We start from the raw sequence: 72,089 nt of genomic DNA, 5'->3' as shown, positions 1-72,089 counted from the left end.
GTTAGATAATGTGGAGTCTTTCGATTGAATGATTATGAAGCATTGGTTCTACTAGGGTAATTTTACAATTGTTGCACGGCTAAAAACTTTCCTATTGTTGCACACTCCATGTTATTCTTATAGATTGTGCAACAATTAACGAAGTTTTAGCCGTGCAATAATTGGAAAATCACCCTAGTAGGATTTTAATTAGGTGAAGATCAATGATTAGACTCTTGCCTTGGTTCTTGTCGATTATGTTAGTTAGTTAGAAATTTGGAATCATATGACTCACCACCCCACCGAAAACTCGGTACGTGGAGCTCTCAGCTTCATCGGGAGCACCTGCTGATGATCGACGTTTCTCGAACATGATTGGCTGTTATATTCGTCGGCTACGTACGGTGCCGGTCAGTTCTGGAGGGCTCCATGCTGCAGCATTACCGCCCGTGCTGTATTCATGACCTCATTTATTTCTAAAAAAAAAAATGAATTTTAGAAAAACATTTATTGAAGCATTTCTGAATTAGTATATGTCAAAAACTGGAGAAGTATCCAAAGCTTCTGAAGAATTTTACAAAAAAAAAATCTATACTTGGATCCCTGCAGAAATTTCCAGCAAATTTTTCGATAGAATCCCAGGAGGAATATCTGGAGAAACAACCTGTGAATATTGCTAGAAAGGTCTCCTTAGAAATTTTAAAACGAATTCCTTTAGAATTCCAATAGAAATACACTAGAACGCCAATGGCGCTGTACTCAGTTTTCTTATTTAATTATTTTAATAACCTTAGTTCTAGTAATTGATTATTTTTAAGTGCCCATCTTTTAGAGGACCTTTTGTTTTGGTAAACAAAATTTATTTGACACTTATAGTACCGCTACTGACGCTGTAAGGGCGAGGCAAACTAGATGTTAGTCACACGAACAGTCGCGACATTGGATTTCTGTGGCTGGTTATTCTAATAGAAATCCCTTGAAATATTCCTGTAGAAATTATTGAACGAGGAACTAAAAGAATTCAAGGAAAAAATTCAAAACATCCTTGGGGCAAATCTTGAAGGAATTTCTGCAAGATAATATATGGAGGAATATCTGAAGGAATTCCTGAGGAAATCCGTTTATTCTTACTTGAATTGTAGAAAACATGCAAAAATTTCTAGAGGTAACTCTGGAGACATTTTTTTGGCAATTTCCAATTGAATCCCAAATGGACCCTCGGAACAATCCCAGAAAAAGTAACTGGAACAGTTGGTGGATGCCTGCACAATGTCTGTTAGAATCTCTGCAAGAATTTATAAAGAAATAGAAAAGGAATTTGTAAAAGAATCTTTGAAGAGTCACTGGAAAAAATCGAAAAGAATCTCTGGAGAAATTTCTTAAGAATTTTAAAGGATCCTAAAAGGACTTAGAAGATTTTTCAAAAGAAAACATAAAAGATTTCATGAAGGATTTTCTGGAGAAAATTGAAAAGAAAGCCATGGTGGGCTTCGTGGCCGTGTGATTAGTAACGTCAGTCATCTAGGCGTTTCATAAGTCTCGGAGTGTGGATTTGATTCCCGCTCCAGTCGGTGAAAACTTTTCGTCAACGGAAAATTATCCACTGGACCACTTATGGGTGTTTCTTGTGTTCTTCGTCCGTTGTCTCATGTTAGTTATAGTACAGTCTGTGCAACTTCTGATTAAAAATGGTGTAGAGTTTTCATAATTAGGCAATTTTGGAAAGACTTTGACTTTAGGTCTCCAGTTAGTCTAGTGGTTAAGGCTATGGATCGCCAATCCGGTGACAGCAGATTCGTTTCCCGTTCCGGTCGGGAAAATTTGTTCGACTCCTTGCCACACAATATAGGGTGGGGCGGGGCAAGATGGGTCACCTAAGGATGAATCACCATAACTTTGTAAATACAAATCGTATTGGTTTGTATTCGCCCGCTTCTCTTCAATACACTAGTTAGCTATGCTAAGAATCGAAAAAAAGTTCAATAAATACAAAATATGATGTTAAACAATCAGTTTTAAAAAGTGATCGATTTTGCGTCGTGAAAAAAGTGCGGGGCAAGATGGGTCACGTTTTGAGTAATTCACATTTTCTCAACGAAAAACGTCAAAATATAAGATTTGTTCCGCATTCATATATGTTCCATATCCATACTAAGTAAACATGAGCTACTAGTAAACATTTTATAAATTTATTTGGAAGATAAACAACTTTACGATTTCTGTGGTCCTAATGCGACTTGAAAATCGATGTTTTCACTAAAAAAATATCATAATTTAATGTTATAATGTTGGGCGTTCATTCCGCTTGATTGAAGTCATTTATGCCCCGCCCCACCCTACAAATTCATGTAATGGCAGGCAAAAAAGCTCTTCAATTAATAACTGTGGAAGTGCTCTAAGAACACTAAGTTGAAGAGAGGCAGGCCAAGTTCCAATGCGAAGCCATAAAGTAGAAGAAGAAGACGGAAAGACTTCTTGGAAGGTTTTCTAAAGGAAACCGTGAAGCAATCTTTGGACTTTTTGTGATTTCTAAAGACAAATTTATGAACAAAGTTTGGAGCAATTTCTGAAAGAATGCTTGATTTATGATTTTCTTAAATCGTTGGAGAAATTTCCGAAAGGCTGTGAAATATTTTCCGAGAGAATCCTCGTTGAAATTTCTGAACGAATCCCCTATGACATTTCCAAGGCGATCGATGGAATACTTGAAGAAATTTCGAGAGAAATCTCCAGAGAGGTATAGTGAGGGTACTCTGAAGAAATTTCTTAGACAAACTGTGCAAAATGTTCATGAAGAGTGCCTAGAGAAATTTCCGAAGGAATCTGTGATAGATTTACAGGGTGCGGCAGGAAAAAATGCGAAAAGTTCAAGGCACTATTACACGCTAAATATAGGATATATATATATGACTATTTTTTCATGACAGTGTATCAGTCAATGTCTATATTCTAGCACTGAAAAATAAAAATGAACATATTTGATGTTTAACATGTGATGATGTAGGCCTAATAAGCGGATATCAATAAACTGCGCGCCCAATGGTCATTAAACAAAATGACTATAACAGTAACAAAATTAGCTCAAATTCGATGAACAACCAGACCACACTGATCCAGCATGTAGTTTCACATACCAAATGAAATAAGTACATATATTTGATGATATTGTAGAGAAAATCAAAAATTTTGTTTTATCAGATGCGAAATTTAGCGACCTGTGCGATTTTCTGCGGTTTGAAAATTCTGGTTGTCTTCATCTTCAGGCGCCGCCCTGTAAAGGTTAGTGACCAAAATGGGAATTTTTTTAATTAACTTTTCAGAAAACTAGCCTATTATAGATCATGGAACGTTGAAACATAGATTGGTTAATGTCAAATGGACGAAAATGAGGTTTGAAGTTGAAAAACACTTTCGCATTTTTTCCTGCCGCATACTGTACAAAAAAAAAACAATCCGTAGATGATTTTTGAGCATTTAGGAAAGCATGGTTTGCTGAAGTAGTTTTTGAAGAAATTTCCTAACAAAACTCTGAAGAAATTTCTGAAAAGAAAATTGGAGGGTTTTCTTTTTAAATTTTTGGCGGTATTTCTGAAGCAACCCATGAAAAAAATTCTGAAATAACCCCTAATGAAAATTTGAAGACTAATTTTTGAAGTGAATCCATCAAAAAACAGAAAACCTCTTCTGCACCTACCTAAATAAGCTCATGGAGAATGGAAGGTTATCTAAAGGAATCATTCATGAAATTTCCTAAGGAATTTCTAAAATATGTTCTGTTGAAGTCCTTGATGAATAAAAAAAAATAAGAAAATTTTCGAGCATTTAATGTAAGATTTTTCTAAATAGTTCTTTGAGATATTTCTGGAAAAATCAGAAGTTGAATTTCTAATGGGATTCCAGGAGGAATCACTCAGAATGTGTTTAACCCTCTAATACACAAATTTTTGATTTTGATCTAAATATCATTTTTCTTCATCTAAAATCGATTTCAACATGTTTTGGAAGATGATTCTTTTTAATTCTCGATTTCTTGAATTTCAGTTTTTGATTTTTCTAATTTTTATTTTTGAACATCCCCACAGTTTTATATTTTTCCTGGAAGCCTATTTGGGGTACGGATTTTTTGAGATGAAAATATTTTGAGATTTTATGGTTTATTGTTGAAATATTTTTATTTAAAATTTTTTTCATAGAAAATTTTATTTTCCGTATAATTTCAAGGAAAATAATTTTAGAGTGTATTTGATTCCCTTAAACTATAAAACTAGGATAGAATTATTTGGGAAAAATTTAAAATATGTTAATTGTAGCGATTCAATACAAAATAAACAATGTCTTCTAGAAGGTGACTAAAACATCAATTTTTCAATGTTTTAAAAAAAGTAAATACGCTTTAAAATACACCAAAAACCAATTTGAATTATACAAAATAGTCCTAAATATCAGCCGAAAATATAAAAATTTTGATTTTCCACGAAACAAAAATTACAAAAATGCTCAAACTATATCCCGTCTAAAGGCGGGGTTGGGTATTAGACGGTTAAGGAATATTTTCAAATCAATCCTGAGAATATTTTTTATAAACTCCGAGCTGAATTTCATGAAGAAATTTCAGGACAAGTGTAGAAAATCCCTGAATAAATTTCTGAAGGAGTTTTTGAAAGATTTTGTGAAAAATAAGCCATTTAATTGCTGAATAAATATTAAGAAGAAGTTTTTGAAGGACCTCTGAAAGAAATTCTTAAAACATCCCTGGAAAAATTTCTAAAGTAATTCAGAAAACATCTTTTCAGACGAAGTCTTCTGGTAATTTCTATAGAAATCTTTAGTCGAATTACTAAAAAATTTTCTGAAGGAACTTCTTAAATAGTGTCTGAAAAAAAGTTTAACTGAATCTTTAGGAGGTTTTTTAGAAAATAGTCATAGCCTGGAGAAATATTTGAAGGAATCTTTTTAGTTATTTCTTGAGAAATGTTTGAAAAATTTTCTGACAATTACTGGAAAAAAAATAATTTAAAACAATTTTTGAGAAAAACTGCGACGCATTTTATAAAAGTATTCTTGGATAAACTTACCCTCAAAAAAATCTGAATTAGGAGCATCCTCTGCATGCATGTGTATATGGCGAGGCATATTCTTTTCCTAAGGAAGTTCCTCATGTATTCTGTTCAATTTTTTTGATTCTAGTAGTGAAGACGAAATGCAATTCTTGTACAGCTCCTGGCTCATGCTTAGGAAAATTAGGAACTAATGCAATTACCGTCGTGCGGGGCTTCTTTATACACTTTTTCATGGTTTTTCAACTTTATGACATTATAACTCCCAGACTAGTGAATGAATTTTCGCAATTTTTATACACAATAATTGTGAGTATGTATGTAGGATGTATGCAAAATTTGAGCTAAATCCATCAATAAACAAAAAAGTTGTTCATACACCAATCGAACACATCTCATATAGAACCGGATGGGGGCTACTTTGGACATTTTTATCTATAACAAAACTGCATTTCAAATTCCAGGGTTATTTGGAAAACTACATTGTACCAATACTGTAGTATACTGTATCATACATAATTTCAATAAAAATATGCGTTTTAAGATGGTTCTGTGCTACCTTTGGTATTATGAGCAGCGTGATATTGCTATATAGATAGCCTGAAAAAAGGGACCATCAATCCTTTATTTGGGCGAAACGGTCATTTATAACGTATAACGATACAAATATTCGATTGTATATGCTACGTTGATACATTTTGAATGAATTGATCAACCCTTTGAAATTTATGAACTGTAGAAACAATGCCTACAGACCAAATGTTCTGATACGTTATGTATATTATATTGGTTTATTCAATGTTTTTTTCGCGTCCTGACAAGCAATAAACGGTCTGTTTGAAAAATAATTTCAACCAAATGAAGGGAAAACTATTGCTTTATAATAGTTCCTAAGACATCAAACAGATTTGAACCATATTTTGAATTCAAAAAATCCATATTCAAAAGTGTCCAAAGTAGCCCCGCATTTCAAAAGTAGCCCCGCACGACGGTAACGGAAGAGGAAGCTGTGCAGATATACGGTGATTTTATTCAGAAAATCATGTTTATACGGATATGTAGTTCAAAAGACGCTTCCGTAAGCGTCGGATAATGTTTCTGCGCATTGCATAGGAGATGAATCTGTCAAGTACCAATTGCTTCTGGCAAGCTGGGCTTACCAGGGCTTACCCAAAGCAATCCTCGAAGAAACTGCTAGAGGAATCCCTGATGGAACTCCTAGAGGAACCCAAGTGTCCAAGTAACAATGACAGCTGTAGAACAGCTTATTAAGCCATAATTAAAACAAAACATCTAGTTTAACAGCAAAAATGTTTGTTGGGTGTACTCCAGGAGGAATTCTTGATGGAATCCTTGAAAAATCTTTGAAAGATCCTCTGTAAGACGCCCTGACAAATGCCACTGAATGAATTCATAAAGAGACTCCTGGACGAATCCTTGCAAGAGTTTCTGAAAGAATTCCTGGAAAAAACTCTTGGAGAAATCTAAATGTATTTCAGGAGAAACTCCAGAAGGAATCACAAAAGGTACCTTAGGTGGAATAGCTGAACAAACTTCATGAGGAAGCCTTGAATGAAACTGTATAATGATATTCTTAAAAAAAAAACATTTCGAATGCGTTTCCGTATGCATCGGAGTTTATTAATGCGCATTGCAATCCAGAAGATGGATCGTTCGAAGGCCGTATGCTACATGCAAGCAGAACTAAACAAGAAAGGTTCCGAAGTAAATCTCGCAATACATCCCGAAGAAGTTGAAGAAATCCCTAAGGAACTCCTTCAAGAATATTTGAAAATGCTCCTGAAGGAACTTCTGGGAGAATCCCAAAAAGAATTTCAGGAGAAACCACATAAGTATCTCCTGTAGGTATCTCTAGGAACTCCTAGAGAAGTCACAGAACAATTTTCAGATGTAATCGCTGGATGAACTTCATGAGGAACTCCTAAAGCAGCTCCTGGAAGAATTTTCGAAAAAAATCTGCGAAGAAGTTCCTGGAATAAGTTCCTTAAGGAGCTCCCGGAAGAGTTCCTGGAAAAATCTCTAAAGCATTTGCAGGAGTAACCTCTCCAGCAACTCCAAAAGATGTTTCTATGACGGTATTCCCATAGGAATCTCGGATAAACATCTAGAGGAGTCCTTGAATGAACTCCAGGAAGGAACATCTGAATTGATTTTTGAAAGAATATCTATGGGAATCCCAGAAGGATTTTCTGGAGGAACCGCTGAAGGAATTGCTGAAGAAGTCATTGAATGAACTTCTGGAAAAATCTCTTTAGCAATTCCAGGAGAAATGCCTTGAATAAATACCACACAGAATCCTTTAAGGTATTCATGGAGGAGTCCCTGAAAAAATATTCAGAGGAATCCTTGAATTAATTCTAAGAGAAACCCCTGACGAATTTACTAGAAGAATTCCTAAAGAAATTCCTGATATATTTAAAGGGACTGTCAAAATCCCTGGTGAAATAAATGAATAACTTCCTGTGTGGATCAATGACGAAGCTCGTGGAGAAATCCCTGAAGTAGTTCCTGGAGAAATTCCACAAGCAACAACAGGTGATATTTTGGATAATCCTTGAAGAATCTTCTTGAGGATTCCAGGTGCAATCCCTCAAATAAGTCCTGGTAGAATTTCTGAAGTAATTCCTTTAAAAATTCCTTCAGAAATTCTCTGAGGAATCCTTGAAATAGTTTCTGAAAGAGCTCCTAGGGAAATCTCTGAAGAAGTTCTTGCAGAAATCCTTGAAGGAATTTGAGACGAAATTCCTGAATGAGTTCCTGAAAAAAAAACTCCAACAACTCCAGGAGAAATCTTTTGACGAATTTCAAGAAAAATTTCTGAATAAATTCCTGGAGTAATCCCGCAAAACTCCTGATAAAAAATCCTGCAGAAATCACCCAATAAATCCGAATCCTCTAGGGAGTTTATGAAGAATTTCTTCAAAAACATACAAGAAAAATCACATAGAGAATTCTAGGAGTAATCTTTGATGAAATTCCTGAGGAAATTCCTCAAAAAACTCCAGAAGAAATCTGCCAAGGAACTCCAAGAGCAACTCGTCATAAAACTTCAGGAAAAATATCTGAAGGAAATCTTGAAGAAATTCCTGGTGGAATCCCTGAAGTTGCTGCTGCAGGAATCAATAACGAAATTCTTAGAGGAATCCTTGATTGAATTTTTGAAGGAATTCCTATGCAACTCACAGAGAGACCTCTGAAGTAGGTACTTGAGAAATTCTTAAAAAAAACTGGAAAAACGAAGATGAACTTCCTGAATAAACAACTCAATGGATACCAACCGGGGTCGTGTTCTACCCCGAATTCATTGCGTAACAGGCGCAACTTTGCTGATTTTATGCATAGCCAATAAGTTGGCGAACTCAGTAATAAGCTTATGCCTAGACATAGGACTTTTCTAATCCAGACTAGATGACTCACTGCAACTAAATCCGTTGCCTTTTCCTCTCTCTCTCTCTTTCAGGAACTTAAGAAACACAACGTCTCGGTGGTGGTGCGCGTATGTGAACCCAGCTACAAAATCGAAGAGCTCGCCAACCAGGGCATCATGGTGCGAGACCTCGCCTTCGAAGATGGTACCTTCCCGCCACAGAACATCGTCGAGGAGTGGTTCGAAATTTTGAAACAGAAGTAAGTACCTTCGTCGGGAATAAAGGTAGATATGTGTCACACTGTTGTTCTGTTCACTATGCTCCCGCATGCATGTTTGCGAACCTACTTGTGCGGTAGGTGCCCCCTTATTTTCTCAATTGGTTCTTGGGTTAGGAACACCACCTGGCTTCAGTTAGCTTTGGCAGCGCTTTTGTAACTTCCCCTGAGTGTGTACTGATCCGTCACCCGTAAATTGTCAGTTTCCTGTATAGATTCCAGGAAGACCCGGAGGCGTGCGTAGCGGTCCATTGCGTGGCGGGGCTCGGCCGGGCGCCGGTTCTGGTGGCACTAGCGTTGATCGAACTAGGACTTAAGTACGAGGCAGCTGTGGAAATGATTAGGGAGTAAGTTTGTTAAAAGAATTGTCAACAAGATTTCTTTATTAATCTCTTTTACTTTTTATTCCAGCAAACGGAGGGGTGCTATCAATGCCAAACAACTATCATACTTAGAAAAGTATAAGCCCAAGTCACGACTAAAGCACAAAAATGGTCACAAGAATTCGTGCTGCGTGCAATAAAACTATCAAAAATCCCACCAGTTAAAGTGTTCATTTTAAACAAAATCTAAACCGAGAAAGAAAGCCGACAGTTTTGCAAGCAGGATCGTTTAGGCATTCGTGCACATACACCCAAACAAACACACACACACCCGCAGTCAGACAAAGTCAGAGTAAGAAAGTCAGGTCAGATATACAAGACGGACGCGCTGCTTCGCCCATGAGAAGGAACCAGTAAGAATTGAGGGTCTAGGAAGAAGGCATTGAAGAGTCAGTAGAGAGCGAAAAAGACAGATCGGCAACCTTACCCGTGTTTGATGCAAGTTAAGCAAAACGGTATGTACGCAGAGGAAGCAAGGGCTGAAATTAGTAAGTGTGCAAAGGTTATTACAGAAACATTACAATAAGCAAGAAAGTTAGATCAAATGGGAAATGCAGACAGGAGCGCAGGTGAAACTATATGGCAAATTATATATACAAAAACATAATTTAAATAAAAAATCAGAACAGAAACCCTAAATAAATAATTGCATATACTAAAACGAAACTAGTGAAAGAGCATGGAAGATTCACGCAAGATAAACAAACAGAAATAAATGCTATTCTCCATATTGTACGAGTATATCATAAATTATTGAAAGCAAACTAGCAAGACGAAATGCAAACAGTACTTTTTTAAAGTAAGGTGGAAGACGCAACCGAACCGAACGAGCATATTTAGATTCTCTTTTTTACTGAACGGAAACTGATGCAAGATATGGTTGCCAGGATAAGGGTTGGTTTGCTGACAAACTATTGGTTATACTGAGCTAGGGTGCGCCATCATTAGAGCAAAGAGTCATATTATCTACTTAGTCCAATTATTGCAACAGAGAGATTTATTTTTAAATAGCCCGGGTTTATTTGTTTATTAGAGGGTAACCAATAGAACAATCATCGACACGGGGTGGGTCTGTGCGGGGTTAGAGGGATGCATAACATTAGTAATGATAATTAACAATAGATAAAAATCAGTTCCAAAGTCGATATGAGGGAATTAAGCTTGTGTTGGTAGTTGGGTCCGTTTCAGTGAAGATGACTAGTTGAGTTCAAGCGATTGATTCAGATATTTAAGAGTGAGAAATAATGATGATGCGTTAAAAAACATTTTCTCATTCTGTCGTGATATAAGCCATAGATAAGTTTCGCACAGTGCTTGAAAAGTGAAGCGTTTTTTTTCTCAAACGAAGCCAAATTTGTTCCTCTTTGACCGGCGCTTTTCAACCTAGAGCTGTAGCTATATCTCAGGAGGATCACTGCAAGAAATGCTGTAATCAACTATGAGGAAAAGCCTTCCATAGAAATCGAGTTAACAACTCCTTTCAATAACCAATCATAGCTCCACTCTAAATCCTAAAACGGAACTCCGAAAAAAAAAAAAATCATGGAAGAAAGTCCAAGATAAATCCAGAAAAACACTGAGAAGGGAGTTTCTGAGAACAGTTCTGGAAGGAACCACGAGAAAAATCCTGCTATATAGAATCTTACAGAAGTGTCTCAGAAGATACTGGTGTAGAAATTCCGGGAGAAACTCTAGTAGAAATCCCGGGCGAAATTTCAGAGTAAGCTCACGGAAGTGACTGAAGAATCTTTGGAAGAAATCCTTGGAGGAACTCCTACAAAAAACAATCTTGAAAGATACAACGAAACTCTTGGAGGAGCTTTAGTAGAAATCGCAGGAAACACCTTCAGAGTAATCCTGGGAGCAAATTACAAGCGTAACAGTCGCAGAATTTTCCATGAATTGAAAAAGATATTGGGATGTATTCCGCGAAAATTTGGTTGTGAGCAATGCTGGAAAACCTTCTGGAATGAGTACTGTAGGATATCTGTATCAACTCTAGGAGCAACAGTCAGAATGCAGAAATCCCGTAAGTTTCTCAAGGAAGAACCCCAGAAAAAACTACGATTCTTGGAAAAACCCGGAAAAATCTTCGGGAGGAATTCTAGAAGAAAAAGCAGGAAAAATGCCATGAAAAATACGGAGAAAATCTTGTGAGAAATCCTGGAAGGCATTCCATGAGATATTTTTGAATATTTTAGAGGTGTTATTCCTGATGGAATTTCGTCAATATCTCCAAGGAACCACAATATTCCTGTAGGAACCTTCAGCATTATTCCTCTCGTCCTCTCGATGCATTTCAGAAATTTCCTAATGATTTCCTCCTTTAAGAGCTCCGTCGGAAATTCCTCCTTAAGCTTGCTCGGGAATTCCTCCAGTTATTTCGGATTTTTTTTCCAAATTTCCTTCGGGATCAGGAAGTTTTTTCAACAATTTCATTAGGAGCTCCTTTGGTATTCCCTGTAGGAGTTTATTTGGGAACTTTTTCAGTGGTTCCTTTGAACAATTTTTCAAAAAGTTCTGTTATAATTTTTCCAGAAGTTCCTTAGTAAACACCTCATAGAGTACCTTTGGGATATATTCTATGAAAATTTTGCATCAGTTACCTTGAGATTTTTTCCAGCAGTTCCCTAGACAATTCTTACATGAGTATCTTTGCATTTTTTTTAAACTTCTTCCAAAAGTATTTAATCATTAATTCTTCCAGAACCTTTTCCGAAGCTCCCTCCAAGAGTTTATCCGGGAATTTTTCCAGAATTATATATGGCAATTTATTCAAAAGTAGTTTAGCCAGAATATCCCCCTTTCTTTCTGCAAGTTCCTACGGTATGTTTGAGAGTTCTGCAAGAAAGTCTCTAGAAGCTTTTTCGATAATTCCTCATAAAGTTTTATGAAAATAAGTCCAGGAATTGCTCCGGAAAACTCCTTGAGGATTAGAGAAAGTCTTTTTGAAAACTTCGTCAGCAGTTTTTCATAGTAATCCTAATGGGCCTTCGAGTATTGTACACGATTTTTTTCCGGTGTTGTTTTAAGAATATCCTAGATTTTTTTTTTCAAAAATTTCTATTTTTTTAGAATGTTTTGATTTTTTCTATTTTTTCCGGAACTTGCTTCGGAAATTTCTCCAGAAGATTTTTGGGGTATTTCTCAAACAATGGGGCACGTTCGGTGTAGTACTAGATTTGTAGTAATGAGCTGAATTTTAGTATGGTGAGAAGGTCAGTTCTCCGTTTCTGCAAAGAAATGGTGCAAAAAGCGTGGGTATTATGATTCCTTGCCTAATTTGATGCTGTTTGAGCAAAACTTTGAATGGATATGTTGATTATGTTGCAAGAAATGGAGAAAACAACACCACTGTTGCCCAAAGTTTTGCTCAAACAGCATCAAATTAGGCAAGGAATCATAATACCCACGCTTTTTGCACCATTTCATTGCATAAACGGAGAATTGACCTTCTCACCATACAAAAATTCAGCTCATTACTACAAATCTAGTACTTCACCGATCTGTCCTATTTCCATTAGAATTCTGCTGGAATTCTTTTGAGAATTTCTACAGTCGTTCTTTGGTTTTTTAAGGCTTCTATGCTAATTCTTCTGCGAGTTTCACAGAGAATTTCTCTAAAAGTACGTTCGAGAACCTATTCAAGATATTATTCGTAAAATTTTCCAGTAGTTATGCAGCAAATTTACAAAACGGGCCGCCACAACTTTCGACTAAAGTATAATCTGTTATTTGTTTATGATTGTCAAATTCTTGATAAAAAAAAATAGCACTTTTTCTACAAATTAAGATTTATTTTTGAAAATTTGATTCTTTTGGATTTGGATACTCTTGAAAAAATCTTCTAGAAATTGTTTTGAGAATTTCGTCAGGATTTGTTTAGGTAAACCTTTTAAGGACCTACAAGTACTTTGAACGGTATTTTCCGGGATTTCTTTGAGAATCTCTTCGGATTTTTTTACAATAATTTTTTTTTTCAAAAGTTGCTTCGGGATTTCCTCCAGAACTTCTTTTGAACAAATTTCTTCAGGCTTTTTCATGATAATTCCTTTGGGCTCTAAGAGTTTATCCGGTAATTTCACTGGAAGCCCCTTAGGTAGGTGAAGGTAGAGTTCATTTGGGAATTCTTCCGAAAACTTCTTCAAGAAATTCTCCAGGATCTCCTTCGTAAGCTTCTCATGGGTTTCCTTTGGGACTTATTTTTGTGAAGAATTTTCCTCCTTGGGTTGTTTTTTTTTGAGCTTTTTCCAAAAGTATTTCAGTTAATCTTCCAAATTTACCGTGATTAATTCTTCCAGAAGCTTTATCAAAGTTTTTATGAAGATTTTTTTCAGAAATTTTGTCAGAAATGTATTTTGAAATTCATTCAACAGTAGTTTGATGCATTGCTTCGGAAGTGCCTCCAAGAGTTCTCTCGTGCAAAACTTCAAAAGTATATTCTAAAATGGTTTCAGGCGTTTGGTTTTTCCAGAAGCTCTTACGGGGAATTTTTCGATTGTATCTTTGAGAATTCAATAAGAAAGTCCTCCAGAAGCTCTACCATAAATTACTCCAGCAACTACTTCGAAAAAGCTTCAGGAATTCCTTTGAAAATTTCTCAAAAAACTCACTCAAAAATTCATACAAGAAATCCAAAGCGTTTAGCTTCTATAGTTCTTCCAAGAGTACTTTTAGAATATTTGGAAATTCTTTCAAGAGTTCTTGCGGAAATTTCTTTAAGTGTTATCTTAAGAATTCTTCAGTTTTTTTAAGTTTTTTTTTAAGATATTCATCGAGAATAACTCCAGAAACTCCTTCGAGAATTCCATCAGAATTTTATTGAATGAAAAAAATTGATTTTTTTTTTGGGAAATGTTGTTTGTTTGGGAAAGGTTGTTTCCAGAATTTGTCCGTTTTTTTATATTTTCTTCCCAAGAAATTGCTTTGGGAACTCCTCCAGCAGTTCTATTGTGAGAATTTTTTTCAAGAGTTTAAATGAGAATTCCCCCAGAAACTTTTCTACAACTTCTTTTGATATTTTTTTCAGACGATCTTTTGGCCAGTTTTAGGAATTCCAAAATTTCGTTCGGGATTTTTTTCCTAGATTCTAGAGAGCACCAATGGAAGGCTTCTGATAGCGCTTCACAATAACAAGAGATGATTTCCATAAAAGTCCTTTTCCATACAGTACTTGAGAGTGATATGATTGATATGTGTGATTTTAGCTACTCTCATCGGCGCCAAAGTCTTGGGGAAACAAAACGACTGTTTTAGATTTGTTCCGACGTTACGACTCCGATTCAAGTCTTCCATAAGGAAAAGTTCTGATTAGTCGTTTTTTGCTAGAATGGGCAAAGGACTGTCGGTATCATGTTTGTGTGTGTACATCGGATTTTGGAGCATTTTCAACGATAAAAAAAATCGTTGTTTTGAGTTGTTTTGAATTTCGCCATATTTTTTTCTAGAAATTTCTCGAAGAGTTTTTTTATATATTTTTTTACTTTTCTCCAAAAGTTACTTCGGCATTTCCTTCAGAAGTTTTATAGGACATTCCTTCAGGGTTTTCCATGAGATTTCTGCAGGAATTAATTAGAGAACTTCTCAAGCTATTTTGGCTTTTTTAAAGAGTTCATTCGTTAATTGTTCTGCGTGGTCTTGGAAAATTTCTCCAAAAGTTCACTAGGGGTTTTTTACAAAATTTCCTACGAAGCATTTTGGATGAAAATAAAAAAAGGGTTTCGAAGTGGAATCGAATTAAGAGCATCAAGTTCGTCGAGCTCGTGTTTGACGCACATGCCCATCGAGTAAGCTCTTTTTGTTTGGCTTGGTACAATATTAGAGCATTCCTGTCGGTCATTGCAAATATGGATACTATTGACACACGTACAATTATACAATAATGTGTAACCGTAGAACCGTTCAGCTGGATCATCACAACAACGCAGTGTGGTGAGTATGGAAAAAAAAGACGACTCATTCCAAAGTAGGTACGTTAACATCATCGTATCGTTTAACATTATTTCACTCTCGAATACCATAAAAGATGAATAAACAAATTATCATACCATCACAAGCAAATCATCCCACCATATCGACCACGTTAAGCCAAATACATTTCGTATTCGTTGTTTTAAGCTTCGTCTCATGCTTCCTTAGTCAAAATGAGCACAGACCCATCCATTGAACACAGCAATCTCAATAGTGTAGCATTCCGTACAAACTGCAGCTCCCTGTAGTACAGCATATTTATTTAGTCTAATTACCAGTCAACTATGGCGCAAAGCGGCTCTAAACCGATCCAAATACAGTTTTTCAGCAAACCAACCAAATCCTGGCGCCATGAACAACGGTGAAACCTTCCCCAAAGTCCCCTAATTTATAGTTTAGAGATACTTAGTCCAATCCCAGTTTAGCAAAAGTCTTGAAAAAAAAAAAGATCTGAACCAAATCACCGACCGTTTTTAGGTTGACAGACAACAATACAGTCAGGCAAACCGGTTAATCAATCACTACTAAACGAATGCACTTGATTATAATGTCAGAGAAATAAATGATGATATAAAGCTAAATAAAGTGAAATATTGCAAGCGGAGTAACTTAAATATACCAAAATAAAACTAAACAAACACGATCACGCATACTTATACACAGAGACTAACAACAATCGAAACTCGAACAAACACACACACTTTTCCATTTGTTACTAAACAAACCGATTTCGATTGAAGTTTTTTCGCCGGAAGCGACCTCTACACCCTCAACTCTCTGTATATTGGGTTTTCGATCAATGTGTTTAGCGTCAGTCAGTTTAGAAAATGCGTATATTTTGTGTCAGAGAAGAAATAAATAGAATAGAATGAACTCACACACACACTGACCAGTTTCCACACGTTACACAGACAGATAAGTATAAAGATGTATATTTATGGGAAAATTTAGTCTCCAAATTATTGCATGTGGGTGTCACGTCAGTTGCCGCATTCAGGGCGTTAACGAGGAAGATTCGAACCACTTTTTGACTGTAGGATTTGTTCTTTGGCCCAGAACATTTGTGTGAGTGTCTCCCCCAGTCAGCAATAACGATAAACGTAAACAATGAAAGCATACTTAATCATGGGTCGTTCATTCATTCGTAATTTATATCGAAACGCGGCGATGGAAGAAGCATTGTTATCTATCACACTGATGCCACTTGGGAAAAACTAAAAATTCTCTGTCAACGATCTCAAAAGTGACCCTTAAAACTTGTTAAAGGAACTCGACCGCACTGAAATGTCCAATCGCTAGCAAAGAATAACGATTTCTAAAGCAAACATCAAGTAAAGCAGCCACTCGAGATGATGCTTTCACGCGCCAAACAAAAAAAAATACACCAATCACAAGTCAGGTTATCAGGTTACTATAGAAGGATGAGAAGAAGCATCAGTTTGATACAAAGTTTGAACTATCATTTTCATTTTGATTTCGTTTCGCACACATTCGCCGTGGCATTCTCACGTTTTTCCACACAACACAAGAAAGCAATACACAAACAGAGAAACGAAACACTAAAACTCGCAAAAACAGTTCCACAGTTTGACATAACCTAGGAAAAAAGTGTAAAAGACGTAAGCAAAATGGCGCCCAACTTTTGTTTCAGTGCATTTTTATACAGACTTTATCTGAATTGAAGGAAACACACGCTGCTTTGTACTGTTTACTGCTCTGATAATATGAATGAAAAAAAACAATTCTAAACGGTGGAAAAGGAATACCCTGTTTGAATGTAGAAGTCGGTGATAATGATAAATATACAACAAATTTAGGAAATCAAATTGATTACCGAAAAGTTTTTAAAACAAATTGGTACTAAGACTAAGAACACACAAACGATAAAGCCAAATCACGGAACGGTGAAACGATATTAACGATTCACCCACCATCCCTTCCAGAATTATGATCTTTCTAATCTGTCCCTTCGAGAACTTTCCAACAGATCTCTTTCCGGAATCGAAATCTATCGTCCTTACATCGCTGCATTGGCTTCATCTCACTTTACACACACCTCTGAGTGACCGATGAGAAATGACCCCTCCAAACCGTTTCTATCGTTCAAGTACTGATAATCGACGTTCTATTTTAAAATTGTATTAGTTTTCCAATCTCTTTACTGAGTATCTTACTCTACTTCTAACAATGAGAAGAGAAATTTGGAGTCAGGGGAGAATCATTATAAGAAAAAGAATAAATCGTCAAAGCTGTGAACTGTTTTAGAATTGGAAAATCAACTATCACAACCCAAGTAACAATTTCATTGCTGATTGGTTTTCATTGATTTTTATTAGGGTTTTATTACAGCAATAATTAAAACTCACAGTTTTATTACTGCTTTTATGAAAACCATTGATAAAATGTTTTATAGTACACTTGAAGATATCCATAAAGACAGATTTTAAGAGTAAACAAAACTTTCCGATTTGTAAACCTTCTGGTAATCATTATTACCACAATAAAACTGTTAAAACTCTCAACAGATGGCGATCCGTTCGATTAGTAACGACATCTGTTGGTGGAAAAGCAGAACTACGACATTTCTAGGTTTATTGCGGTCATAATAAAAGTAAACTTGCTTTCGTTTTATTTTCGCTGATTATGGTTGTCGCCATATTGAAGAATTAGCTAACGTGAATGGAAATTAGATCATTTTGCTCAAATTAGCAATGAAATGATAGTTTGCCACCATTTCCATAGAATGCTCACATAAATAAACTCTCTATGCTTAGTTTACTTGTGATTCGACATAGTTTTACTAAATTCACAAATTGATTTATTTCATTCCAAGATGATAATATTCACTATTTTCGAAGCGCATTAATTTTATGATTCTGCAACCCCAATATTCACGGTAAATTCGAATGCGCATCAGCCTACCAGCACAATAACTACTGAAATATTGCTTTGAATTAATCGATTTCTACTTACGAATGATGAATTCTCCTGAACTTTACGTGCCATCGAAGAAGCTTCTCTGCATCTTGAGCTGTCATAGTTTTTGTTGAAAAAAAAAACAACAACAATCGAGAATTTTTCAACTAGGTTTTAAAACGGGTTTATTGCTACTCTTAATGCGGTTTGTAAAACCTCTCCGAGAGTGGTCCACTTAGCCGGAAGATGCTCTTAATGAGGTTATCAAGAGGTTTTGATGTATGATTCAGTTTTATTGCAAGTTTTATAAAATTGGTCATGAAGATCTCTTGTAGAGCCGAACAAAACTTAAAATGTTACTTGGGAAGTACACTGAATCAAGTGAATATTTTAGATTTTTATTTCAATTTTTTAAGCAATTTATTACGGCTAGTTTTGTTTCTCCGAGTGAGAACGATCGGACCCGCGCTAGCGGGATGAACCAGATTCACTACAAACACACACAAACGTTCATCCTTCATCTCTTTCCCCCAAAACACGCTGAGGAAGGAATGTGTTTTCATTCATGTGGCACACGAAAGTTCATGTATTCAACTCAATCATCATCATTTGTCATGCATTTTCACACAAACACAAATGAAGTTCATAAAACCCTGGATTAAAATAACATATACTAAATGACACTAAATGAACGTGTAACGCAAAAAGATGGATGGTTACAGAAAAGCAGAAGGAAATTTAATCACAACTAGAAAAACACACATACACACACAATTGGAACGCGGAAGGAGAACAAGGAGGAGAAGCGGGAGTGAAACAATATTATACTGAAATAGATATTGTAATTTTATGAGAGAAAAAAAAAAACAAGTAATAAAGACGTCGTGTCTTATTTGTGTCTCATTTCTAAAAAAAAAATGTAATGTTGAATGCGTTTTGATCGAAGTGATATACCACAGTTCATGTAAATTTGTAGAATTGCAATAAAATTAAATACCTTTATCGAAATTGTTTAATCACTACCCATATTAAAATACAAGTATTTCTTATGCTAGGTGTGGAGTTCATACAGAATCACTCAAAAAATGGTCTACCTGTTGGAACCTAGGTGGTGCGAATAGAAACGGTTTTATTTTCAAGCTAGCTAACACACACCTACACACTCCCGGCACACAGCTTGTGAACACGCACGGGCGTTCAATTTTCTTGCAACCACCTCTCTCAGCGCGGTTGTCAAACATGCCGTCGCGACGCTGTTCGGAAATGGTAAACATGATCAATCCACCATCATTCCGATTTTTCTCTCGTGTTCAAAGTTTATTATTTTGCATTCGCGATGGAAATTTTGATGGATAATTGTGACAAAATTAGCTAAAATAGGCTCAAAACAATGTTTATCCTTCTCCTCGCTTTCCAACGGCTTGGCAGCGGCAAATGAGGATAACGTGACAACAGTTTTGATTATATCCGCAGCACCTAGATAACAATACTCTTCAATCAATCACACTGGTTCAACAAGGTTTAACATAACCTCCATTTTCAATGTTTGGCTCCCAATGTTTGGCTCCCGCTGAGAGAGCATATTGAGTCAGTCCGCGACACTCAGGTTGGAACCTGTTGGATGTTAAGACGTATTAGTGTAATGTAACAACAATCCATTGATTATGCTTACTTGGAACCAGTATGGATTCTTCTCCCCATCAATCCCATCAACCATTTCGTGCCCCCTTCCTCACTAACCCCTAGAACCTTGGCTATTTGCATGTGTGTATCGTATGGCAGGCACGAAGATAATCTATGTCCAAGGAAGTCAAGGTGATTTCCTTTACGACGGGTCGCCCTCAACATGGTCGTGCTTATCGTATCGGCTATATCGGCCAGTAGATATCCCAAGCTGCACATATGACACAAAAGAGTGCTGGTGGTTTCACGGATAGTGGTCAACATCGACTATGATAATCCCTAGTTTTTTTTTTCTAAACCATAGGGGGATAATCTGCTCAACAGACACCCTAACAGAAGGTTAGGGTAGTGTAGGTCTGAGGCCGTCTTCTACAACAAAAGTAAAAGCCAGGACTACTCTCTCCTCGTACCCACTAAACCATTCCTATGGTCGCCAAACCCTACGTCTCTCCGGAACCACCAAGAAGGTATTGCTTCAGAGAGGGGCTGGTGCACATCGCGCCCTCAAGGTTAGCTGCGTAGCCTAGCAGCAACGAACATCGATGACTCGCTCTGGAGAGTCCATCACGGTAGCATGCTGGCGCTTAGCCAGTTTCCCGAATGGTCCTCGCCACTCCCTTTGTCCTCGGAAGGCGGGCAGGGTCAATCCCGCCCGCGCCCTACTGCTGAGCGGACATCAAGAACTGATGCCCACGTGCAACCCGATCTGACCTGCCCGTAAGGAAGGGTATCACTACCCTTCAGGCCCTATCAGATGTACCCGTAGGTTGCAGACAGCAGGATCTCACCTACCCCGACCCTTGTCGGGGACCCCTTTCCAACCGCGGGCTCGGATCCAACCCAGTAGACCGACGCCACGACAGCACCGCTACCGGGACTTCCTCTCCGCGGCCACTTAATCGCTGTAAGGGTCGATCTCGACCGCAGGGCACCGGTATGACCTACGAAGCCGACTCCGTACCCCTGGACCACCTCTTGTACTGCATCTGGACTAGCCACTCTCCGAGTCCACGCGCCACCTCCTCTGTAGTTCCCAGACGATATGGGTGATAGCCGTTGAAACGGCGTTCCAGCCAAACTCATCCCTACACATCCTCTGGACCAAGTTGTCCGGAGTTGTGTCCTCCCCGCATGTGGCAAGCATGCGGTCACGCATTGTGCGAAAACGCGGGCACACGAACAAAACGTGTTCCGCCGTTTCCTCTAAACCATTGCACACTGGGCATTCGGGAGAATCCGCATGCCCGAAACGGTGTAGATACTGTCGGAAGCAACCATGACCTGTAAGGACCTGTGTCAGGTGGAATGTGACTTCCCCATGGCGCCTATTAATCCAACTATCTACCCTCGGTATCAACCTATGGGTCCACCTTCCTTTGGTGGAACTGTCCCACGCGCGCTGCCATTTGACCATAGAGGCCATCCTGACAGTCCTGCGTATGCCTCTTGTGTCGCGCATTTCGAAGCACTCCATGTCCTCACTGATAAGAATGCTGATAGGCACCATACCAGTAATGACGCAGAGAGCGTCGTGCGACACGGTACGGTATGCGCTCGCAACCCTCAGGCACATAAGCCTGTAAGTACTTTCCAGCTTCCGTCGGTAGCATTTAGTACTTAGCGCGGTGCCCCACGCCGGGCCGCCATACCTAAGTATGGACGTAGCAACACTAGCCAGAAGCTTGCGCTTACTGGCGTACACCGCAGAGCTATTGGACATCATCCGGGACAGTGCCGCAATTGCTGTGGAGGCTCTTTTACAGGCATAATCGACGTGGCTACCGAAGGTAAGCTTATCGTCGATCATCACGCCCAAGTGTTTGACGGAGCGCTTTGACAGGATAGTACACTCTCCTACACTGATCTCCGTCTGCTGCTCCGGCTTCAGGTTGTTAACAACCGTCACCTCTGTCTTGTGGTGAGCCAGCTCCAGTTTCCTGGACTGCATCCACGCCCACGCCTCCACAACGCGATCGAGTGGTTGGTAGGTAACTTTACCTCCTCGATCGTTTCACCGTAGACTTCGAGCGTAATGTCGTTGGCAAATCCGACAATCACCACTCCCACTGGATACTCTAACCTCAACACCTCGTCGTACATGACATTCCATAACACCGGACCCAGGATGGAACCTTGCGGGACTCCTGAGGTTATGTGAAAGCACTTCCGACCCACCTCCGTGTCGTAGACTAGTACACGATTCTGAAAGTAACTTCCGAGAATCTTGTACAGGTACTCCGGTATCCCCAGACGCAAGAGCGCATCGGCAATAGCAGACCAGCTGGCGAGGACCACTCGGGAAACTGGCTAAGCGCCAGCATGCTACCGTGATGGACTCTCCAAAGCGAGTCATCGATGTTCGTTGCTGCAGGCTACGCAGCTAACCTTGTGGGTGCGATGTGCACTAGCCCCTCTCTGAAGCAATACCTTCTTGGTGGTTCCGGAGAGACGTAGGGTTTGGCGACCATAGGAATGGTTTAGTGGGTACGAGGAGAGAGTACCCGGGTAGACGTGAATATCATAATCATATCTTAGAACGATCAAATTTTGATGTCATATCTTAATATGATATTGATGAGATATTCAAAAAGTTGCCAAATATCTGTTCAATATCTCATCGTGATATGATTTCAAAATTAGTACTTAATTTGATCTTTGGAAAGCCTAGTGCAACCCGCTGTATAAATGTCGAAATTTCCCAACATTACGCATAATAACTATTTTAAGTTTTCAACTTTCATTATGCGCCGTCCCCAAATAACGTACCGCTTCAGGAGATAGGAGTTCAATAAATTCCGTAACGCTCCAGGGGAATAGGGAATACAGCCTAGCGTTACGACCCATACAAAAAAGTTGGAGTTATCATACAAAAGCACATTATGGATTCCGCCAGATCCTAATGAACCAACCACCGAGTTCAAAAATATCGAATTTAGCGTTACATAATCAATAGATGTTCCCTTATGTACACCACAAATTTTTCAAACGAGCGCTGGGACAAAAAGGAAGTAAAAGTGGCCTTCATTTTCAATAAGCGGGTTTATGGATGCGACAATTGAACAAAAAAAAAATCCGAGTAATCGGCACAAAAAAATGCATATAATCGATATTTGCTTTTCTTTTAAAAAGGCATAAAAATATATAATGATTTTATCTGATAGATTTCTTAATCCCACTTTATCATTGTTTTATTTCACTGTGAGTAAACCAGCAGAGACTTTCCAATTGAGTCCGATGACAACGTGAGCTGGACCTCGTTGTTGAGCTTGCATTTGTGGTACGAATCCAATAAATGAATCACCGGACAATTTGAGAACTTTATCGGCCCGCTAAGCAAAATACGTCCATTTCGAAAAACGGACTGTTTTATTCTAGATTCAACAAAACATACCGCTGCAGACGACAAGCTTTTTGAGTTTCAACCAACGAATTGCGTAGCGATTCTGCCTCGGGTATACGAAAAGACTACAGTCGTGACGACTACGATCATCTAAATGTTTCCATAGCTTTTCTGGGCGACAGTTCACAATAGAGTACGTTCGGTGAAGTACATACAGGGGATGGCCAAAATGTTTGGGATAGGCAACTTTTTTTCTTCCATAAAAAAAATCAACATGCTGTAACTTTTCATAGAGTGCATCAAAAAATCTCAAATTTTGACTGTTTGTCAACCTATTATATGTGCATCATTGGTACAAATTTGGGCTCGATTGATCAATATTTCGCGAAGTTAGAACCGTTCGGATAAAACACTATTTTTTAGACAACTCATTTTTGAGCTGTCATATCTCGGAAACTGGTGAACTGAATTGAATGAATTTTTTAACGTTTATCAACAATATATTGATACTTAATACGACGTTATAAAATGTTATATTTTCTCACGGCGAATTAAGTTATACCGGGTTGAAATTTTTACCCATATAGAGGAAAATAAGTCAAATTTACAATACCACACAAAAATTATTAAATGTGTTCCTCCTTCATTCTAAATAGGCTCTAATATATCTGATTAGAGATAATTTGCGAGCAGAAGTGGAAAATCTTTGGATATCAACACGAAAATTTATTGACATTGATGTGAAAAAATTACATTTTTTCGAGAAAAATCCAAAAAGTGTCAATCCATGATAACTTTTTTCAATGTTTCAAAAGTACCTATGTTTTAATAGTTTGTAAAGCATTTACATATTGTTAGTGTACGTTTAAAATTTCATTCAATTCGGTTCACTGGTTTCCGAGATATGACAGCTCAAAAATGAGTTGTCTGAAAAATAGTGTTTTACCCGAACGGTTCTAACTTTGCGAAAGATTTATCAATCGAGCCCAAATTTGTACCAATGATGCACATATAATAGGTTGACAAACAGTCAAAATTTGAGATTTTTTGATGCGCTCTATAAAAAGTTACAGCATGTTGAACTTTTTTTGCGAGAGAAAAAAAGTTGCCTATCCCAAACATTTTGGCCATCCCCTGTATTAGATTTTTAGCTGATTTTTTATGGCTAGATGGTAAATTCTCCGTTTCTGCAACGAAATTATGCAGGAGGCGTGGGTATTATGATTGCTTGCCTTATTTGGTGCTGTTGGAATAAAACTTTGGAAAACTTTGTTGCAAGAAATGGAGAAAACAATAACACAGTTACCTAAAGTTTTGCTCGAACACCATTATGTTAGGCAAGGAATCATAATAGCCAGGCTTTTTGCGTCATTTTATTGCAGAGATTGAGAATTTACCTTCTCACCATACAAAAATTCAGCTCATTACTACAATCTAGTACTTCACTGATTGCGTCCTATTGGTGGAAATTCGTCCTGTTTTAGGCGCAAAATATACCAAACATGTCTCGACGCATGTCGTTTTTAAAGTTTGGATCACTAGCTTTGTTAACAATTCAGAGAAAGAGCATAAAATGTAAAATCATCTAGTGAAAAGTGCTCTCTTAATTTAGGAAAATTCCTACAATTCCTCACTGAGCCTTAATTCATTTTTATTTTCCATACCATCACGTCAGTTTGCAAATATGGGTGGAAACTGTATTAATATTCTGCTATAGAACATGTATAATTGAGAAATCTGAAAAATACTACTCAAGATCAAAATTAGCTCTTAACATTTCCATCTGCAACATCCAGAATTCGAAAGATCTGAAAATTACTGCTCAAGATCAAAATCAGTTCTTTGACACATTCATCTATAACATCCGAAAATTGTAAGATCTGAAAACTACTATTCAAGATCATAATTAGTTCTTTCACACACTCATCTACAACATGGCGGGACCAAACCAACACAACTACCATGACTCGCAAACACCTTGGAAAATGTAGAACTTGATGCTCTTGTTACCTCCTATTTTCAGATATGAGTCGTAGTGCAGTGGTAATGTCACTGCTCATAAATCACAAGGTCGTAAGTTCGATTCTGGTCGCGGCCATTTTTCTTTTTTTTTACTCTGATCCATCTGTCAGATCATTTTATGATATTGGTTAGATGTGCTACAGCTCAGATCTCACCAGATATTAGTCTGATCTTATAACATCAAAATGAGATATTATTATGTTCTTCCCCATACTAATTTTTGATCTTATTTTTGATCTTTTATCTCTTATGTTAAACAAACCATTAGCTAATTATGATCTTGAGTACTTCACTGAGGAATATCAAATGATGATATTGTTCTGATTTTTACTTCTACTCGGGTAGTCCTGGCTATTACTTTTGTTGTAGAAGACGGCCTCAGACCTACACTACCCTAACCTTCTGTTAGGGTGTCTGTTGAGCAGATTATCCCCCTATGGTTTAGAAGAAAAAAAAAGACCAGCTGGCGCTATTAAACGCATTCCTTACATCCAGAGTCACTACCGCGCAGAAGCGAATTCCCCTCCGCTTAGGTTCGAGTGCTTTCTCGGCGGTTTTTGTAACCGACAAGATAGCGTCTACGGTGGACCTCCCCTTCCGGAAGCCGTACTGGTTACTCGAAAGACCATTTTCGCCCTCGATGAACCGCAACATTCTATTGAGGATGATCTTTTCGAGCACCTTCCCCGCCGTGTCAATCAAGCATATTGGTCTATATGCCGACGGGTCTCCGGGTGGTTTCCCCGCCTTTGGCAATAGTACCAGGCTCTGCCTCTTCCAAGCTTCTGGGAAAACTCCCTCGTCCAGGCATTTCTGCATAGCAGACCTGAACATCTCGGGAGCCTCTGCAATGGCTACTTTTAAGGCCAGGTTCGGAACTCCGTCCGGACCTGGGGCCTTATCTACGCTAAGGGACTTAGCTATCCCCGCAAGTTCCACATCGGTGACCCTCTCCTCATCGCCAGCCCCAGTCCCCGGCTGTCCTACGAAAGGAGGCCAAGGATTAGGATCATGACGCGGAAAAAGTCCTTCAATGATCCCCTCCAACATCTCTGGAGATTGCTCTGTAGGAGCCATCACACCTCTCGTCTTGGCCATAACGATCCTGTAGGCGTCACCCCACGGGTTCGTATTGGCACTCTGACAGAGACCCTCAAAGCAGGCCTTTTTGCTTGCTCTTATCTCGGTCTTAAGCGCGGCTTTTGCAGCGGCGAACACCACCCGCCGTTCGTTTCGCTCTTCCTCTGATCGTGCTCGCTGCATCCGCCGCCTAGCCCGTAGGCAGCTTGTAGGTCGCATCACACGCACGTGACAGCACCGCTACCAGCTCGTCGCCGTCTAAACCGATTAAGTTTCGCTCACGGCGGAGCGCCTCCATAAATACCCCTTCGTCGAAGTATGATGTCTTCCACCTGCGAGGGCTTGGCCTTGGCCTAGCCGCCTCTTCTTCTATCCGCTGTCTGCTGTTATTGTAGTCGATACTGTAGCGAACCGCCAGGTGGTCGCTGTGAGTGTAGCCATCATCTACTCTCCAGTTCGAACTACTTGTTAGGCCAGGACTACAAAAGGTCACGTCAATAATTGACTCCGTTCCGTTTCGACTAAAGGTACTCTTGGTACCGACGTTAGCCAAGTCGACATCTAAGATGGCCAGTGTTTCTAGCAGGATCTGACCCCGCTGGTTCGTGAAACGGCTTCCCCATTCCACGGCCCAGGCATTGAAGTCACCCGCTATAACAGGCCTTCGCCCTGTTAGCACGGTCGTTAAGCGGTCCAGCATTTGCGTGAACTGCTCGATCGGCCACCGCGGAGGCGCATAACAGCTACAGAAGAAGACCCCGTTTACTTTGGCGACCACGAACCCCTCATAGGTAGTAGACACCAACTCCTGAACGGGGTATTTATCCGTCGTCCATATCGCCGCCATTTTTCTGGTCCCATCCGCGACCCAGTTGCGGTTGCCGGCGGGTACTCGGTATGGGTCCGATATGATGGCGATATCCGTCTCCCACTCAGAAACTGCCTGACAAAGCAGTTGCTGAGCCGCATCACAGTGGTTCAGGTTCAGCTGCGTTACCTGCACTGTGATTTGTTGTTCACTGCGGCTTTCTTAAAGGCCGGGCACCTTGGACCACCCATCGGATGTCTGCTGTTCGAGGATTTCCCGGTACAGATCATGCAGATGGGCGGACTAGTGCAGCTTTGGGCCTTATGACCTTCAGCGCCGCATCGCCTGCACAGTTTGCGCCTGTCGGGGCCTTTGCAGTCCCACGACTTGTGTCCTGGTTCCAGACACCTGAAGCAAACCTCTGGTGGCTCGTGGAATGTCAGGTGACATACACACCAACCCACCTTTATGCTCCCTACTTTAACGGACTTTTTGACGTCCGCCACAGGTAGCTGAACCAAAGCTATCTGTGTCCCTGCTGGCCCTTTCCGTAGCTTAACGGCTGCGGCGGCCACCTGCACATCGCACTGTTGCCGCAGTGCCGTGACGAGCTCTTCCACTTTGGTGATCTCATCGATGTCCTTGACCTTCAGAGTCGCCTCATGTGTCAGAGCCCTCACCTGCACACCCTCACCAAGGACCTCTTCTGCGAGCCTCTTATAGGCGGCGCCCTTGTGCTCCTTCTGGCGCTTCAGCTCCAGGATCATCTCGCCCGTACGAGTACGTCTAGTACTGCGTACGTCGGCTCCAAGACCCTCAAACTTGGCCTCGCTTCGCATCATCTTCAAGACGTCCGAGTACTTGGACTGTTCCGTCTTGATGACGATAGCGTCGCCTTTCTCGCGCTTGGCACCTGCCCTCCTACGCCTTGGCTTGGCGTCCTGCGCTACTTCCTGCGGATTCGCCTTCTTCTTCCTCTACCGCTCTACCTTCGTCCAAGGGGGGTCATCCCCTTGGATCGCCCTACTCTGTGGCTGTTGAGGGCCCACCAGCGGTCGGAACCCCTTGTTCCCATCGTTCCGGGACGGGCCAGCCTTTTCAGGCCCACCCTTCCCAGCTTTCCGGGAACCCTGACTTTCGGGGTAATGATTCGCCTGGCTTTGCGGGCACCGCCGGACAGCTCCTCGTCTGACGGTTGCCTCGCCTGCTTCTGCGATTGCTTGCCCCGTTTGTCGCGAGCAGTCGCTTCCGCCTTATTCGGACTTCCTGCGAAGGAGAAGGCCTCCGTTTGGGTAAACTTCGGCACTTTCTCATTTGCAGGCTCCGCTGCTGAAGCAGTTAGTAACGCGAGTGCCGCGTGCTCCTGCTTGGCATCGTCGATCGACGCCCTAAGTCGAAGCAAGGCCGTTTTCAGGTCCTTGCTTATGTTCGACTTATTGGACGCAAAGTCGATGATTTTGCCAAGCTGCTGCTCAGCCACCTCTATTGCGGACCGTCCTTTGGATTCTCGGTTGACGGCCCTCAACAACCACGCTCCGTCCATAACCTCCACCGGCTGGCTTGCCGGGAAGTGGACTGGAGCACCCACGCTTGAGCTGCGTACGCAACTCCCAGCGCCTATCTCCTCACTTCTCCTTGTCGGAGATCTCATCAACCCGCTTCTTGCGAAGGGGTTGATCCCACCACTATTTCCACCTAGATTCTGATTTTTATTTGACTTCATGATTAAATCCCACGAGTAGCACGGGAAAGTATGTCCACCACGCCAGAGCCCTGCATTAACGCGGTAAGGGACAGCTTACTATGGGGGGTGCCCAGGTACCCCACAGGCTCCGTTAAAGATCGAGCATCTTTTTCACCCCCTCGATCACTCATTCCTCAGCACGGGTCACTTGACACCTTGAATTGGGGTTTGTACGCGGCTGACTCGCAAGCGGGGGGGGGGGGGGAGGGGGGGTGCGTCAGGCCCCAGGACTTTCGTCCCTGCTGCCCCAAATCCCTAGGTTATTTCTTTTAATGGGTACACCTTCATTGTTATGTGCAGTTCATCAGGATGCAACTATCGTTTTGAGTGTTAGTTAATTTCCTTCCAAGTTATTTCACATGTTAGACACGGGCGGAGTATCGTGCAACGCACCATTGAGAGTTGCATAGAATCTTTGCATATTGTTCTGATTCATGCTTTCCTGTGTACCATTAATTATTCGTAATACCGTTTCCTGCTGTGGTTTATATGTTTCTCTTATCCTCTTGTCATCCTGTGGTACTGCTTTGTCGTGAATCATGTACCAGTCATTAACAGGTCCTGGAGGCATTCTTCTCGTTCGTAAGTCGTTGACACTCCTTATCGAATCAGCCATTACGATGGAATCCTTAGTGGTACCTATCTCGCCTCCATGGCGATGTTGATACTTGTGTTTCCATTAATTGATTATTAGATATTGCGACATTTGCACCCATTTAGACTCGGCCATTGGCGTAGCTTGGGGGTTTTCAGGGGTGCCTGGCACCCCCTAGAACAAATTTGGCACCCTCTAGATTTTTTCCAGTCACCTAAAATTTAAAACTGCACACAATAATTCTAATATTTATTAACGGCACATTTGAACATAACTTAAGCACACCCGGAATTATACCTGTTGTACGTTTTGGCGTTCTGGATATTGGTAAGAACAATCAACAGACTTCTCCATGGATTCCTCCAGAAATACCTTTATCTTTTCATACAGTAATTTCTCTGGACATCCTTTATGGATTCCCCCCGATATTTTTTCAATAAACTTCCCTTAGGGTTCTCCAGGCAGTCCTGATGGAATTGTATATACTAGAAATTTCTGCAGAGATTGATCCAGCAATTTCTCTTAGGATTTCTTTGGAAATTCTTGCTATGATAGTTCTTGGAATTCTACTAGGGTTTCCTCTAAAAAATTCTACTGGAATTCCTTCAGGAATTCCTGAAGGGATTATTCAAGACAATCTTCCTGGGATCCTTTCAGCAATTCTTCTTGATTTGCTGATTTTGCTGATTGATTCTTGCAGGAATTCCGACAGAGATTTTGTTCAGAGATTCTTTCAGAAATTTCTTATGGAATCCCTCCAGGAACTCATATTTGCCTTCCTCCGGGAGTTGTGGCTAGGATTCCTCAAGCAACTTCTGCTGCGATTCTTCCAGCAATTTCTCTTAGATGTCCTCCAAAAGTTCTCACTGTGGTACCTTCAGGAATTCTACTAGCGCAGTTCTTCCGGAAAATTTCCCAGGGATTTGGAAAAAAATTCCCTGCGGTGATTCATCCAGAAATTTCTTCAAGGATATATCCAGGACTTTCTGCGAGGTTTTTCCAGAAATTCCACAGGGGATTTCTCCAAGAACTTCTATTGGCTTTCTCTCATGAGTTCCAGCTGGAATTCTTCAAGCAATTCCCATTAGGACTCCTTCAGAAATACTTCAAGGGATTTCTCTTGGAATACTTACTTTCTGCAATACTTACGGGAAATCTTCCTGAGATTCCTCCAGAAATTCCTCCTGCGATTCCATCAGGGATTCATTCAGTATATTTCTACCGATTCTTTCAAGGAGATCTGTAGGCATTCCTTCAGGCATTTGTTAGAGGAACTTCTCTTAGGATAACCCCGGCATACCTGATTCTAGAATTTCTCTAGAAATTAGTTTTATGATACCTCCCGGGATTCTAGGGATTCCTCCAAATATTCCTGCTGGGATTCCTCAAGCAATTCCTGCTGTTCTTTCAGCTATTCTTCCTCCAGAATTTTTTACTGTGGTACTTCAGATATTATGCTACGAATTCTTCTAGAGCTTTCTCCTGATTTTTTTTTTTGCTGGGATCTTCGGATCTTTCCATAGGCAGTCTTCTTGGAATTACAGCAGGTATTCCATGGATTTTTTTCTTTGGATTCCCCCAGGCATTCCTGATGGGGTTTCTCTCGAAATTCCTGTATAGTTTCATCCAGCAATTCCTCCTCGGATTTCTGCTGGATTTCTACAATCATACATCTCATAATCCAAAAGGGCCCATATGTATAGTCGAAGCGGTAAACGCACGGGTATTCAGCATGACCATGCTGAGGGTGACGGGTTCGATTCCCGGTCGGTCCAGAATCTTTTCGTAAAGGAAATTTCCTTGACTTCCTTGGGCATAGAGTATCTTCGTGCCTGCCACACGATATATACACATGCAAAATGGTCATTGGCAGAGGAAGCGCTCAGTTAAAAACTGTGGAAGTGCTCATTGATCACTAAGCTGAGAAGCAGGCTTTGTCCCAGTGAGGACGTTACGCCAAGAAGAGGAGGAGGACATCTCATAATCCTTCTAAGAATACCTCCTGAGATTTTTTTCTGTTATTTCTCTAAGATATTTCATCTAAGGATATTCTCATAAATTTCTCATTTGATTCCTCCAGGAACTCCTCTTGACTTTCATCCAGGAACTCTTTCTGGGATTTCATAAGCGATTCCTGCTGCTTGTTATGTTTCAGGAATGCCTCCTAGACCTCCTCCAGAAATTCTTATTGTGATACCCGCGGGAATCCCAGGGATTTCTCCTGGCATCCTTGTTAGGATTCTTTTCGGCAGTTTTCCTAAGATACTTCCAGAAATGTCTGTGATTTTTCAAAAGACTCGTCCAGGAATTCCTCTAGAGTTTTTATTCATGGAATACTCTAGAAATTAATCATGGTATTAATCCTGGAACTCCTCTTGGCCTTGTTCAAAGAACCAGCTGAAGGAATGCCAATAGAAACCTTTGGAGGAATCCCTTAATGAATTTCGGGAATAGTTGACATTTACAGAGAAATCCTAGGAGGTATTACAAATGAAATCTCTAGTGAAATCCTATAGGAGTGTACGGGAAAAACTTGTAATTAATTGGAAGGCACAGAATAACCCAGTGGCATGGTTTACAACAAGGCAGATGACTTTTGTTATGATAAAAAGACATCTCCAATTTTTTTGATATGTTTTGTATAAATGTCTCAGCTTTCAATTGATGCAGAAATTTTGAAAATCGGTGGTTGCCATCATGGTGAAAAAAATGTTTTGGTATAAAAATCCAAGATGGCGGTCGAAATCAATATGGCCCACCCGACTTTTTATAATTGTAAAAGGTATGTATTTTCCTTACTTTTTTAGCGAGGACTTTCAGAAAATCGGCACCTTAAATATTTTTGAAGACAAGGTGTAAATAGTGGGCCGGTCTCAGCGAGAGTTACCCATTTGCAGTCTTTATATACTCCTGTTGCCCATTCTTAGGATTTTCTATTCGCCAAACTGTACGTATAGTGACTGTACTTCGAAGTTGAACTTTTTTATTCAATGTGATTAGACCTATCAATTTGGCTTCAAACTTTTTTATCATTTGAATTTTGTCTAATGATGTTAATTGAATTACTTTTAAATTAAATGCTAAAGCTAGAAACATCTTATCGCATACTTGCACCTTCCGTTACTCTTCCCTTTGGTAACCTGATTGGTAGCCTTTGCTTGTATGCAATGTTTCTCACAACAACTTCATCGCAAGTTATACCGATGCAAGTCAGCATTGGCCTGAAACTTCGAATATCGAATGGCCACTATGGAAATCGACTGTCAAACAGCTGATTGTCAATTTGAACGAAGCACCGCAATCAGCTGTCGCTGGTTTGCTTCCAAAATTTTATACGCGGACGCCCGCAATAAACCAGTATCACAACAAAACGCACGTGTTGGCGGCCGGTGCGTGATGCTAATAGGCTAATAGTGTTGCATCAGCTCGTAAAGTAAGACGAACATTGATAACAACAACTAGTGCATCATGCTGAAGCCAATCCTTCATCAAATGGCCACCAATCGTGTGGTGTTGGCTAGTGGATCACCGCGGAGACAGGAGTTGATTCAGAATATCGTAAGTATTGCTTCCTTATAGTGATAAAACTGTGGTAACCTTTGCTATCAATATGAGGTCATGGAAAAGGTGCGTCCCATAGTGGTGAACGATTTGGACTAAAGTGACCAGATATATATTTGCTCTGATGTGGCACACAGTTTTGCATAACTCAAATTGTAAGTTTTTCAGTGATTCGGTGACCCGATCTACAAACAAAAACAAAAACAATAATATAAAAATACAGGCTAACAAGACGTAATAGATAGAATTGTTTGATTTTCGAAAAATGCTGAAATTTTTATGAACTTTTTAAATATGTATATTAAATATAGATAATGCAAAACAAAGCCCCAAATTGAAAAAAAATAAATAAAATAAAGTAATGCAGGACGATGAATATACATTTCTGGCGTTTAGTATCATACAGGCGTATCTACAATGATCGATTTCTCTTCGTCGAGTTTCTCTTCGGAATATTCCGGAAAATACAACCAATATTCGGATGATGTCTCGGTGTATTTCGGTGAAGGACGACTAGGACTAGCATCTAAAACAACCAAAAATGATTTGCAGGCCTAGTTATTAGCCGAAGAGAAAATCGATGAAGAGAAATCGATCATTGTAGATACACCCGTATGATACTGAGCGCGAGAATTTGTTGCAATAGGTTTCAAACTCAAAGTATACAAAATGTATAGTTAGTTTTAATGAATCAAAGGACCTTTTGACAAATTTGTAGATATTTTATTTCCATAAATAAGAATCCTGAAGCACTTGGATCTTTGGCAATAAGTTTCAGTAGTAATTTAAGTAATTTAGTATAGCATTGTTCTACAAAACTTGTAAAAATTAGTAGTTATTATCGTAGCAATAAAATTCATTTTGCATAAACATGTTCACAACATTGAAGTAAGGGTATGCGGTATGGGATTTTTGTTGGAGTTTGGGTAGTGTCCAACCCCTCGCAGATATGCATTTAATTGGAGATAGGTGTCCGACCCTCCGAAGATTGAAACGTCACCAGCAGTGCGTTATCTCGTTCAAGGTTGTTGAGTGTTGCGGAAGCAAAATTGTTGTTTTGTTTTTTTTAAAACGTTGAAATACATTAGTTTAAGTTTTATACGCAGTAGTTTCGATTTGTACTTCTTCTTATAACGCAAGTCCCTGTTTAGTTTTGCTGAAGAATTATGCGTAAAGCCAACAATTTTTTCGGTTCCGGGTCATTTGGCCGAACGCCATTTGGCCGAATGCCGTTTGGCCGAACGTCATTTGGCCGAAAGGGTCATTTGGCTGAACGCCGTTTGGCCGAATGCCGTTTGGCCGAAAGAGGTATGATGAACTTAAGTGATCTTGCAACTGTTTCCTATATCAGTTTAACTCAAAAGAACAGCCTATGATTCAAAGAAGGAAAAATCTCTGACAAACTTATTCTCAGTTTCAACGCCAACTAATCTTTTAATGGTAAAACTTGAAAGAATAGCCTATGATTAAAAGAAGGAAATATTTCTGATGATCACATTGGCAGCTAGAATGTTATCCAGAGTTTGCCCACGCCTCCAAATCCTTTTGATAATATTTCGGCCAAACGGCATTCGGCCAAACGACCCTTTCGGCCAAATGGCATTCGGCTAAATGGCGTTCATATGCTGATTTATCGACCGTATTCTATTAATAACTTGATGATTTTGTGGCTATATCGGTCTCTTTCTACTCATAGTATAAGGGAGTAGAGATCAAAGTGGATAATGAAATGATAGATATGATAGAATTCGCTAGGTAGCGAACAAGTGTGAAAATTTTTATAGAAGGTGAAATTAGGCAAGTAGGCCATGTATTGAACGAATACATCGAATGCGTGAAACTTCTGCCGTGCGACCTGTGCTTTTAAACAGATCGGCTTGGTTGGTAGTTTTCATACCACCTTACCAAGACTGGCAAAAGTTTCAGGCACCCGACTGCCTAATGTATTGTTCTGTTTTCATCACAAATTCTATCGATCGGCGTTCGGCCAAACGGCATTCGGCCAAATGGCCGGACACCAATTTTTTCAAGGCGAAACAAAACGAAACGAAATATGAAGTTTCTGATATGATGCGATACGAAACGAAACGAAATTCAAAAATGTTTCGTGAGATCGATACGAAATCAGATTTCACTCGGTATTTTACGAAACGAAACGAAATTTTCGAAAAAGTTCCGCGGAATTTTACAATTCCATCAATTTTGTGCGAATTGATATTGCGTGTATGCGGTGGCGCGAATTACATGTCCATAAAGACTCTCATACCCTAGCTTCTTTTGCTACCAGTGCCATTTATATTTTTTTCAATTTTTCGCGACCTATATTTTTTTTTTTTATTATTATTATTATTATTTATTTATCTTTTCGGTAATCCGTATGTTTCAATCCCAGGCGTAAAAACCCCTTTCAAAATATTTACAATTTTCTTAAAACTAGTTTACAATTTTGTTTTTCCCTTAACTTGAAAATACAGAAAATATATAACTTGCTTGACCTCGAGCAGTCTGGAGACTGATAATGAGGCCGTTCTTCTCTTATCAATTGTGTGCATGAGAGATCTTAACCAAACGCTACATTAATTTGTTTTACTATTGAAAGTTAGAATACTGCCCATAATCGCATAGTTGACGTAAGCGCCACTGTAGTTTTCAGCACACTTTTGAAATTTGAACAATGATTAATGAAAAGTATATGATTTTTTCCCGTTGATGTCTAGCTAGTGATTAGATCTTGTGCTCTTTTGAATAAAACTGGTCACAATTACGCACATTTCATAGATATTAGCTTGTGAGTACTGACATTGTCAATGGTGGTTACGTCAACTATGCGATTATGGGCAGAATAATTCCATCAATAATCTTATAAGATTGCTCCAATAACTTAAGCAAACTTGGAGTTGTATTTGAAAAAAAATCTCACCTGATATCATCAGCCCAGAGTATGTTGGTGAGTAATCTGATGAAGTCCAGCTGACAAACGTCTTTTTACCGAAATTTAGCATAAAAGTTGGCTGTGCACACAGCGCTGGAAGAGTTTGTCATGCTCGTCTGACCTTTTGACATTTTCAATTTACTCCTGAAATTCGTCAAAAAATATCAGTATGAACACCTACGATCACATATTTTCCGCTTGAAATATTTGAAGAATTCCGCTATGAATTCCTATATCGATATGTTCACCTGAACATATTTTAGAAATTTAACAATTAAAAAAACATGATTTAGGATTCCACTAAACTTAAATTCATCCATATATCGCCAAAGTACTCTTTTCAGTGTCTCCCTAGGTGTCTCCAAACTTTCTCATTTAAGTAAAGCTCTATGAAAAACAAAAAGACGAACATGAAATTTTACGGATTTTTTCTCAGCAAAAGAAATAAGAGTTCAACCGTGTACAACGCGTCGTCATACAGATTTGATGTGGAACTCATTCAAGAGTTTCACTGGAAACATTTGCTAGTGTATCCCAAATTCTATATCATCCTATCCTAATGTTCTTCATTACTCTGCTAAAAATTTCTGTTGGGAATCTTAACTGAAGATAGAAACTAAACTTTTTTTTTGCATTTGGTTCAGCAGAAAATTTATCCAAAATATTAAGTATGGTAACGCATACCGCAAATGTTGAAAGCATACCTATTAATCAATTGAGCAAGATCTTGATGGTAGGTCCAAGATAAGAAGTATATTCGAGATTTTTTCTGTCCTTATTATAGAACCTGGGAGTATTTTAACTCTCGCTTTTCGAGATGGTCCTTTAAAAACTTTTCTGAAACTTGAGATTAGCAAGATCTTCGATAGATGTTGAGGACATGTACACTATTTATTTGTTTTCGAAATTTATTAGACATTCCGCGGAACTCCGTTTTATTTCATCAAAATCTATTTTTAAAAGACGATATTTTTAGAATTTTTCGAAACGAAACGAAATTCAAAATCATAAATTTCGCCTAGGTGAATTCCGTGGAATTCCGCGGAATTTCGTTTCGAGGTGTATTTGGCGAAATAATTCGGTATACCGCATACCCTTACATTGAAGTAGTTTTTCATTTATGCTTTATTAACCCTAAAAGGGATACCTTCATGGCCTCAGTTTCGTCACCTCGCTGAGTGTGTTCCATCAAAGACGAGCTCTGAAAGGCGCCTGGGGTCCAATGGACCCCAGGTATCCCTTTTAGGGTTAACGGTATCATTCGGCATTACATATAATATCTATAGGATTAATAGGAATATACTGCGCTTCGGTGTCCACATCGAATATTCTTTCAAAAATTCAGAAAAATCCAAGAAACCTTCAAAGGGTTTCGTCAGGGTGCATCCTCAAAATGCCTCTGAAAATCTCTTCTGATGTTATTTCAGAGATGCTTGTGAATGGATTTCCATCTTTTTTTGGTTTTCCTGAAAATCAACTCATTTTATTCTAGAAATATCAATACTTTTCGAAATAGTGTATGAGTGCCATCAGTAATCTCATGCTCCCATATTCATACTATTCGAAAACAACCGATTATGGCACCGATTGGTTGCGTTCTTTTTGTTTTCACTTACAACAAAAAATACAAAAATAAGAAACAAAACAAATAGTGTTTCAATCCTTTGTTTTCCATAGGATGAAAATGGGAGCCAAATGCCTAAGAAGGGAACCAGTACCCTATCTTAATTTTTTTATTAAAAAATTTCTGTTAAAACATTGGAAAAATTGCTGGAGGCAATTTAGGGAAAAGTTTGTGACAAAACTTTTATAAAAACCCCATGATCATTTCTAATAATCCCCAGAAAAATCTGTTGACGTGAATCTTGAAGTAATCTTAAAAACTGCATAAATTTCTCTGGAAGAATAGCTGGTGAAAATTTTGAAGAAAACAAAATCTCGGGGATTCTTTTCAAGAATTCCTAGATGAATCAATAGACTCCTGAGGCACTATCCTTCAATTGGGACATTTGTGCCATCAAATCTGTAAGGGTTATCGGAGGCATGCTTTTGAAAAACCAGAGAAAATCCTGTGGAAATTTAAAATTAACTTGCTTGGGAAAATCTTGTCTGACTGTAGCCAGTAATTCTTGAAAAAATTCAACAACGTCCGCAGTGGTGTCATCGAGATTACTTCAAGTTACTCACTTAGTAATCAACTCTAAATTAAAATTAAGAGAAATAAGATTAAATTAGAATTAAATGAAAAAAAAAAATCCCACTATAAGCGCCCTTGCATACAGGGATAACATTTCGGGAATTCTTTCAAAAGTATGGCCCGTGACTTCACAAATTCATTCGAGGGATAGCCTACAAATTCCCCCTGAAATTCCTACATGGGCTCTTTAAAAACTCAATCATAGATTCATTGGAAAATTATCTCCTGGAATTAGGAGTTCAGTTTGTTATAGGGAATGATTCAGATATTTCACTAGATATTTCTCCATTTTTTTCTGAAAGATTATTTTAAAAATATTGCTTCAGAAAATCCCCCAGAAATTTCTTTTAGAAAGTCTTTTATGGATTCTTTTTGAAAATTCCTCTAAAACATCTTGATTATGTAGTTCATAAATTCTTCTAGAATTTGATTCAAAATCCTCTAGAACATCCTCCAAAAATTTCTTATTTTTTTAATGAATGAATTCTTTCGGAAATCAGAACGAGACTTGTTTCAGGAAACTAACCACGGATTCCGTGAGAAAGTCAAAAGTTTAGAATACGTCCACAAAATTTTCGAAAAAAATACTTAGGACACCTTTAGAAATTCTTCCACCACAAAATCTTTCGGGAACTTTTAAGTGATTGTTCTGGAGATTCTTTTAGAAATTCTTTATAAACTTTCTATATAAATCTGTTCAAGGATTCCATTAGGATATTTTCTGCGGTTTCCTTCCAAAACTACTCTTTTTGAAATTCCTCCCAGAAGTCGGTATCAAAATTTACGAAGTTTTTTTTTCGGAAACCTCTCCAGTGGTTTCTTTAGATTCTATTTCCAGAGATTGTAAAAGAAATTTCTCCAGCGTTTTCACCAGATATTTCCTCATGAATTCCTACAAATTACTCCATGTTTTTTTCCTGAAACTCTGTCGGGGATTAGTTTGGCAATTCTTCGAGAAATTCGTTTAGAAAATTCTTCGAAAATTTCTGCAGGGATTCCACAGTATTGACGGCGACTGTTTCGTAGACTTTTTGGGTATTTTTGTGGCGTTTTAGTCTTTTCGGGAATTAAAAACAACTCTATATTTTTTTCCAACGTATCGACCCATATTGTTGTTTCTGATCCACGAAAAGACTGAAACGCCACAAAAATACCCAAAAATATAGGGATTCCTTCAGAAACTCATTCAAAGATTCTTTCTCAATTCGTGCAGTGGTTGCTCCAGGAAATCTTTGAGAGATCTATTCAGAACTTCTTGAACGTATTTTTCCGAGAAGTTGTTACATTTGATGCGAATATGTTTTATCAGGAATTGCTCTAGGGATTCCATTGAAAATTCCCACAGGTATGTGTACACTAATTTCTTCAGGGATTCACCCAGGAAATCCTCCAGGAATTCGTCCAGAGATTTTGGCATAATTGCTTTCAGTGATTCGGGTAAGAACTTCTCTAGATCTACATGAGTTTATATAGCGTTTCCTTCAGGATTTCCTCCAGATATTGCTATGTGTATTTTGATAGAAGTTTGGCATTTTCTCTCAAAATACTTGTTTGCAGTTTTGCTACAGGGTATATCCCCAAATCCTGGAGGGATGTTACTGTGAAGTTCATTCCGAAACTGGGTCGTACGTCGTATGAAGAAGCAAAGAGTTTCAGACCAATCAGTTTGACCTCTTTTCTTCTGAAATGCTTAGAACGCATTGTGGATCATCACATCCGTGATCATCTGGCCAACGTGTCTCTTCAAAGGCTTGATAGTTCTCCTCAAAATCAAAAGAGTTTTGCAACATGCTCTAGAGCGATGTTTTGCTTCTGCCTCGTCGCGAGGGAGCGAACGAACCCCAAACAGAGAGACAATAAAACTGAGCGAGGAAGAGGGGAACGAAAAACGGGTATCGGAGTGCGATTTTTGCCTCGAGAGTCTTTCTTTGTATGGTAGTGGAACTCACGAGGGCTTCTTGAGTGTAAGTGGACGTGAGAAACACAACAAGCAATTATGAGTGTTGGACGAACTCCTCGCTGTGCGGCAAGCACGCTTTGGGTGCTGTTGAGGATTTGCGTTGTGATTTCTGAGTTTTATTTTTTTCTCCTCAGAAAATCGCCAAAATCGCTTCCTCATTTTCTCGCGAGGGAGTTTCTGTCAAGCCTGCCTCTTCATGTGAACCAACATGTCTACCAATCTGGTAAGTCCACTGTGACTCTGTTACACAAGGTTGCTTACGATATCGAGAAAGCATTCGCTCAAAAGCAATCTTGTTTGGGGAGCGTCCATAAATTACGTCACGCAAAAATTGCCAATTTTCAACCTCCCCTCCCCCTAATGTCACACTTTTTGTATGGGACCTCTGAAATTTGTGTATGGGTTGTCACACTTTACTCGTAGCAGATACACTATTGAGGCAACTCAATAATAGCGGTTTTCTTCTTATGATTTTGCCGACGACTATCTAACATTGCAATGCATTGTTAGTTGGTATGTGTATCACCACCATTTTCGACCTGATGCAAGGCGCCCTTCAGGTAGTTGAGGGTTGGTGCAGCCAATATGGCCTTTCGGTTAATCCGAGTAAAGCATCTATTGTTCTTTTTACGGAAAGGTGAAACCGTAATGGTGTTCGACCTTTGCGTCTCTTTGATTCTGAAATCGATGTGACTGAACAGTAGCGTGGGACACAAAAAAACATTTACTCCTGTACGCTTTTTAAGTTCCAGTTTGGCCCCATATCAATTGTGCAAAATTTCAGCTCGATTGGAGAAACTATATTTTAGCGCCATTCATTTTAAATTTTTATACGATTTAGTATGGCGAAAATCACTTTTTCAAAGAAAAACCGGCACAGGTTGCCCCTTAACCCCTAAAAATAAATCGATGAATGAGTTCTGTTGGAAATTTTACGAGGAACCAACCCTTCTAAGACCGCAAAGCGATCTTAGGCAATGATGCAAATTATCACCTCACTAGTGCTCATCACAACTCATCAACTGTATATTTATCGCGTGCGATTGAACTGTGCACTGATCAGCGATGACCAGCAGCAAAGAGGTGGCAAAACGAACATGATGTAAATCACAAACGATTTTGCACACATCTGACTGCGCCGCCATACGCTCGCCCGAACAGCCGAACCATACCGAATAGGTTGGTTTGCGAAGCTACGGCACGAACGCTCGACACGCACACAGAAGCAACATTCGCATGTACCGATACCATACTAATAAAGCTTCCAGCCAACGATGCTTCGCGATAAGCTGTCGAAAAGCATCGAAAGCGATGAAAAGAGATGCTTGGCTAGAACGCAATGGCTCAACGGCGAAAAGGAAGAGTCAACTATGCTGACAGTGTTGAGTCCGTTCGTGTGCTACTCGTATGGGAGGTTGATTGAATAAAGCGAGGATGGGTTAAAACGTATTCGTTGTCGAAAACAAATCGCATCATTTCGCGAATGTTTTCATCAAATAGCAAGCTTGATCTTAGGCATGTGGAAAAAGTTATTGTTTGATAACCAAATGGCATGCAAACGCTCTTTAACATGTAAGGAATAACAATAAATAATACAATCTCGTCATTTTATCGATCGGCTTGCTGTCTTCGGAGGTCTGATTTTTAGTGAAGTTTTCTACAGAAATCATTCATCGACTTATTTTTAGGGATCTTGGGGTGACTCTTAGCGATTTTTCTTTGCAGGAGTAAAATTTCCCCATAGTAAATCATTTCATATATGAATATATATGAATATATATGAATATATATGAATATATATGAATATATATGAATATATATATGAATATATATGAACATATATTTCATATATGAAAAACTAAGAATGGCGTTCGCTAAAATGTAGTTTTTCCGATCGATCTGAAATTTTGCACAGTTGATATGGAACCAAAGTGGAACTCAAAAAGTATACAAGAACTTGAGTTTTTTTTTCATTTTTTGTATTTTCCCTTAAAAACCGCGTACCAGGCTACTGAACAGGTAAAGTACGTTGGAGTTATTATTGAGTCCAAGCTTTCCTGGATACCTCACATTGAGTTCAGAATCAAGAAAGCTTGTATGGCATTCAGGACAATGCCGGCGAACCTTTGGTACAACTTGGGGTTAAAACTCAAGTATATCAAATGGATTTACACAACTGTAGTTCGTCCAATAATGACCTATGGATGTCTTGTGTGGTGGTAAAAGAGCGAAATGAGAATGATCCAATCAAAGTTAGGCCATCTTCAAAGGATGTGCTTAATGGTGATGTCTGGAGCGTTCTCTTCAACTCCGACGGCAGCGCTAGAAGTTCTCTTTGACGTTGCCCCACTACACATTCATCTCAAACAAGAAACACTTTCTTGCACTTACCGTCTACGAGTACTCGGGAAACTCCTGTGAACCGCACATCAACACACCTCGTTGATTCCACTTTTGGTGAATTGGGACAAAATTGCTCCAAGTGATCTTAAAATTAATTGTAATTTTCCATATAGGACATTTTTCATAAAATTCCCTTCCCGAGAAAAGAGGGCATCTGGATATCTGGAAAGAAGTATTCCAGACGGCATCGTATACTGATGACGTCGTTCTCGAAGGTCGAGCAGGTGCTGGTGTTTATTATCGTGAGCTAAGGCTGTATCAGTCTTACTCACTTGGTAGACACTGTGCCATTCTCCCATCGCTGGAAATGAATTGGCTGATGAGTTAGCTCGCACTGGAGCATCACATGGCTTCATTGGCCTTGAGCCAGCTATTCCGGTGTTGGGTAAAGCTTCAGATTCACACCTGGGCTGTCACTCAACACAAGCAATATTGGAATAGTTTGGAGTCATGTTGTTAAACCAAATTGTATTGTACTGAGCCATCTTCAAGGGTGGCGAAGTATCTTACAAATCTGTGAAAGCAGAATTGCAGCATTCTGGTCAAAGCATTGACAGGCCACTGTCGACTCAGCTATCACATGGCGAATAATCAGCAAGCTGATTCATTTGCATGTGAAAGCTGTGAATCCGGTTATGGAACTTCTATCATTTGATATGTGACTGTCCAGTTTTTGCGTAACTGCGTTTCCGAGTATTCGGTTTACCTATGAATTTGGTGAGAATGCTCCATGTAAACTTATTGCAATTTTATGGGAGGAGGGATATCGGGAGGGTATTCAACTATTTGTAGATTGGAGGAGGGAGTTGTGGTCACCAGTCCCAAATCATGGAGAAGATCTTCGCAATTATCACAATTTACGAATTGCGTTAATTGACGATCGGAAGTACTCCAAAAATCTGCAATGTGTTTGACGCACCCTTTGGGAACAAACCATCAGACGGAAATCTTAACATTTCAATAAGAGGAACCGTACGAGATGGCAAGACCTGATCTGGTGGTGACTTTTTATCACATCAAATCATATCAACTGCCTTTCCGAGTATTCGGTAAACACTTATTATGTGAAACTGCCTTCAGAAACCTGAATCTTCAGGATATTTTGTTCTTTTTTCTTCTATGCGTTATTACAGTGCATTTTTCAGGGCGCTGTTTGCGCCAATTGTGGTACGCTTATGCATTAGTACCCTCTTCCAGGGTATTTTTTTGTTCTATTTCCCTCAGGCCCCTGGCATCAATGAAATTTATCATAGCCAACATCTAACTGCCTTATACTCATATTCGTGCAAATTGAAACGAGCGTGTAATCAACAAACGCAGCTTTTGTTTGATGTTGTGAGCCACACATGAAATCACATTCACAATGCGTGTTTGTTGGGTTGCTTTATTCAACTAATCGCATGCTCCTCTTACCGTACATTAATATTAGAGCGAGTTTGAAGTGTTTTGTGTTATAAAAAATGATTCCAAAACTGATCAACAAACCCAAATAAACGTTAAACAAAAAAATGTTGAATGAATTTCTAAAAAACGATTGTTTTTTAGAAATTCATTCAGGAATTCTTTCAGAAATTTCTTCACCGATTCCTTCTAACATATCTTCAGATATTCCTTCAAAAATATCTCCAGAGACTTCTTCAGAATTTTCGTCAAAAGTTTTTTCATGGAGCTTTTGGGAATTGCTTGGATATTTATTTAATTTCGTAAAGAGATTCCTGCGGAAAATCTTCCAATGGTATCTCCAAAAAACCCTTTGAGAAATTCATTCCTGGATTATGTGCTTCCGTCAGAAATGTATCCAAAGATTCCTTCCTTGAAATGAATCTGTCAAGGAAACTTTAAATAAATCTCTAGAGAAACTTTCGAAGGACTAAAGCTTCGGGTGATATCTTTGGAGGCTCTCGTTCAGTCCTATTTGAAGACGAAGTCTTTTAGTCTTTTAGATGCTAAACATTACTATTGTTGTGCAGACTTTTTAAAAGTTAGCACGTAAAAACCAAAAAATGTATAAAAAATATACTTCAATATTTTTTTCAATCAATGTTCAATAAATTATGTTTGTTTTGAAGGGTTGGTTTTTCCTGTTTTTTAACTTCCTGAGGTTTAAGTGATTTTCGCCGTATTAGGAATCCACGAGGAATGCCTTACCGTCGTTTAAGCTTACGCTCATGCTTTTAATTTATAAATACGACAATAACAATCCAATTAAGCTCATGATGATAAACTTCTATTACAAACTTTATAGTTTTATTCCAAAAAGTATAAATATCGGAGTTATCTCGCAGATAATTGTTCTAATTGCAAATTTCATAATTCCCATTCGTTCTTCAGGGCCTCTCCGCCGTCCACCTGTGTCCCTCGTACTTCGAGGAGAACCTGGACAAATCAAACTATTCGTTCGCCGATTATGTCGCCGAAACGGCTTACCACAAGGTGTTGGAAGTGTACAACCGGCTAACCGCAAGCACTGATCCTACTGAACGGCCCGACGTGGTCATCGGTGCCGACACGATGGTCACCATGGATGGCAAAATGTACGGCAAACCAAAAACACCGGAGGTGGCATTTCAGATGCTCAGCGAGTAAGTGACGGTGCTGCAGATCAAGATACACATTGCATTGTGCGTTATATTCCACAGACTGATGGGCAGGCAGCATATCGTCTACACGGGGGTCGTCATCAAATACCACGACCGGGAGGTGAAATTTACAGAAGCTTGTAACGTGCACTTCGGGAAGGCAACCGCGGAGCAGATTCAAGCCTACGTCGACACCGGAGAGCCATTGTAAGACGATCTGAAGTGACACACAATCGGTTCGGTTAATAATGGCCTTTTGGTTGATTTCTTACTTTCACCTATTTTTCGTAGAGATAAGGCCGGTGGATATGGCATTCAGGGCATCGGGGGGACGTTTGTGGAGAAAATCGAAGGCGACTACTTCACGGTGGTTGGGCTGCCCCTGTATCGAATATCGGCCGAGATGTGCAAACTGTTCGGGTATGACGTTACCAAGTGAGGCTGTTTGAGGGGGGCATGCATTTATTGAACCGAGTTCCTTAATAAAAGTTACAAAAAAGAGGAAAATGTAGGCTAAATCGACAATATAACACCTAATTGCGGGATTTAATCTTCGAAAATGATCCGAACACAAAATCTGGTCGGGCACATCTTTGGGTTAAATTACAACCTCCGTTAGGTGAACGCGCACTGCGCAGGCTGCTGAGGCGCGACGAACTACTGGATTTGCAACAGCGGTTCTCAATGTTGCTGGCTGACCGGTTATATATAAGCATCCGCGTCAGCGCTTGAACATTGAAGCGTTTTACCTCAGACGAATCAAAATTTGCTCTTCTTTGACCGGCGCTTTTCAACCCAATGCGGTAGCAATATGCCTTCATTAGCTAACATGCTTCTGAAGCAAGTGGAAGCGGGAGCAATAAAAAATATGAGTGAGAGTGAAGAACGATTTTGTCAGCCCCATTTAACGACAAACTTTTTGCTCTCGTTATCTTACGGTGAAACTTTAAACAATGACTTCATGTTTATCATCAAACTACAGCTTGAATGCAAAACACAGAGCGATAGAAAGTTTGAAAAACTGTCAAGTTTTTAAAGAAGAGCAAAAAAATGTGTTCTGAAAAGGGGCTGACAAAATCGGGTCACTAATGTATTGTTATTATCATTATTATTATTTTTATTATTATTTATTTACGACACTTTACCATAGTAGGCAATCGTGTCGGGGAAAATTATGCATGTCTTGACATTCTTCCATCTCTATAATTGATTTTTAGGCTTATTTTATCAAAAGTTGTATATGGTAATATGATTTTCATTCTCGCTTTTTAATTCCACGGGTTGCAGCCTTAAACTGAAAATGACCAACATATTCATATCATTAAAAGTTACGCAGATTGCCGAAGATGCTCTAGTTCCAGGAATTCATTCGGAAATTTCTTCAGGAACTCCCTCAGGAATTCCTTCAAGAACTCCCTCAGGAACCTCTTCGAAAGTTCTTCAAGAATTCCTTCAGCAATTCCTCCAGGAACTCCCTCCGGGATTCCTCCAGGAACTCCCTCCGGGATTCCTCCAGGAACTCCCTCCGGGATTCTTCCAGGAACTCCCTCCGGGATTCCTCCAGGAACTCCCTCCGGGATTCCTCCAGGAACTCCCTCCGGGATTCCTCCAGGAACTCCCTCCGGGATTCCTCCAGGAACTCCCTCCGGGATTCCTCCAGGAACTCCCTCCGGGATTCCTCCAGGAACTCCCTCCGGGATTCCTCCAGGAACTCCCTCCGGGATTCCTCCAGGAACTCCCTCCGGGATTCCTCCAGGAACTCCCTCCGGGATTCCTCCAGGAACTCCCTCCGGGATTCCTCCAGGAACTCCCTCCGGGATTCCTCCAGGAACTCCCTCCGGGATTCCTCCAGGAACTCCCTCCGGGATTCCTCCAGGAACTCCCTCCGGGATTCCTCCAGGAACTCCCTCCGGGATTCCTCCAGGAACTCCCTCCGGGATTCCTCCAGGAACTCCCTCCGGGATTCCTCCAGGAACTCCCTCCGGGATTCCTCCAGGAACTCCCTCCGGGATTCCTCCAGGAACTCCCTCCGGGATTCCTCCAGGAACTCCCTCCGGGATTCCTCCAGGAACTCCCTCCGGGATTCCTCCAGGAACTCCCTCCGGGATTCCTCCAGGAACTCCCTCCGGGATTCCTCCAGGAACTCCCTCCGGGATTCCTCCAGGAACTCCCTCCGGGATTCCTCCAGGAACTCCCTCCGGGATTCCTCCAGGAACTCCCTCCGGGATTCCTCCAGGAACTCCCTCCGGGATTCCTCCAGGAACTCCCTCCGGGATTCCTCCAGGAACTCCCTCCGGGATTCCTCCAGGAACTCCCTCCGGGATTCCTCCAGGAACTCCCTCCGGGATTCCTCCAGGAACTCCCTCCGGGATTCCTCCAGGAACTCCCTCCGGGATTCCTCCAGGAACTCCCTCCGGGATTCCTCCAGGAACTCCCTCCGGGATTCCTCCAGGAACTCCCTCCGGGATTCCTCCAGGAACTCCCTCCGGGATTCCTCCAGGAACTCCCTCCGGGATTCCTCCAGGAACTCCCTCCGGGATTCCTCCAGGAACTCCCTCCGGGATTCCTCCAGGAACTCCCTCCGGGATTCCTCCAGGAACTCCCTCCGGGATTCCTCCAGGAACTCCCTCCGGGATTCCTCCAGGAACTCCCTCCGGGATTCCTCCAGGAACTCCCTCCGGGATTCCTCCAGGAACTCCCTCCGGGATTCCTCCAGGAACTCCCTCCGGGATTCCTCCAGGAACTCCCTCCGGGATTCCTCCAGGAACTCCCTCCGGGATTCCTCCAGGAACTCCCTCCGGGATTCCTCCAGGAACTCCCTCCGGGATTCCTCCAGGAACTCCCTCCGGGATTCCTCCAGGAACTCCCTCCGGGATTCCTCCAGGAACTCCCTCCGGGATTCCTCCAGGAACTCCCTCCGGGATTCCTCCAGGAACTCCCTCCGGGATTCCTCCAGGAACTCCCTCCGGGATTCCTCCAGGAACTCCCTCCGGGATTCCTCCAGGAACTCCCTCCGGGATTCCTCCAGGAACTCCCTCCGGGATTCCTCCAGGAACTCCCTCCGGGATTCCTCCAGGAACTCCCTCCGGGATTCCTCCAGGAACTCCCTCCGGGATTCCTCCAGGAACTCCCTCCGGGATTCCTCCAGGAACTCCCTCCGGGATTCCTCCAGGAACTCCCTCCGGGATTCCTCCAGGAACTCCCTCCGGGATTCCTCCAGGAACTCCCTCCGGGATTCCTCCAGGAACTCCCTCCGCGATTCCTCCAGGAACTTCCTCCGCGATTCCTCCAGGAACTTCCTCCGCGATTCCTCCAGGAACTTCCTCCGCGATTCCTCCAGGAACTCCCTCCGGGATTCCTCCAGGAACTCCCTCCGGGATTCCTCCAGGAACTCTCTCCGGGATTCCTCCAGGAACTGCCTCCAGGATTCCTCCAGGAACTCTCTCTGGGATTCCTCCAGGAACTCTCTCCTGGATTCCTCCAGAAACTCTCTCCGGGATTCCTCCAGGAACTCCCTCCAGGATTCCTCCAGGAACTCCCTCCAGGATTCCTCTAGGAACTTCCTTTCGGGAAGCTCCTTCAGGGATTTATACAGGAAATCCTTCTAGGATTCCTTCAGAATATCCGCCAAGAATTCCTAAAGGGATTTCTGCAGGGAATCTCAAAGAAATTCTACTGGGATTTCTTCAGGAAAGATTCCGGAAGTGAGGGGTTCCCCCGGATTTTTTTTTCAGGGATTTCTGTATGAGTTCCGAGATTCTTCCTGGAGTTACTCCAGAGTTTCCTACAGGAAATGTCTGAGGAATTGGTGGACTTCGTGGCCGAGCGGTTAGCGGCGTCAGTTGTTTAGGTGTCTCGTAAGTCTCGGAGAGTGGGTTCGATTCCCGCTCCAGTCGGGGAAAACTTTACGTCAAACGGATAATTCTCCACGGGGCACTGTGTGTGATATATGTGTTGTCCGTTGTCAAATATTAGTAAATTTTAGTCTATAGAGGCCGCAAGGTCATAGACGGTGAAATTGTCCCTTTTTTTAATTCTTCATGAAGTTCATTCTGAGATTCTTCCTGAAGTTCCTTTTGTGATTTCCCTAGGGATTCTTTCGGAAGTTCCTTTAGGGATTTCTTCAGATTTTTTATCTAGGATTTTTACAGGAGATCTTTCAGGAATTCGTCCAGGGGTGTCAGGCCGAAGGTTATTAGGCCGAATGGTTATAAGGCTGTATGGCCAAGGAAGTTAAGGAAATTTCCATTACGAAATGTTACTGGACCAACCGAGAATTGAACTCGTCCACCCCAGTCATGCGGAATATGTAAAACTGATTGATATTTAAAAATGAAGGTTTTCCTTTTGTATGCATAGTGTGGTACCTTGTGGTATGCACATAATAAATTATTGTATTACTCTATTACGTTTAGCGTGTATGTTTACATTGAGTATCTGTCATATGTGGAGATGTTGTTATTGTTGTCTAGAGTGTGAATCATTGTATGTAATATTGAAGTATCGGTAATAAAGTGTATACAAATAATGAATACAGTTGTTGAATAATCATTACAGAGAAAGATTCTCACATTGGCGACGAGAACGGTGAACAGTGCATGTGAAATTAGTTTAATTTCGGTTCGGGAAGTGTTGTCTTTGGAAAAAGAAAGAGATGAGTGGTGTATGTGTGGTGCATGCAGAGTGGTGATGACCTCCAGGTGATGACTTGTGATTGAATTTCAACATTGGAATCAAAAAGGTAAATATTGTGTACTAACTGTTCAATATGAATAAAACGATCTATTTGTACCTTCGACTAATGACAATGATCAACCTGTGAGAGATTTTGATGGTGATCGGTATTGTTTAGTTCAAATCGATGACAATCACTATTGTCAGATAAAGAAATAAAGAACTGTGAAGAAAACCTAAGTTTTGTTGATTGTGATATTGGTACTCGTTGAATAGGGTTGTTGTCCTAAATCTAGACTTAAATGCTGAATGATGAATGAAGTATTGATTTGTTAACCGGATGGCCGAGGAAGGCGTAGAGGTGAAACAATATTTTAAAATCAAATTTTGCCGTTGCTGTTAAAAGCCAGTGAAGGCGATGAAAGCCAATGAAGGCGATACAAGCTAATGAAGGCGACATTCTTGAAATAGCCGTAAAAGGCGGAAATGATTACAGATAGAAAAGCCGTTGAAGGCGGAAAGCAGGAAAAATGTTATAGGCAGAAGAGCCGACTAAGGCGAAAAACTGTCGATAACGGAAAGATCCGTCGGAGAGTGAAAAGCTGTTGAAGGCGGAAAAAGCCGTTGAAGGTGGAAATGCCGTTGAAGGCGGTAAGACCTGCAAGGCAGATATAGTCAATTCTTTGTAGAGCCGTATAAGGCGAATTGTGTTATTAAAAATTATAGTACTAAAAACGCAACAGTGTCGTAAATTTCGTAAGAAACAGATTACCAGCCAACGCAGATTTAAGGGCTGTTTGCAGATCAGAAGGAATTTCTCGGCCCATCTTGAGGCATGGGAAATTGCTTGGCTGAATCACTCAAGAAACCGTTTTTTCTTCGATCGCAGTACGCAGTTGCGAAAAAATGACAGTTCAAATGGCAGTCACCGTAGAAAGTTTCTGCCAGGAATCGTTCTAGAAGTTTCTTGAGCGATTTCTCTTGAACTCCAATCTGGGCTTTTTAGTTAAATTGAACCATTAAAAATGAAATTTCACACCAATTAAGTGGCAGCTGAGAAGGCGAAAGACAAAACTAAACTTTAGGCTGAGCGTGACTAGAAAAACAGGAACGAATAGTATTTGAATATGTTCCAAATGCGAATATAACTGAGCTGATACTGAGATTGTTGTGGACCCACCTCAGGTGATATATATTGAAGTTATCATTGCTCAGCAAAGTATAATAAGTCTACGAGACGTAAAAAGGGTTGGCTCTTGAAACCAAATTAATATGAAGACATGATTTAACTAATGCTTTGTCCTGTTACAAGACTAAAAATGTAACTTCAAGAAAATTAACATCAATGTGTGAGAATAATTAAACTGTCTTGGTAGTTTGCAAGATATGAAGTTTTGACTGACAGTTAAAGCATTCGTTGAAGCTAGACGACATATTCAGAGCAGTTGCTAACCACTAACCTGTTAAGTATCATGCTAGTCAAATGGCTAGTTGAATTGGATATTTAAAAAAATCGAACAATAAAAAATGAAACTTTTCGGCTTAACTAGAAGTCTCAGGAAACGAGTAAAAAGCGCTTTATAACCTATTGAATGTGTTGTCAGGAGGGGCATTTTGACTTATGATTGCCTAACACTGGATATAGTGCCATTTTTGCTAATGAGTGGCCATCTTGCCAAGAACTGTGGCACAAGTTAGAGAACAAGGTACAGCATTACGCTCAACAACAAATTCTGCACAATAATTTCCTTATAGGAAGAGACAAATTTTGATCAGTTAAAGAAGTATTGAAACTATTATTGAGGAGAATAACGTACAGTATATCAAAAGCACAAGATATTGGAATAAAAAAAGATAATCATTTCTGTAACTACAGGAATAGATATATCTAATGAAAGCTGGATTATGAGGTTTGTTTTTCAGTCGAGCTTATTAATGTAAACAGGTACCATTACTAACATGTAACCTTGTTTGAATTTTTAGATTTCATACACTGAAAAAACTGCAAATATTGTATGCATGTGTCGCTCACATAGATTTTTGCAATTTGTCATAGACAACCCTATTCATGTGTAGATACACATAGTTTATATAAGGTCCATCGATTTTATGTGTGATCCAGCGTGGAAAACGAATATGTGTGTATAAATAAAATTTATATATCAAATTCATGGATTTTTACCAATAAAAATGCGTGTACATGTATAAGTGATATTTGTGTTATGAGTTCATTGAAAATTTGAATAAAAACGTGCTTTAAATTGTTGCAGTACAAAGAAATGAATCGTAGAGGCAAGCGTAAGGGCCATAATGACACAGACAATCATGGTCAGTGTGCACTACGTCAGACTTGTAGTCGTTAACAAAAAAAAATATGAGGATGTATTTCATCGAAAAAATGTGAAATAAGTGATATGATAGACAGATGATTGAGCTTTGCAATAATGCAGAATATTCTAGTCCGATCCAACGAACTGAGAATATTATCAGTATAATAGGCATATGTAGAAAATCAAAGTTACTTAAAGATAAAAAGTTCTAAATTTTGACGGTACATTGAATGCGAATAATTTGGAAAAGGCTTGTTGAAATAGCTTCATTAGGTATCTAGAGTGAGAACATAACATGTTGAGGTGCTTTTGCAATATTTTGGAGGTACACCATTAAAATAAGTCCTACAGTTCAGAACCCAAAAGAGCGACATCAAAGGAACAAATTTTTGGTTTTGTAATGTTAAAATAGGTTTGATTGAGCACGAATCACCAGTTAATGAGGGAAAATATGCATCGTAGAATGTAAACCTATTGAACGACCAAACCGTAAAAATAAACTCATTCAGTTTGAAAGGTAAATGGTAAATCATAAGAATTCCGAAATTATGGGGAACATGATTCCTAAAACCGTGGACACCTATATATGTGAACCGTCGAAAGTGCTCCAATAAGATGATCGATTTATTTTGTTATCTGGAGAAAATTGCTTTGTATATAATAATTGGCTACTATCATTACGTTTTCGGTTGGAAGCCGAAGTGACTGGCGGGGCGAAAATTGATGTTTTACCTACTTATAAACATAGCAACTCGATTTAGATTAGTGCTAATTTCAGCTCTTAAGTAGCTTAATGATGCGCAATACCAGCAACCGGTTCAAATTTACGTCACAACTGCAACTTTGCATGTGCTTAAATGCGTGACTTCGATTTGGTACTGCGACGATGATGTTTGTATTAAGAATTTGAGATAATTATAGGATTACAACATGAAAAAAAAGAATGAATATTAATATTCTACTATACTTTCAAACAGCTAGTGCGGGTGCGAGTTTGTGAACAATATATATAAAATATAATTCAAAAAATGGATGTTTTCAATTTTTCAAATTACTATTTAGCAAAAACTAGTATTACAAATATTGCTTTGGACAAGTGACGTTTTTCGAAATCGTGATTTGATTTAAAAAAAGTATCAATCCCTTCGATATTTAGAAAACAAAATCTGTTAAGCCAAACTTCTGAATATATTCTGAACAAGAAACGAGTTCCAGCAAAGTTCGCCAAAAAAAACATAAAATAAAATAGTGTTTGTATGACACTTGGACACTTTGGATCGAAAACGAGTTAATGGATATTGATAATTTTTCCACTGTAACATTCGTGCAGTGTTCCGACATATTAGTTAAAAAAAAATGTCTGAATAATAATCTGAATATTCATACCTTTTGTATGAGATTCTTCTATGAAAGGACATGTCAAATAAAATCAGTGGGCAGTATACAATGTTTGCATGCTAGCTGTCATTGAAAACATTTGAGAAGAGGAAAGCAATTCAAATAATTCATTAGCAAAGTTAATATTTAGCTTGACACTCAGTATTAAAAATATTTTGGGATTTGGGAAAATATTTGGGTCAAAATAATATTTCTTTTTAGGTACAACCACAAGTAACGGCCAAGTAATTTACCAAAATGCCGAGCAGAGATGGATGACCAAAATGGATGACTGTACTTCTAATTTTGATGTGAGACTGAAGCGAGACGTTCATAAACTGAGGAGACTATAAGCGAAACAACGTGGAGTGACCTTGCTGCGGATCTGGAGAAAAAACGAGATGTGGTACCTTGTGGTATGCACATAATAAATTATTGTATTACTCTATTACGTTTAGCGTGTATGTTTACATTGAGTATCTGTCATATGTGGAGATGTTGTTATTGTTGTCTAGAGTGTGAATCATTGTATGTAATATTGAAGTATCGGTAATAAAGTGTATACAAATAATGAATACAGTTGTTGAATAATCATTACAGAGAAAGATTCTCACACATAGCATACTCTTTGTATTTTCATTGATTCTATAATCTAATGGTATTTACAAGTAATTCATTTTTTCTTCTAGCATTACACAGTTCGAAAAAACCTGTAAAGTTATGACGGATCGAATGTAACAAAAGGACCCCGTCATATAAGATGGAAATTTTTGTGCGATTTTCAAATTACATTGCAGTTATTTGTTAAAAAATATAAAATAAAATTGAGCTCCGAACGAGAATCGAACTCAGATCCTCGGGGAGTAAGTAGCACGCCCGAGCTCGCTCGGCTGTTTCAGCTTGTTGAGTAGCAGTCAGTCAAAGTCAGTATACGCAGAATATGCCACCGCAAACGAAAAATAGGCAACAAAGAAGGCACGGCAACAACGCTTTGTTTTTTCGTTAGCAGATAATGACAAAATCGCTCCCGAGTTTGTTCACAACAAAAACGGTAGGAATATTTGTCCCGTTCTATTCACATCGTGATTTTCGCATTGTTTTACAACTGAAACTAAACTCTGAGGTTTGCGAGAGTCTTATTTCGTCCAAATGCTTATGAATTCGATAATGTGGGTCGAAAATTTCAGCAGAAAAGCGGGGATATCAGCACACGCACGGCCAGCGATGTTTGTTTTATTGCTCTCATCGCCTGACATGCGTTTGTTGCGGAGCGCCTTTGTTACCAACATGCACCGCTTAGGACAAAGCGTTTGTTTTTCGGCGTGATCCGTTTTTCGTACCCTGGTCAATGTTGAACTGTTTCTACCGTAACGCACAAACTGCCGACCTGCTTCGGCTGTTGCAGAGAGTACTAAGAGAGACAACAGGGAAAACCGCACGCAAAACTCGATGTACACAGCGCAACGAGTAACTTTCACGCAACGACCGTAAAGACAAAAGAATTTTCACGCAAATTTATGTATCACCGGATCAGCACATTTTCTGTGTTGATCCAGTCGTACACAAATATGAGTGAAAAATCCTTTGACTTTTTGCTCGCTGCGTGAAAGTTACTCGTGCGCTGTGTTGTTTCATTTAAGGGTGCGTCACAGCTGCGAGCAGCCGTTCGATTAGCTGCTGATGGAGAGTGGCTGGCATGATTTATAGCACATGCATTAAAATTTCAATCACCACGTGTCGAAGTCGAACGCCGCGGCTCAACGTAGCTCAACGAGCAGCTGCGTAACGTAGAAGTGGCTCAAGGTTACGCGCAGCAGTTAGCAGTGGCCCTACCAATGAAAGAGCAGCTTGGCGCAGCTACACTTGAAGATGGCTGGAGGGATATCCGATCCGCCATAGGTAGTACCTCGGCTACAGCACTAGGCTTCGCGACACCGAATCACAGAAACGACTGATACGACGGCGAATGTACGAGAACGAATGAGGCACGTAACAGACAGGCGCGGAAAAGACAGAATTCAGTCTTCCGGATGAAGAAGCGTCAGGAGAAGAAACGAGATCGCGAAGCGATGGAAGAGCTGTACCGCGCTAAGGACACACTAAAGTTCTACGAGAAGTTGAACCGCTCGCGCAAAGGCTTTATGCCACAAGCCGACATGTGCCGAGATAATCACGGGAATATTCTCACGAGCGAGCGTGAGGTGGCGGCAGCATTATGATGAGCACTTCAATGGCTACGTTGCAAGTACCGAAGATGGCGTGGTAACAGATCTAGGAGTATGTGCACAGGACGAAAGACTTCCGGCCCCTGACCTCCAAGAGATTGGCCGGTTGAAAAACAACAAAGCCACTGCAGCAGATCAACTACCAAGCGAGCTTCTAAAATACGGTGGAGAAACACTGGTGAGAGCACTACACTGGGTCATTACCAAGATTTGGGAGGAGGAAGTATTACCGGCGGAATGGATGGAAGGTATCGTGTTGCCCATCTAAAAGGGCGACAAGTTGTATTGCGGGAACTACCGCGCGATCACACTACTGAGCGCCACCTACAAGATACTCTCTCAAATTTTATGCCACCGTCTATCACCGATTGCAAGAGAGTTCGTGGGGCAATATCAGGCTGGATTCATGGGTGAACGCGCTACAACGGACCAGATGTTCGCCATCGACCAGGTGTAGCAGAAATGCCGCGAATACAACGTGCGCACACATCACTTGTTCATCGATTTCAAATCGGCGTATGATACAATCGATCGCGAACAGCTATGGCAGATTATGCACGAATACGGATTCCCGGAAAAAACTGATACGATTGGTCAAGGCGACGATAGATCGAGTGATGTGCGTAGTTCGAGTATCAGCCAGGGACACTCTCGAGTCCCTTCGAATCTCGCAGAGGGTTACGGCAAGGGTATGGTCTTTCGTGCTTGCTGTTCAACTGCTGGAACGATTTTCACGAAGTCCGTTCAGCTGCTTGGTTTCGCTGATGATATTGATATTATTGCTCGTAAATTTGAGACGATGGCGGAAACGTACATCCGACTAAAGAATGAAGCCAGGCGAATCGGATTAGTCATTAATGTGTCGAAGACAAAGTACATGATGGCAAAGGGCTCCAGGAAGGCGCGCCCGCCACCCCGAATTTGTATCGACGGTGATAAAATCGAGACGGGTGAAGAATTCATGTACTTGGGCTCACTGGTGACCGTCGACAACGACACCAGCAGAGAAATTTCAGAGGCGCATTGTGGCAGGAAATCGTGCTTACTTTGGACTCCGCAGAACTCTACGGTCGAATAAAGTCCGCCGTAACACGAAGTCAACTATTTACAAAACGCTGATTAGACCGGTCGTTCTCTATGGGCACGAAACATGGACCCTACGTGCAGAGGACCAACGCGCCCTTGGAGTTTTTGAACGGAAGGTGTTGCGTACCATCTACGGCGGAGTTCAGATGGAAGACGGGATTTGGAGAAGGCGAATGAACCACGAGTTGCATCTTGCATCAGCTGCTGAGAGAACCAACCATCGTCCAAACCACGAAAATCGGGAGGCTACGGTGGGCGGGTCACGTCATCAGGATGTCGGATAGCAACCCGACTAAAATGGTTCTCGAGAGTCACCCGACCGGTACAAGAAGACGTGGAGCGCAGCGAGCTAGGTGGGTCGACCAAGTGGAGGACGATCTGCGGACCCTACGCAGAGAGCGGAACTGGAGACAAACAGCCATGGACCGAGTGGAATGGAGGAGGCTACTATGTACAGCAGAGGCCACCCCGGCCTTAGTCTGATCGGTAAGGTAAGTAATAATTGCAAGCATATATGCTTTAAAAGCTGTAAACAAGCCGTCTGACCAGCAGCGGGCTGCTCGGCTGACGTCAAATGCTGGTGATTTACAATTTTCTGCCGCAATTTTCAGTTGATCTTCAATTCACGTGCTGTTTAACATTAATATTTTTTTTTGCTGTGTAGCATTAGCATTAGAATTAAGCAAGTCGCACAAATTCGTAGGTGGTACAGTCCTAGACCGCTGTTATGAGGGTTGCCTCCTTCCCGTCCGAACCAAAGCACAACAATTTAAGGTACACCGGGGCAAGTTGAAACTGGTGGGGCAAGATGAAACACGAAGTTTTGAAATAGATTTCAATACAATTTGGAAATTTGTCTTTCGCTGAAAGATTATTTGAATCAAAAACTATGTATAATGATGATCAAACTGTTTATCATCATAAGAAAACATCATATTAAACCGCTGTTTCATCTTGCCCCACCCGTTTCAACTTGCCCCGGTGTACCTTAAGACTAATCTCCGACTCTTAGACAAGACTGACGAAATCCTCCAATGGTCGAGAACTGACCTGGCCACGTTCTTGCGACAGCTGAGGGATGTGAAAGACGATTAGTTGGACACCTGAGAAAGGTATGTAGAGACCTCTACGCTCGCTCTGGTCTAGATATCACGGGAATTTGGGTGTTGTTAGTGGAAGGGTAAACTCCAAAAGATCATTGGTAAACGTTCAGGTACCCAAACTATTTTTTGGCTATGTTGAAACAGCTGCCTGTAAAATCATTACACAATATATAATTCATCTGGTTTATTTTTCCATCTTAAACGCTACAGGACTGGGTGACTGAAAATCTACATTAAAAAAGCTATTCGTGATACACTTGCAACGGTTATATATCTTACGATAATGCCTACATTATATGATAAACCTACCTGAATTCTTCCGACGCAAAAAGTTTATTATCAATAATCACAAAACACACTAACAGATACACAGAAAAAAAAAACACATCATAAAGAGGAATGTTCCTAAAGGAGCCTGGCTACACTTGTTAGAAACATATCAAATCAGTTTTTCATTCTCTCCATTAAACAGTATTCAATAGTTATTGATGTTGAATCTACTGATGTGTTTTTCCTTGCTTCAAAAATGGGATGTTCTTTCTAGAATAATTGCTGACATAGTTTTTGGCGCTGAAAATGCTGATATTTAAATCATAAATTTTTCCTTCTTTCAACCCTCTAATACCCAAATTTTTGATTTTGATCTAAACATCATTTTTTGTCATCTAAAATCGATTCAAACATGTTTTGGAAGATGATTCTTTTTAATTCTCGATATCGTGAATTTCAGTGTTTGATATTTCTAATTTTTATTTTTGTACATCCCCAAACTTTTATATTTTTCCTGGAAGCCAATTTGGGGAACGGATTTTTTGAGATGAAAACATTTTGAGATTTTATGAATATTGTTGAAATATAATTATTTTAAATTTTCTTCACTGAAAATTTTATTTTCCGTGTAATTTTAAGGAAAATAATTTTGGAGTGTATTCGATTCCCTTAAACTATTAAACAAAGATAGAATGATTTGGGCAAAATTTAAAATATGTTAATTGTAGCGATTCAATACAAAATAAACAATGACTTCTAAAAGGTGACTAAAACATCAATTTTTCAATGATTTTTAAAAAATGTAAATACGCTTTAAATACACCAAAAACCATTTTGAGATGTACAAAACAGTCCCAAATATCAGCCAAAAATATAAAAAAAATAATTTCTACGAAACAAAAATTACGAAAATGCTCAAACTATACCCCGTCTAAAGGCGGGATTGGGTATTAGAGGGTTAAACATAGGCTATTCTTTCTAGTTTCGTTGTTGAAAAAAGTTTTGGAAATAATTGTCGTAAAAGGTAAAACCAACAGACCAAACCTTTCGGCCTAATGACCTTCAGCCTAGCATCCGTCCAGGAGTTCCTTTCGTGTTTCTTCCAGGAAATCCTTATGTGGTTTCTTTAGAAGTTGCTTCAGTGTTTTCTATTATTTTTCTCTGTTCATTCAGGGATTCATTTAGGAGTTTGTTCAGAGATTTCTCCAGGGGTTCCTTTTAGCCCTAGGCTAGTTCATCTCGGAACGCACGTTTTACTTCCCTTCCGAAGTAAGAACCCACATTTTGTGAGTACATATGTCGGAAGTGGGATTCGATCCCAGGTCCTCAGCGTGATAGTCCAGTGTTCTAACCACCACACAAGGTCCGCTCTACTCAGTGATTCCCCTTGCTATAGATTTTTTGTACACGTCTAGATACTGTACGTACAGGGGATGGCCAAAATGTTTGGGATAGGCAACTTTTTTTCTCCCACACAAAAATTCAACATGCTGTAACTTTTCATAGAGTGCATCAAAAAATCTCAAATTTTGACTGTTTGTCAATCTATTATATGTGCATCATTGGTACAAATTTGGGCTCGATTGATTGGGCCCATATAGCCGAGGCGGTAAACGCACGGGTATTCAGCATGACCATGCTGAGGGTGACGGGTTCGATTCCCGGTCGGTCCAGGATCTTTTCGTAAAGGAAATTTTCTTGACTTCCTTGGGCATAGAGTATCTTCGTGCCTGCCACACGATATACACATGCAAAATGGTCATTGGCAGAGGAAGCTCTCAGTTAAAAACTGTGGAAGTGCTCATAGAACACTAAGCTGAGAAGCAGGCTTTGTCCCAGTGAGGACGTTACGCCAAGAAGAGGAGAGGTGATAAATTTTTCGCGAAGTTAGAACCGTTCTGGTAAAACACTATTTTTAGACAACTAATTTTTGAAGTGTCATATCTCGGAAACCAGTGAACTGAATTGAAAGAATTTTTTAATGTTTATCAACAATATATTGATACTTAATACGACGTTATAAAATGTAATATTTTCTCACGACGAATTAAGTTATACCGGGTTGAATTTTTTACCCATATAGAGGAAAATAAGTCAAATTTACAATACCACACAAAAATTATTTAATGTGTTCTTCCTTCAATCTAAATAGGCTCCAATATATCTGATTAGAGATAATTTGAGAACAGAAGAGGAAAATCTTTGGATATCAACACGAAAATTTATTGACATTGATGTAAAAATAAATAGATTTTTTTGAGAAAATTCCAAAAAGTGTCAATCCATGATAAATTTTTTCAAAGTTTTAAAAGTACCTATATTTTAATAGTTTGTAAAGCATTTACATATTGTTAGTGTACGTTCAAAATTTCATTCTATTCGGTTCACTGGTTTCCGAGATATGACAGCTCAAAAATGAGTTGTCTGAAAAATAGTGTTTTACCCGAACGGTTCTAACTTTGCGAAATATCAATCAATCGAGCCCAAATTTGTACCAATGATGCACATATAGTAGGTTGACAAACAGTCAAAATTTGAGATTTTTTGATGCGCTCTATGAAAAGTTATAGTATGTTGAACTTTTTTGTGAGAGAAAAAAAAGTTGCCTATCCCAAACATTTTGACCATCCCCTGTATATCACTACGTAAAAAAATAGTTCAATTGATTCAAAATTGATCGAGTGACAACGGAAAAATGCAGGAAATATAAGTCCAGCCGAGATGGTTCCTCTTCCCTACTCAGCCCTTTCAGTTTGGTTACCCCTGGTGTACCGTGCCAGGCACAAGCCAATAAGCAGCTAATAAAGTAACCCAACCATTGATCGGTCAGCCAGCCAGCCAGCCAGCCAGCAGCAGCGGTTTCGTTTTTCTGCTCTGTGGCATGATTGGCCAGAAAAATACGTTTTTGCTTTCTGGCTAATTTCGGTGTTTGGTTGGCGCGCCTGCGTAGTAGATACCCACATATGAGGTGTCAGAAACCTTGATCTTGGAATCGATCTGCCTAATAACGGGCCAAGATTAGATTCAATGGGCATGACGTTAAAAAGCGGGAGCAGTTATTTGTTTTGTCGGTTAATCCAATTTAACGCCAGACGAGGCGGGTGTCCTCCGTGGGTCTAATGGCAGACATGGGATGAAGTCGACGCGACGGACGGCACGTGTGGCCCTACATTCATACGTGGTGTGCAGGCAAAGAAACCACCAAATAGCGGAATGTGTGCACGTCCGTGTCCAACCGATGACCACAGAATTAAGCTAATGATTTTGGAGAAGGTGGAAAACAACCGTTCTTCTTCGATTGTGTAGAAGAAGAACCGTTGGCGACAAATTGACATCCGAAAACTGTTTGTACTTCGTTGAACCAGGCACGATTTTCCATAATGACATACAACTAATGATACAAAGTCATAAAACAGAATGCGTGACCTACAGATCGGACAGCACTCAGTCGGTTCAGTGGTTGGGAATCACCCACATTCATGGGCGTTGATGTCGTCACTCGAAACTCCACTCAACGAATAGCGGTCGAAGCATGTTTGAGTCGGGAGAACCCAAGTCTCAACATCAAGGTTGGTCGTGCTGCGGTCGTCGTCAACGTCACGGAATCGATACCAACATGGAATGCGAACAGGTGGCTGTTTAGTATTCGAACTCGCGAGAGAGAGCACGCGCACGCGACCAATACCTACCTGAACTGCTAAATGCTCGTGTGGTGAGACACGCGCCAGCAATGCGGTTTCGATGCTGATGTGAGAAGATTCTTGGAATAAACCATTCACTGTCGAATAATACAGGTATTTATGTGAGCTCTGTTTTTATCTCTGATCAGAAGGTGTTGCTAAGAGGCTTTGAGGCAACTCAATGACTTCTTGTTAATTATTACTCACTATAAGCCATTTGATGGACTCAAGAAGGATTATGATGATTTTTTGACAGTGTAAACCAACAGGAGCAACAAAAGTTTGACAAATGATGATTTGCGTGACGTGAAGTTGAACTTTGGGAAAACCAGTATGTACATTTCATTGGGATGAATTATGAAAGTAAAGTTCAATGACCTACTTGCCTCGTCTGTATTCTTTCCAACTGCATCGACCACCATAGCGCGGCGCTATTAGCTATTAGCACCACCTTGTACATGTTGTATAATAGAACTATGTATAGGTTTATTTTCTGGAAGCTTACGAGCACTTCAACAGGTACCTGACCCCCAACAACTCATTTTCAAAATGCTGGCATTTAGTCAATTTGCATTCGATTCTTTGAAGTCGCCCTCATTCGATTATAAATTGGTGCACTTAAGGCGAAACTGGAAGCATTTCCTCATTTTTATGGTTTTTGATTTTTTATTAAATATCGAAGCAATATTTTCAAAATCGGTTTTTGTGCACATGTAGAGCATGGATCAAGGTATCTTCTGATTTTTTTTTTGTTGTGGAAAAAGTTTTCCATTTTTACAGAAACCATTTTTTTTGTGAAATTATATTCAAAAATGGTTTCTGCAAAAACGAAAAACATTTTCCACCACGAAAAAAAAATCAGGAGATACCTTGATCTTCTCTACATGTGCACGAAAATCGATTTTGAAATTATTGCTTTGTTATTTTATAAAAAAATCAAAAACCAAAAAGTGAAGAAATGGATCCAGTTTCGCCTTAAGTGGCCATGTAATATCCATTTCGGAGATATTCCGGATTGTATTGGGGTCAGAGGAGAGGGGTGCTCCAAATGGCTAAAAGTGATTAGTTCATGTGCTATTGTGTTTGAGAGGCCCTCGTGGAACCTGTTTCAGGTGTTCGGGAGCGATCATATCAGTTGATACATACTGCAGTCTCTCTTTTCTGCCACATTCTTTCGAAATCATGAAGATTGATACGTCGTACGGCATGTATTGGTTGCAAACTAGAAATGTCCCCCATGACGCCCCCTTGGAACCTGTGCTAGATGTTCCGGAGGGACCATATTAGTTGATACAGTCTATCGTTTTTGATTCAGTCATTCGGAATCATGAAGATTGATATGTTGCACGGCATGTTTAGGTTAAGAACCAGAAGTGTCCCCAATGAGGCTCAGCGGAACCTGTCACGGTAATCCGGATGGGTCAACTTATTTAAATCTGGTTTTCTCAGTTGTTTTTCACTGTTCGCAACAAAAAATATGCTGAAAATAGATGATTCAAACACAATAACACACGAAATAATCACTTTTAGCCATTTTGGCACCTCCTGACCCCAGTACAATCCGATATATCATCGGAATGATTCCAGATATTGAATGACCAGTTGAGTATAATAAACTTGTACCAATTTATGATCAATTGAGGGCGACTTAAAAAATATCGGATGAAAATTGACGAAACGCCAGCATTTTGAAAAGGAGTTGTCGGGGGTCGGGTACGTGAATGTTAAGGGGTTACGTACCTTGCAGGAGTCAAAAAATCGATCGTTCTAATACATAATAGAGTATACAAGCTAGCACTAGAAGTTACCTATTGTAGCGCCCATCTTCCATAGGGACAAGACAAAACGTGAAACTTGAAACGCAATTATCTCGATGGGTGGGTTAACACCCAACCCCCCCTTGTGCACGGGCTTGACTTAAGCGCCGTCCACAAATTACGTAACGCTCTAGGGGGAGGGGAGGAGTCTGGCCGAGCGTTACGGCCCATACAAAAATTTTAGGGTTTTCATCAAAAAAGCGTTACGGAGGGGGGGGGGGTAGGGGGTCAAAAAATGTCAATACTAGCGTTACGTAATAAATGGATGCTGCCATTTCTGCGTTTATGAGTCCTTCTGCAGCATACCTTTGTGGAATTTCACTTGATTCCCGCTTCGGCTTCCTGGATTGATCCAGAGAGGTTTGAGGCTATTTCAGGAGATTTTCACTTGGCTCCAGTAGAAGTGGTTAATGGAAAATTCAGGTGTTACATCAGAGTTTCATAAAAAATGCGCCAAACCCACTTTGAAATCCTCATGAAATGCCTCTTGGTGAAACCCCTGGGGACATCCCTGAAAGGCAATTGAAACCTCTCGAAGCCCCCTGGAATCCGCTGAAATACCTCTGAAACCCTGGAAGCCCTCTCCCCTGAAACCTTTTAAACGCTCCTGAATCTCCCTGAAACCTTTAGAATTCCGCAGAACGTACATGAATCCTCTTAGGATCCCTCTTGGAAATGTTTTAAATACTATATGAAGTACGTGGACTTATTTATTGCTGTCTAGAGGATACTTTTCAACTGTTTTATAAAATTTCACAAAAACCAAATGATACTTACAGTCTTAGGCACGGTGAAGGCTGGGTATGCTGCGTAATTCAGATCCCATTGTGATCCACCAGCCTCTGCCCAGCAACTCCTATTCTCACCTCCACGCGGTACCGGACGGAAACTATGAGCAACCTTAGGGAAGATCGGGTAACCAACCCCGGTGGGAACTTTGGTCGTAGGCTGACAGGAAAGGGGGGGGGGGGCGGCAAACCTGCGCGTCTGTTCTCCAGGAGGAGCGGCTCACAACAGCGTCTGATCCCCATGTTAGGGGCGGCTGATCTACGTCCGAGTCCTTCCCTGGCACTCTAAGCTCAACTGTGCACTACGATCCTCCGGAAAGTAGGGGGTTGGTGTCAGGCCCTACGAGCCAGCCGTAAAAATCCATTGTAACGGAAAACCAGCAACAGAATAATACGAACCGAGACCAACGGCAATGACCCCAGCGAACAAAAAGGACTTGTGATTGGAAACTCGGTACGTGGAATTGCCGATCTCTCAGCTTCATTGGGAGCACCCGCATACTCGTCGATCTACTGAAGAACCGGGGGTTCGGCATCGTAGCGTTGCAGAAGGTATGTTGGACATACCCTGGTGCGAACGTTTAGAAGTATTTTTTTTGTCTGTATTAAACGTATCCTACCATACCAGAGCTGCGGAAACACACGCGAGCTGGGAACAGCTTTCATCGTGATGGGTGATATGCAGAGACGCGTGATAGGTTGAGGATCAAGGGCCGAATCTTCAACTTCAGCATAATACACGTGCATAGCCCTCACTCCGGAAGTACTGATGATGAAGGACGCATTTTACGCGCAGCTCGAACGCGAGTACGATCGCTGCCCAAGCCACGACGTCAAGATCATCATAGGAGATTTGAACGCTCAGGTAGGCCAGGAATTCAGACCGACGATTGGTAGGCTCAGCGCCCACCAACAGACAAACGAAAACGGCCTGATTTCGCCGCCTCCAATAATATGGCCACACGTAGCACCTTTCTCCAACACAGCCTCCCTTATCGTTACATCTGGAGATCACTAAAGCAGACGGAATCTCAAATCGACCACGTTCTGATTGACGAACGGCACTTCTCCGACATTATCGACGTCAGGACCTATCGTGGCGCCAACATCGACTCCGACCACTATCTGGTGATGGTCAAACTGCGCCCAAAACTCTCCGTCATCAACAATGTACGGTACCGGCGACCGCCACGGTACAACCTAGGGTGACTGAAGCAATCGGAGGTCGCCTCAGCATACGCGCAGAATCTCGAGGCCGCGTTGCCAGACGAGGGCGAGCTCGATGAGGACCCTCATGAGGACTGCTGGAGTATAGTAAAAGCAGCCATCAACAACACAGCCGAGAGCACCATGAAACGTAATCGACGGAACGAATGGTTCGACGAAGAGTGCAGAATGGTTTTGGAGGAGAAGAACGCAGCGAGGGCGGTAATGCTGCAGCAAGGGACTCGACAGAACGTGGAACGTTACAAACAGAAGCGGAAACAGCCTCTTTCGGGAGAAAAAGCGCCACCTAGAAGAAGCGGAGTGTGAAGAAATGGAACTGCTGTGCCGTTCCAGAGAAACACGGAAGTTCTACCAGAAGCTCAACGCATCCCGCAACGTTTTCGTGCCGCGATCTGACATATGCAGGGATAAAGACGGAGGCCTCTTGGCGGACAGATCATCTTCCGTTGTCTGTCACCTAAAACGAATGAATTCGTGGGAAGTTATCAAGCCGGCTTCATCGACGGCCGATCGAGAACGGACCAGATCTTTACCGTACGGCAAATCCTCCAGAAATGCCGTGAATACCAGGTCCCAATGCATAACCTATTCATCGACTTCAAAGCGGCCTACGACAGTATCGACCGCGCAGAGCTATGGAGAATCATGGACGAAAGCGGTTTTCCTGGGAAGCTGACTATACTGATTAAAGCAACGATGGACGGTGCTCAAAACTGCGTAAGGGTTTCGGGTGAACTATCCAGTTAGGACGGGGCCCGTGGCGTAGTTGGTCACACGTTCGCTTCATATGCGGATGGTCATGGGTTTGATTCCCAGCCCCGGCACTTGCAATTTTTCGTCAGTAGCTTTTCCCCCGAGAGCAACTGACACTGACCCTCTTCTGAGCCCCATGGCTCAAACGAACCCGGATACCTGGACATCGGCGAACTGCTACTCATAATGGACCCCCAATCGGACTGGAAAGGAACAACGGCCATCCAGTATCATCCTTGTGCTCATCATTCTACTAGGTATAAAGTAGAAAAAGTGAAAGCAGCAGAAAGGCAACCAGTTCGATAAAGTAGAATAGAATTTAGGCGCTGTACAAAATGTATGTGCAGCTGTCAATTGAAATTGCTCACGTAGTGCCCCAGTGGACAATAGAGCTGTAAATTAGGTTAAGTGATTAAGAATAAAAAAAACATGTGGCAAGTTATTAAAAAAAAAAACTATCCAGTTCTTTCGAATCTCGTCGGGGACTGTGACAAGGTGCTGGACTCTGATGCCTACTTTTCAACATCGCTCTGGAAGGTGTGATGTGACGAGCCGGGGAACGATTTCCACAAAACCCAGACAATTTGTGTGCTTGGCGGATGACATGTACATTATTGCAAGAACATTTGGAACGGTGCCAGAGCTGTACACCCGGCTGAAACGCGAAGCAGCAAAGGTCGGACTGGTGGTGAATGCCTCAAAAACAAAGTACATGCTGGTAGGCGGAACCGAATACTATCGGATCCTAGATCGGATCCGTCTGGGTAGTAATGTTACGATAGACGGGGATACCTCCGAGGTGTTGGAGGAATTCGTCTACCTCGGATCCTTACTGACGGCTGACAACAACATGAGTCGTGAAATTCGAAGGCGCATCATCAGCGGAAGTCAGGCCTACTACGGGCTCCAGAAGAAACTGCGGTCGAAAAAGATTTACCCACGCACCAAATGCAGCATGTACAAAACGCTAATAAGACCGGTGGTCCTCTACGGGCACGAGACATGGACCATGCTCGAGGAGGACCTGCAAGCACTCGGAGTTTTCGAGCGACGCGTGCTAAGGACGATCTTCGGCGGTGTGCTGGAGAACGGTGTGTGGCGGAGAAGGATGAACCACGAGCTCGCTGCACTTTACGGCGAACCCAGCATCCAGAAGGTGGCCAAAGCCGGAAGGATACGGTTAGCAGGGCATGTTGCAAGAATGCCGGACAACTACCCTGCAAAGCTGGTTGTTGTCCAGCAACTAATCCGGTTGGCACAAGAAGGCGTGGAGCGCAGAGACCACGATGGGCGGACCAGGTGGAGCGTGACATGGTGATTTTGTGGCGTACTATTGTTGATTATGTCTTGTCTTAATGATGTTGAACAAATAAATGTATGTATGTACTTACAGCCTCAATTGTTCAACAGCTGGCAAATTATCTCAAAGCTTTGCTTACTATTATTTTTTTTTATCAAAGCACCACCGAATTCACTAAAATTTTACTTACCATTCGCACTGAATCGATTTTGTTGACAAATTCCTCGGAATTCAAATCATCCTTAATAAATATGTCTACACCGATGACAAGGTAACGAATGTCGTCAGCATTTTTTCACCAGAATCTCCGCACGGGCGCCAATAGCGCAACCGGGTGCAAAATCAACAATAACCTGATTCTCAATCAGCGGAGCACATCTCGCAAGGGTGATCGAATCCACAGAAATTCCAATCAACAACAACCTGTTTCGTATGCCGGACGACATCCGGCCTTGCCACCGTCGTCATCCGACGCAGCTCGTTACTGCTACTGGGCTGCAAAGTAAATAATTGAATGTGTCTGACTGCGTGCCTCCTCAACCGTAGGTATAGTAGTGGCACACTTCGCGGGAATTTATGAATGATGATTAAACGTGAGCTTTTTACCTTTCGCTCGATACCTGACACTTATTTGCCACCTTGTTGACGCAGACTGTCGACCGGTAGGCATATGGCTGTACTAAAGGTGATGTGTAGTTTGTTGACTCTCTGGGTATACGTGGATCATCAATTTAAAGCGACGGTAGCTGTTGAGCACGGAACCTTAGCTGCAAATTTTTCATTCGAAGGCTGATTAATGGATCCGTAGAATACGCAACATACCACACATTTGATTATTATTGGGAACAAGATGTTTGAAATGATACCTAACAATGTTCAATAATTCCAAATTATAACATCTTCAATCATAAACAAATGACATCATCGATAAATTTGAATAATTCTGGTAAAAAATGAGGATGTCCCACTTTGGTCAAAAAATGTTATGTATTCAGAGGCTTATTACATTTTTCATAACAATTTTTCATCTACTATAGATAATTGGAATATTCATGGTTCTTGTTTTTACCACATGGGACTGTTTTTTTTTTTATTATTATTATTATGTATTTATTCGTTAGCATCATTATGTTCGTATAGGTTTATGAGAAAGTAATGAAAAAGGTTTTATTTTTATTGACATTTTTTCGCCATTGCTTCAGTTCGTCGCAAGAATATTTTTACCATTTCCAACCTTTCGGACGCAACAGAGTAACTGGTCAACGAGCGAAGATCGCATCGTGCAACGAAACCTGATCCGCGGTCAAAACTGGAGGTGTTAATTATTTTTGTAGGTTACGCACCGACTACAAGCACACGCGTACCTACCCCATTGGTTTCAAAGTTTATGAATGAAATAACCTGGTTCGACATACTGACTGTGGCCCAAACCGTTCCGCTCGTTTACACCGTTCAGTTTCACGAGTCAAAGCGGCAATCAGTGACCAGAGCAGACGACTGTCGTCGTCATACATGCGTTCGACGAAGGAAATGAATGATGAATGAAGCTGAGGTGAAGGAACGTACGTTTTGACTAGCTTAATTATGATCGATGACATAAGTCAAAACATGTGTTGTACAACATGTGCTGTAAATTTTAAATTGGCGGCTGACTTTCAACCAAAGGTGGTCCAAATCGGGTGAATGTTACACTCTATTACATGTTGATGAGACATAAACTGCCGAAGCCGGGTGGGTTTGTGAGAGAAGACAATTTTGGGTCTAGATTGGAAGTAATATTCGGTGCGGATTAAGCTGATGTCTGAATGCCATATGGTTCCGCCTGGTAATGTGAAGGCAAAATTGCACAACAAGATTAATGAGAACCATGACAAAAAAAATTGGAGGAATTCATTACTTGAAAGAGCTAATAAAATATTTCCTTTTGATAAACTGCACATTAATGACAAATTTAAAGACTCACATAGCAAATTGTAGGTAAGAGTACACTGAAAAAACTATCGCTGGTAGTTCCTAGAGTCAACTTTCAAAGGTACGTGAAGAAATATATGGATTTTGAAAGAATGTTTTGTCCTTGGAAAAAATAATCCTTGGAGGCATACCTGTAGAAATCCTTGAAAGTATTTTTTTAAAAGATTCCATGATGGAGTTCCTGAGTGAATTCTTGGAAGAGTTCTTAAAATGTTTTTTTCTGAAGGAATATCTAAAGAAGTCTTTGGATGAATTCTGGGAAGAAAACATGAAATCATTTCCAAGGGAATTCTTGATGATGTTCCTCCAGAGGGAAATTTATAAAGGAATCATTGGGGAAATTTGTGGAACATAACCTGCATACATACATACATTTATTTGTTCAACATCACATTCAAGACAAGACATAATCAACAATAGTACGCCACAATACTCGGTTTGTGGCAGCCGCTCTCCATCCTCGTTCGCGCCCAATGCTAACCAGGTCACGCTCCACCTGGTCCGCCCATCGTGCTCCCTGCGCTCCACGCCTTCTTGTGCCAACCGGATCAGTTGCAAACACCAGCTTTGCAGGGTTGTTGTCCGGCATTCTTGCAGCATGCCCTGCCCACCGGCTTTGGCCACCTTCTGGATGCTGGATTCATCGTAAAGTGCAGCGAGCTCGTGGTTCATCCTTCTCCGCCACACACCGTTCTCCTGCACACCGCCGAAGATCGTCCTTAGCACGCGTCGCTCGAAAACTCTGAGTGCTTGAAGGTCCTCCTCGAGCATGGTTCATGTCTCGTTCCCGTAGAGGACCACCGGTCTTATTAGCGTTTTGTATATGGTGCATTTGGTGCGTGGGCGAATCTTTTTCGAATGCAGTTTCTTCTGGAGCCCGTAGTAGGCCCGACTTCCGCTGATGATGCGCCTCCGAATTTCACGGCTTACGTTTTTGTCAGCCGTCAGTAAGGACCCGAGGTAGACGAATTCCTCCACCACCTCGAAAATATCCCCGTCTATCGTAACACTACTACCCAGACGGATCCGCCTACCAGCATGTACTTTGTCTTAGCCGCATTCACCACCAGTCCGACCTTTGCTGCTTCGCGTTTCAGGCGGGTGTACAGCTCTGCCACTAGGCTCTGCCACCGTTCCAAATGTTCATGCAATAATGTCCATGTCATCCGCAAAGCACACAAATTGACCGGATTTTGTGAAAATCGTTCCCCGGCTGTTGAGCCCGGCTCGTCGCATCACACCTTCCAGAGCGATGTTGAAGAGTAAGCATGAGAGTCCATCACCTTGTCACAGTCCCCGACGAGATTCGAATGAACTAGATAGTTCACCCGAAACCCTTACGCAGTTTTGCACACCGTCCATCTTTGCTTTAATCAGTCTAGTCAGCTTCCCAGAAAAGCCGTTTTCGTCCATGATTCTCCATAGCTCTGCGCGGTCGATACTGTCGTATGCCGCTTTGAAGCCGATGAACGGGTGATGCGTAGGGACCTGGTATTCACGGTCCGTTGTCCGAACTGGTCCGTTGTCGATCGGCCGTCGATGAAACCGGCTTGATAATTTTCCACGAACTCATTCGTTTTAGGCGACAGACGACGGAAGATGATCTGGGATAGCACTTTGTAGGCAGCATTCAAAATAGTGATCGCCCTGAAGTTCTCACATTCCAAATGGTCGCCTTTCTTGTGAATGGGGCAGATTACCCCTTCCTTCCACTCCTCCGGTAGCTGTTCGGTTCCCCAGATCCTGTCTATCAGCCGATGCAGACAGGTGGCCAACTTTTCTGGGCCCATCTTGATGAGTTCAGCTGCGATACCATCCTTACCAGCTGCTTTGTTGGTTTTGAGCTGGTGAATGGCATCCTTAACTTCCCTCAGCGTGGGAGTTGGTTCATTTCCGTTCTCCGCTGCTCTGGCGTCGTCATTTCCTCCGTTGCCGTGGGCTCCCGTGCCTACGTTCTCCACGCCGTTCAGGTGATGATCGAAGTGCTGCTTCCATCTTTCGATCACCTCACGTCCGTCCTTCAAGAGGTCTCCGTCTTTATCCCTGCCTACATATTTCGGCTCGTGGCACGAAGCCGTTGCGGGATGCGTTGAACTTCTGATAGAACTTTCGTGTTTCTTGGGAACGGCACAGCAGTTCCATTTCTTCACACTCCGCTTCTTCCAGGCGGCGCTTTTTCACCCGAAAGAGACGGGTCTGCTGCTTCCGCTTCTGTTTGTGACGTTCCACGTTCTGTCCAGTCCCTTGCTGCAGCATTACCGCCCTAGCTGAGTTCTTCTCCTCCAAAACCGTTCTGCACTCTTCGCTGAACCATTCGTTCCGTCAATTTCGTTCCACGTACCCGATGATGCTCTCGGCTGCGTCGTTGATGGCTGCTTTCACTGTACTCCAGCAGTCCTCTAGACTAGAGGGGCATCATCGAGCTCGTCTGGCAACGCGGCCTAGAGATTCTGTGCGTATGCTGAGGCGACAGCCGGTTGTTTCAGTCGCTCTAGGAACATAACCTGCATCTCAGCAATATTTCCTGGTATAGCCCTTCAAGAAAATCCTGAAGGAATCACGAGAGAAATTTTAGAGAATTGGCTTCTTTAGCGGTGTTGAGATAATTCCATA

The 72,089-nt window shown here is 40.9% G+C and overlaps 2 protein-coding genes and 1 long non-coding RNA gene across 10 annotated transcripts in view; all 3 read left to right on the top strand.

Annotated features, from left to right (window-relative positions):
* Nucleotides 1-9,245, top strand: part of LOC109419733 (PRL-1 phosphatase) — a 207,258-nt gene extending 198,013 nt beyond the window's left edge. For 7 of the 8 annotated variants that reach the window (XM_062850163.1, XM_029852787.2, XM_062850164.1 and 4 more), the window contains 3 exons: nt 8,518-8,684; nt 8,906-9,049; nt 9,114-9,245. In XM_062850163.1, the coding sequence (XP_062706147.1) occupies nt 8,518-8,684; nt 8,906-9,049; nt 9,114-9,225 (423 nt within the window). In that variant the 3' untranslated portion in view covers nt 9,226-9,245. The remainder of the gene's footprint in view (nt 1-8,517; nt 8,685-8,905; nt 9,050-9,113) is intronic. The other variant, XM_029852788.2, reaches the window with a different exon arrangement.
* A 23,320-nt stretch (nt 9,246-32,565) lies between these two features.
* LOC109419734 (dTTP/UTP pyrophosphatase) lies at nt 32,566-45,420 on the top strand. Its single transcript, XM_019694007.3, has 4 exons — nt 32,566-32,801; nt 44,628-44,878; nt 44,936-45,082; nt 45,167-45,420. The coding sequence occupies exons 1-4, from the start codon at nt 32,712-32,714 to the stop codon at nt 45,312-45,314; spliced, it is 636 nt and encodes a 211-aa protein (XP_019549552.2). The 5' UTR covers nt 32,566-32,711; the 3' UTR covers nt 45,315-45,420.
* A 3,809-nt stretch (nt 45,421-49,229) lies between these two features.
* On the top strand, nt 49,230-53,831 carry LOC134287684 (uncharacterized). The gene is made up of 2 exons (XR_009997450.1): nt 49,230-49,616; nt 53,479-53,831. It is a non-coding gene; the product is annotated as an uncharacterized LOC134287684 (long non-coding RNA).
* The last annotated feature ends 18,258 nt before the right edge of the window (nt 53,832-72,089 follow it).

This window comes from Aedes albopictus, chromosome 2, assembly GCF_035046485.1.
Source record: "Aedes albopictus strain Foshan chromosome 2, AalbF5, whole genome shotgun sequence".
Lineage (NCBI taxonomy): Eukaryota > Metazoa > Arthropoda > Insecta > Diptera > Culicidae > Aedes > Aedes albopictus.
Note: the sequence above shows the minus strand (reverse complement) of the source record. Positions and strands in the feature narration are given on the sequence as shown.

What these genes read in the sequence shown, in the direction of transcription:
- LOC109419734 (XM_019694007.3), top strand. Translation starts at nt 32,712, where the DNA reads ATGCTGAAGCCAATCCTTCATCAAATGGCCACCAATCGTGTGGTGTTG. An exon ending in AGGAGTTGATTCAGAATATC is followed by an intron (nt 32,802 to 44,627) that starts GTAAGTATTGCT and finishes TTCGTTCTTCAG; the next exon opens with GGCCTCTCCGCCGTCCACCT. An exon ending in GCATTTCAGATGCTCAGCGA is followed by an intron (nt 44,879 to 44,935) that starts GTAAGTGACGGT and finishes TATATTCCACAG; the next exon opens with ACTGATGGGCAGGCAGCATA.